At 41.2% G+C, this 56,778-nt stretch overlaps 1 protein-coding gene across 1 annotated transcript; it reads left to right on the top strand.

Annotated features, from left to right (window-relative positions):
* Positions 1–29,372: 29,372 nt before the first annotated feature.
* Positions 29,373–37,324, top strand: LOC120559411 (chromobox protein homolog 1-like). The gene is made up of 4 exons (XM_039801112.1): positions 29,373–29,409; positions 30,135–30,202; positions 35,392–35,560; positions 36,722–37,324. The coding sequence occupies exons 1-4, from the start codon at positions 29,395–29,397 to the stop codon at positions 36,917–36,919; spliced, it is 450 nt and encodes a 149-aa protein (XP_039657046.1). The 5' UTR covers positions 29,373–29,394; the 3' UTR covers positions 36,920–37,324.
* Positions 37,325–56,778: the final 19,454 nt, after the last annotated feature.

Raw genomic sequence — 56,778 nt, 5'->3', positions numbered from 1 at the left:
CATCATATAGCCATGGCAAAAAGAAAACAAGGCAGTTTAATTAATTTTAGTTTTAGGCCTACTAAGAAATTGTGTAGCGATGACGTTAATAGCATGACCGATTCACCTGCTGTAAGCCCTGTTAGACACCTCCCGCCGGGGTGACAACGCAAGAAGAAGCGAAATAATGTCCTCTCTGGCTGAAGATGATCCTAACCCGTCTTGCAACTCTCTCTCCCGTTAAATTGGAACAGCCAGCAGTGGAGAGACTGGAAGGAGGAATTGAACGGAAGAATTATAATATTCTTCGGTAGCCTGAGTAACTTTAACTGTTGTTCATGTGAAATCTCAAAGACAGCCTGATGCTTTGTTTATAGACTATTTGTGGCTGGCTGTTTGCTGTTTTACCTATCTTTTCCTGTCAATAAAGCTTAATAGGGTAAATCCTGTAGCCTAGTGCATACACTGCTGTTATGTATCTTTCTAAGTCACTGTAAGTCGAAAGTGCACAACCCCCCTCCCCCTGTGGAAAAAAAAGTGGGTTCCCCCGAAGGCCATGGTATAGTTCGAACACTAGATTCACTACACGTTCAAGCAAGGCCACACCCCTTTAGGAGACAGGAAGTGTGTACAGTTTCATACCGTTGGCGCTGCTTGAAATGCTCTATCTTTAGTTTAGAGGATCTTTGCTTTTACATATTTAATTACAATTATCAAAGTGTTGTCAATCTGTCATTTCTCAATATGCACACAACCCTGTAGCAGAGAACACCGTCAAAATCACCCCAAAACACATTTGCCAATCAATCGATCAAGTTACTATACCATATTTTCCTTAATGAAATAATTTGTTCATGTATTCATTCTGTTACTGATATTTTAACTAGATATCTGATTCCAGCAGCATTACAGTTGTAACATTATTTTTTTAAACACAGAAGAGCTTAAATGTTATTTAAGTGTAAGGTATTTTAATGTCTTAACTCTCAGTTGAAGGTTAACCCTTGTGTTGTCCTCCTGTTTTGTCTGTAAAGTATAAATGATCACCCCATTCTGTGTTACATCTTCTTAGCCAACTTCATTCCAACCTATTACCACTAGTGTTACACTTATTTCTGGAATTCATGGTCAATAAACCTCATTAATATTAACTTATACCTACTTTCTGAGTTAAAAAAGCACAAATTATGAATTATTTTGACCAACAATTAAAATCAAAGGATGTGGAGGGGATCACAGACTGGTATATGTCAACGTTTAGTCAGGAAACCATTTCGATTTCTTTTCAAATGCTATAAAGTTGTAGCCTCGTGAGACCGTCCTGATCTTGCAAGCTCCAGTTTTCTACTCGCAGATCAGTCTGGCATCTTGAGATAGAGCTTCCACAGAAGAGATGAGCATAGCTATCGCGCAAGTTTTATCCTAATTAGAAAGTATTTCTTCATTGAAAGAAGAGCAAAAATCGGCACTGGCGGCTTTTCTTGGAGGAAAAGATGTTTTTGCTCTTCTCGCGACTGGTTTCGGCAAGAGTTTGAACTGATTGGTTGATTTGGCCCGTCTATCACCAACATAGGTGGTGATAGATAGATGGTTTATCCAATCAGCTAACCAGTATTTTCCCCCCTTCCCAAAAGCTCTCCAACGGAAAGTTCCCAGATGGATATGCCGAGCAAATGCAAAGCAATCCATCTGGCGGAGTCAGGTTATTAAAGTTGAATAAAACCCCCACAATTCAATGAGAGTAATGATCCAATCCTTCATTTTACTTGCAGAAAGCGTTGTATGCAGAGGTTAAATTGGGCCGGAGCATGCCGGAGCGCGCCGGAGCACAACGGAGCGCAATTCCGCCTCCTCAGGTCTACAACACACCCTGCCAGAGCTCAGCTCAGTCTCCTTCAGCATCAAACATTTTGCCGGGGCTTCAGCCCTGAATGTTTTGAGTGTAACCCCAAATGTATTTTGAAAAGTTGCGCAGCTTCAGGTTTACCGGGGATTTCCACTGGATGCGTAACAGCTGCGGACCGGCTCCGCTGCGTGTCTGCTGCGTGCTCCGCCGTCCGTCAATACCCACTGGGTCCGGATTTGTTGCGGAACGGCTGCAGCCGTAACTGACAGCTGTACTCACGAGGACCCACAAGTTCTCGCGAATTCACGTAGAATAGAACCACAAAACCAACAACAGTTTGTTTCCATCCAGAGGAGTAGAGGGGAAACGACTCTGAGCTGTGTTTTCAAGGTGTAGTTCAGGGAAATATGATCCGCCGTGAGCACGGTGTATTTTATTTTGAAAATTAACCGGATATTTATTTTGTTTCTGTGCTCGACTTCCTGTCCCGCACTATCTGCCGTGTGCTGAATTGCTGCGGAGCTCTCCATCGTCCGTCAAAAATAGAAGCTCTGCGTATCTGCTCCGGAGGGCTGCGGACTGACGGAACTGGGACGGAGTCGGGACGCAGACGTTCCGCAGTCTGTGGAAATACACACACTGACTTTAAAGTTATGGTTCAGAGTAATTTCACCCTAGGGTCCTTTGCAACACGACCTCGAGCCAAACACCCCCCCAGAAGCTTTTTTCACCTGGGTCGAACATTGGGAGAGTTAGCATTATCAGCTGAATAGCTTAGTGCAGGGGCTAATGGATCCACATTTGTATCTCGTAAATGACCCCACTAATAATGCCCGAAATGATACTAAACTTCTACACTCGTACAAATAGGTTATGCACTCATAAAACGATGGATTGTAAAGTTTGTAAGTACACCAGAAGTTTATGTAAATAACACTTGCCTGCTGGCTTCTGCTCTCTGCTGTTGTTGTTGTTGCTGTTGCCGGCAGTAAGACGAGTGTTTAGGGCCGTCTACAAATTACAACACCGAAAAGAGATACAACAAAAATATTTATTAATTTAACTTTTTTTTTAAGTAAGTGCTGTAATATAACTAGCAGGAGACAAGTTATAATTGAGGTAAGTTTGGAGACATTACCTTATTTATTCATTACATTAATACATATTTTTGTTGTCCATAAGCACTCTTACTGCCCGGTAGCTGTAGCAGCAGCAGCAGCAGAGAGCAGAAGCCAACAGGCATAAACTTCTGGTGTATTTTCAAACTTTCCTATCCATTGTTTTATGAGTGCATAACCTATTTGTACTAGTGTAGAAGTTTGGTATCATGTCGGGCATTATTAGTGGGGTCATTTACGAGATACAAACGTGGATCCATTAGCGCCTGCGCTAAGCTATTCAGCTGATCGCGCTAACTCATCCATTGTTCGACCCAGCTGAAAAAAGCTTCTGTGGGGGTGTTTGGCTCGAGGTCATAGTGCAAAGGACCCTAGGGTGAAATTACTCCAAACCATTACTTTAATGGAAACCTAATGACTCCGTCGACGTTCCGGTGACGTTCCGGTGACGTTCCGCAGACGTTCCGCATCCAGTGGAAATTGCCGGTTATGGATGAGCTCAGCTGTCGACGTGCTGCGGCAGATGTTCGCATTTGTGCTCCGTGCATTTCTGCCATAAGTTTTGGGTTTCCACCTCCGATGTAGAGCAGCGTACAGCCACTTCCCGAAACGTCTCAAATGGGGCTCTGTGTTTCAAACGGGGCTCTGTGTCTGTCAGAAGGTCTGAGATCTACCGTATCAGCAGAGCAATCACGTAAAGCACAGCAGACTACGGTGCAGGTAGATTATTTTCTGAAATATAGTGACTTTATTCTTGTAGGCTAATAGCCTATTATAACTTTATTTACATGCACAGATGGGATGAGTTATATTTTGAATGTGCACAAAGTTTTGGACATGAGCAGAAATCTTGCTCATACATCTGAAATATTAAAGTCCAGGGGTTTATTAATAAATTAAATGAATAATGGATCACTGAGGTGAATAATTGTCATATGCACATTTACGGAGGTTACTTCCCCAACAAAAGATGCAAAAGAGGAGGGAAGAGTAAATGATGCTAGGCTACATGTGTGCTGACTCAGATATAATTAGAAAAGTCGATCTAAAGGAGAATAAATAGATGAAAGCAATACAGAATGCCTGACAGCCTTACTGCAATATTTTCCATTATGTTTTTATATTTGATTGTAATGTTTCCCTTTATATAAAGATATTTATATTATATATTATTTATTCAGAAAAATCGAGAAATAGGTGCATACAAATTCACCAAAATGCAGGAAATTAAGTGTTTAATGCTAAAATAATTCTGGGGGTGTACCCCCAGACCCCCACATCATAAGTCAGCACACAAATCAGGAAGCAAAACCTTGGCCTTTGGGTTGCCAGGCCAGTTATGATTAGACCAAATGTTGGTGCCATCTAACAAACTGGAAGCTAAAATGAACATACACTAGCTATTAACAAGCTGGGCAAGCCAGTCACTGTTAAAAAGGCTATAATAGTGGTTTCTGATTCTCTTAAATCAACATAATTTTCTTTTTTTAAAAGATGTTTACATATTTGCCAACCAATATTTTCAAATATATGTTCAATTTCATACATTTTCCAAGGGTGAAATAAAAGGTAAATAATAAAGTAAGTGAATTGTAAAGTATTTCTCTTTGTTTGAATAACTAATCAACCCTACCTTACACATTATATGCTGGAAAAGAGCCCCGTTGGTGTAAAAACACATTAAGTCATTTTTCGGCGCGATTTTGAATGACGACCATTCCCCGTAAATAAGGGCTACAAAAGCCAAGTTAACCACTGGTTGTATGGAACCATCCATGTTATTTTTGAGGCAATTTGGTTTTAAGTAACCTATATTTCTGATACAGAAACTTTGAAAACGAGTCAAATTTGACCCGAGGACAACAGGAGGGTTAAGAGGAAGTGGCAGTAAACCATAGAGCTTTTATTGTGAAGGGAAAAGCGGAAGTGGATAAAGTGTAGTATTGACTGTGTTGGGGTTGAATGAAGTGAGACCGGACGTGCAGTGCCGTCTTGGTTCCGACATTGGACGCCCATGTTTCTTTATTTTATAGTCAAACCTGAGTCTAGGCAACAAAAGAAACCCTCGGTTACATTAGTAAACAAACTTCTGCCCGGAAGTTGTTGGTACGACCCGTAATACCGTCCGTCCCCGGAACTAACGTTAACTGTTTGTGTGTCACATCGTGGTAAAGACGGCGGAGTAAAACGCGCCAGTGTTTAGTTTCTTAAAAAAGAACCGTCCCAAACTGCTGGATGTGGTTTTAAAAGCTGAAACAAAGTTACACAGAGCCGGTTTGTTTTCTTTTTTAATGTCGCAGGGAGTCGGTGCTAATGCTAGCAGCTAGCTCCTGCTAACGTGTTGTTGTATTTCCTGAAACAAGTCGCAGAGCTTATATACTGTCTATGTCGCAGAGCCGCGAGGAACTTTAACATGAAGTCTGAGAGGAAGCTGTCAGCGGACCAGGCGACAGGTGGGACACGTTTACATCTCAAATATATAGAAGCTATGTGTGTATACATGTATATAGAAACTATGTGTGTATACATGTATATAGAAGCTGTTTCCATGGCAGGTAAAAGGGAATGTTCCACTGATACAATGTTCTCTCCTTCTCTCTCTCTCCTTTCTCTCCTCTCCTTCTCTCTTCCTCTCCGTCTCTTTCTCTCCTTCACTCCTTTCTCTCCTCTCCTTCTCTTCTCTCTTCCTCTCCGTCTCTCTTTCTCTCTTTTGCAACAAAACTAAAAATCATTGAGCAACAAAAAACAAGATTTAAAAAACAACACTAATGTATCGAAAAACCTTGAAGGAAGTGCCAAAAAATAAGACAAAAAAAAGTGACAAATGTTGAAAAAGAGGCAAAAATGTCAAAATGAGCGACAGAAACTTAAAAAAAGAGGGCGACAATTGTTGAAAATGACAACAAATTTTGATATATCTAAAAAATATCCATGCGGAAAAACAACAGAAGCAGCTGAAATCTTCCCTAGGGCATTAGTAATCCTGCACACAAAGCTCATTAACTGACATAACAAGCATAAAATCACAACAAAGTCTGTAAGTGTATGTATGTATGTATGTATGTATGTATGTGTGTATGTGTGTGTGTGTCACACATAGCTTCACTGTAAGATTACTATCTGTCCTGTGTAACGTGTGTGTGTGTGTGTCTGTCTGTGTGTGTGTGTGTGTGTGTGTGTGTGTCTGTGTGTCCTGCAGCATTCATCCTGTTCAGACTGGTGGCGTCTTCTGACGTTGGAGCTGAACAATAGAAACGTCTCTATCTTTTTGTATCAGCTCGTATTTTCATTCCGATCACTCCTCCGTCACGTAGCCTCACTGTAAGATTACTATCTTTCCTGTGTAACGTGTGTGTGTGTGCCAGTGTTTAGTTTCTTAAGAAGAAAGAAAGGTCCCAAACTGCTGGATGTGGTTTTAAAAGCTGAAACAAAGCTACACAGAGCAGGTTTGTTTTCTATTTTAACGTCGCAGGGAGTCGGTGCTAAAGCTAAGGTTAGCCGCAGCTAGCTCCTGCTAACGTGTTGTTTGTATTTCCTGAAACAGGTCGCAGAGCTGCGAGGAACTTTAACATGAAGTCTGAGAGGAAGCTGTCAGCGGACCAGGCGACAGGTGGGACACGTTTACGTCTGAAATATTTAGAAATATATAGAAGCTATGTGTGTATACATGTATATAGAAGCTATGTGTGTATACATGTATATAGAAGCTATGTGTGTATACATGTATATAGAAGCTATGTGTGCATACATGTATATAGAAACTATGTGTGTATACATGTATATGTATGTATGAGTGGCACAAAGCGTGTGAATGTTAACATTTCACATTTTCACCTCAGGTAATTTATAACCAATTCATTTGGATACAAGCGTTGCATTTTGGAAGATAGATTGGATTCTGAACAGTGATGCCCGCGCTGCGCACACACACACACAGCAGGGCCGAGGTGTGTGCGTTACTTCACGCAGCACATGTAACTGACTGGAAACATTACCGAGGATTATTTCCTGCCGATGGCGCAGATGAACTAACGCTACACTCGTTACTGTAAGTAGCCTACAATAAAACCTCCATGATTAAAGAGTCAATACTCTCAATACACACCTACCTGTTGTACAGGCATAAACATGTAGAAACCGATATTTCAGTCTGCTCTGTCTGCGCTGTCCACTCTTGTCCACCGCGCTGTGCAAACACAGCTCTACTCTGCAAATAGCACTTTAGAAACAAGCTAAAATGAAAGATATCAGTTTGTAGTCTAACTGATTATCTTAATTTGCAACCAATCTTGAACTTTGGACAAACTCTTGTAAACGTAGCTGCTGTCTAAACGAGCCATCCTCTCCGCTGGAGCGGTAAACCTATGGACGTATTATAAGACCAAAACAAATACATGTGGCTACTTAATATGCACGTGAATGACACCGCGTTCTTTATTCTTGATGATGTTGCCGGTTGTATTATTTAGCAACAACATTGTCTTATTTCAAATGAGGCATACAGGACGAATGCTAGCCTGCTTATCAGTCCATTCATCATTACAGCTGCTGTTTTCCACAACTTTTCACTTCAGGCTCTTTGACAGTGACATTTTTACCTGACAACAGGCCTTTCTTTCTGTAAGTATTTTCCACCAATCAAGACTTTAACCATCACTCATCAGTAGCCTATCTAGTTATCATTATGGATTTTCCATGTTTTTAGGGGTTTGCTTACACTAATACATGTACAAAAATATAGCATTAATTTAGTAAGAAAGTGAAACTATCAAACCAGACGATGCGTATTAGGTATAATTTTAATTTAATTTTAATTTAATTGTCTGCTTAAAAAAATTCTGGCCCTTGGAAAAATGTAGTTGATGACCCCTGGTCTAGCTTTACTGCTAATGACAAAACATCCAGTGGCAGTGGCTGGCTGGGTTATAACCATTTTCTGAAGCTTCATGGTAGGTGCGGCGTATATTTTCCTGCTTTTTTTGTCCTTTGCCAATCACACCTATGATATTTCTTTCAGGGCCAGTAAAAATATAGAAGGGGCCAGCAAAACTCTGGCCAGTGGGGATTTTTTTTTATGTTGAGCCCTGGTGTGTGTGTGTGTGTGTGTGTGTGTGTGTGTGTGTGTGTGTGTGTGTGTGTGTGTGTGTGTGTGTGTGTGTGTGTGTGTGTGTGTGTGTGTGTGTGTGTGTGTGTGTGTCCTGCAGCATTAATCCTGTTCAGACTGCTGGCGTCTCCTGACATTAGAGCTGAACAATAGAAACGTCTCTATCTTTTTGTATCAGGTCATATTTTCATTCCGATCACTCCTCCGTCAAGTAGCCTCACTGTAAGATTACTATCTTTCCTGTGTGTGTGTGTGTGTGTGTGTGTGTGTGTGTGTGTGTGTGTGTGTGTGTGTGTGTGTGTGTGTGTGTGTGTGTGTGTGTGTTCAACTTAAGCTGTTTTTTTTTGTTTTTTTTAATACAAACTTCTTCCTTAAACTCCTGCCAGGAACACTATCAGTCTTTTGCAGGTGTGGTTTCTACAGCAGTGAACACGCTCTTTCCCACGGTTGTTAAAACTTGCACAAGACCAGATTTTCATCAAACAAGTATCCCGTGTTGTACTTGCTGTATTTCTTTTGGTTAAAATATGAATCACTGCATTACAACACGGTTGTTATGTTTCAGGTCTCTATAAGTGAAGTTGAAGGTTAGTTTAGTCTTTTTCAACCTGGGCCCTATGACTGAGGGGACCAACAATCTTTGAAATTGCTCCAGTATTAAAATCAATTTTATTTATAGTGTCAAATCACAACAGAAGTTATTTTGGGACACTTTACAGATCACAAGTCCATGCACCCAGCAATTATAAACCAAAACATTAAAGCTGATGCTTTTACTCTGCTGTACAACAACAAACCAAAGATGTATTATGTATCATCAGGTTTGATACCAGTAAAGTCACATGAAGAAAGTTCATGCAGTCATTATGAAATTCTTCATTGAAATTCTGTGATAAACGATGCTAGGAATAGACTGAAAGTGTGTGTGTGTCTGTGTGTGTTTGTGTGTGTGTGTATGATGTGTGTGTGTTTGTGTCTGTGTGTGTTTCTCTTCCTTAAAGTCCTGCCAGCAACACTGTCATTCTTTTGCAAGTGTGGTTTCCACAGAATGGATAAAAACACTTAATTAGAAAACCTGTGTCTGTGTATGTGTGTAATTTGATTGAGATTCCCTAATCTGACACAGTTACCACTTTTCAGACTCATTCATTATCCTTTAGCTGCTTCTTCATCCAAATTGAAGCAAGCAATCCCATTTAGCATTATTTTAAAATTAACTACAAATATTAAAGGTCCCATGACATGGTGCTCTTTGGATGCTTTTCTATAGACCTTAGTGGTCCCCTAATACTGTATCTGAAGTCTCTTTCCCAAAATTCAGCCTTGGTGCAGAATTCCAGCCACTAGAGCCAGTCCCACAATGAGCTTTCCTTTGGATGTGCCATTTCTGTGCCTGTAGCTATTGAGGAGGAGAGAGGGAGGGGCAAGGTGGAGGGTGGGGGTGTGGCCTTGACCAACTGCCACTTTGCTCATTTGAAAGCCATGATGCCTCTCTCTCATGGGTTGGCCAAATTCTCTGGGCGGGCAAAGCAGAGAAAGGGGAGGTAACCTTGCTTGTTATGACCTCATAACAAGCAAGATTCCAGAACGGCCCATCTGAGCTTTCATTTTCTCAACGGCAGAGCAGGATACCCAGGGCTCGGTTTACACCTATCACCATTTCTAGCCAATTGGGGACCATAGGCAGGCTGGGGGAACGCATATTAATGTTAAAAAACCTCATAAAGTGAAATTTTCATACCATGGGACCTTTTAAAGCATTATATATATTATATATATTTTAACGTGTTACCTCTCAGTTGAAGGTTAACCCTTGTGTTGTCCTCCTTCTGTTTTGTCTGTAAAGTATAAATGATCACCCCATTCTGTGTTAGATCTTCTTAGCCAACTTCATTCCAACCTATTACCACTAGTGTTACACTTATTTCTGGAATTCATGGTCAATAAACCTCATTAATATTAACTTATACCTACTTTCTGAGTATTAAAAAAAAGCACAAATTATGAATTATTTTGACTAACAATTAAAATCAGAGGATGTGGAGTAGATCATAGACTGGTATATGTCAACATTTTAGTCAGGAAACAGTTTTGAAACCATTTCAATTTCTTTTCAAATGCTATAAAGTTGAATTAAACCCCCACAATTCAACACGTTTATATCAAATATATAAGAAATATATAGAAGCTGTGTGTATACATGTATATAGAAGCTGTTTCCATGGCTGGTAAAAGGGAATATTACACTGTTACAATCAGGGGCAGATTGAGGTAGTCAGGGGCCCCTAGGCTGCTCTTTGTATGAGCCCCCCCCCCCCCTTAATCATTTTGCTTTACTGGAAAAATGTATTTAGTGCCATACATGGTCCACACGCAAATACGGTGAACTGGCGCGCACACACACACAGACACACAGACACACACACACACACACTGAGACAGCCAACAATTTGTTTTATTTTATTTAACCTTTGTTTAACGAGGTAGGCCGTTGAGAACAGATTCTGATTTGCAATGGCAACCTGGCCAAGAATAAAGCATAAGCTTGCAATGTCTTACATTCAATACAGTACAAAAATATAAACTACAATAGGCATATAAAATGTAGATTAAGTAGCTATTACAGAGCTGGCGCAAAGTGAGGTATAAGTAAATCGATGGATATGCGAAAGTGGTAAGATAATAACACAATATAAATGAATAGACAGTCTATATAAATGCTGAAATATAGTAAAGAGTCAATATACAGTTAGTGCAATTGTGGTCTAGTGATGTAGAACAGTAGATGTGCAAAAATTGTATGACAACAATGGTGGGAAGATTAACAGTTGAGCATGCCAGGGCAGATGGATTAGTGCAAAAGAGCATAAACGGATATGATAGCAGTGCAGGTGAAGATATGCAACTATGCAATGGGGCATGACAGAGATAATGTAATAAGGGTGTGCAAAACAGTGCATCATACAGGAGCTCAGACAGAAGTACTTAAAAGGCTGTTACTGGGATAAGGGTTTTGAGTTTCAGGTTTTTTTGTAGTTCATTCCAATCATTTGCAGCTGAGAAGTGGAAGGAGTGGCGGCCAAAGGAGGTGTGGACTTTTGGGGTGACCAAAGAGATGTATTTAAGTGAATGATGTAATTACCACCACACCACATAGGTAAAATGGAAAAACACAAACTTGAACATTAACAAAACACAAATACAAACAAGCATAGTGCTTAGAAGCAGCCCTTTAATTATGATCAAGAAACACTGGTAGTCCAACCAAAACTAACATCAACAGAGATGTAAGTGGAAAGAATACCAGATAGAACCCTCTGCCACAATTACAATGGAAATGTAACTATAAACAGCAAAGAAGCAGAATTCCCTGGATTCACAATTCAACTGCAAGCTGGTAATTACCTTTAGCTTTATTAAAGTGATGGTTCGGAGTAATTCACCCTAGGGTCCTTTGCACCATGACCTCGAGCCAAACACCCCCCCAGAAGCTTTTTTCACCTGGGTCGAACATTGGGAGAGTTAGCGTAGAGTAGCGTTATCAGCTGAATAGCTTAGCGTAGGGGCTAATGGACCCACATTTGTATCTCGTAATTTACCCCACTAATAACGCCCGAAATGATACCAAACTTCTACACTAGTACAAATAGGTTATGCATTCATAAAATGATGGATTGTAAAGTTTGTAAGTACACCAGAAGTTTATGTAAATAACACTTGCCTGCTGGCTTCTGCTCTCTGCTGTTGTTGCTGCTGTAAGACGAGTGCTTAGGGACGTCTAGAAATTACAACACTGAAAAGAGCAACAAAAATATTTTTTTATTTAACTTTTTTTTTTAAAGTAAGTGCTGTAGTGTATATATAGCAGGAGACAAGTAATAATTGAGGTAAGTTTGGAGACATTACCTTATTTAATCATTAAATTAATAAATATTTTTGTTGTATCTCTTTTCGGTGTACTTGTCCTGCAAGTATGTAAGTATCATCAGGAAAATGTATTAAAAGTGAAAGTACTGAATGTGGAAAAATCCTCAAATTTTTTTAAACAAACCAAACCGTTCTGTCAATCAACAATCAAGTGTTTAATCGCCTAAACATTTCAGATGGACTTGTAGGCCTATATATTGTTGGGTAGTTTAATTTATTATAAAAAATTGTATTGTTTAAACTAGACCTATATGTGTTTTGTGAATGCAAGATGGGTTAGGGTTGCAAGATGTTTCCAAAGTCAGCGAGTCTAATCTATTCTGTTGACTTTCCCTATCTGCGTTGTTCTATTGGCCTAGAGGGTGTATGTTTTATTTTTTTATTATTTTTTTCTCTGTTTAATGGTTAGAAACATGTTGCCGTATAAACCTGCAACTCAATGGCGTGTTGGTTTTAAAAAATATTGAGAAGTTATTAAAAATGGTATTAAAAGGTATTGAATTTACCTCCAGGATTTCTGTATATTACCCCACTAATAATGCCCGAAATGATACCAAACTTCTACACTAGTACAAATAGGTTATGCATTCATAAAACGATGGATTGTAAAGTTTGTAAGTACACCAGAAGTTTATGTAAATAACACTTGCCTGCTGGCTTCTGCTCTCTGTTGTTGTTGTCACTGCTGTAAGACGAGTGCTTAGGGCTGTCTACAAATTACAACACCAAAAAGAGATGCAACAAAAATATTTATTAATTTTACTTTTTTTTTTAAAGTGCTGCATAACTAGCAGGAGACATGTTATAATTGAGGTAAGTTTGGAGACATTACCTTATTTAATCATTAAATTAATAAATATTTTTGTTGTATCCAGGGTGTCTGCGCGGTTTTAAAAAGTATTAAAAGGTAGTAAATCAAATTAGTAAAAATGAAGGCCATTAAAAGGTATTAAAAGGTATTAATCGCCATTTTCCGAGGTATAAATTTTTTGAATGATTTTTTTGCAAACTATGAGTTGTCCATTTGTTTTATTATGTCTATTTAAATTGATCTTGTACATTTGTTTGATATTATATCCTATCCCGCATCGGGTGATAGCCTACTTTAGCCTGCCAAGGCAAACCCACATCAAGATGTTGGGTCTGGGAACTCACCATTGGCAGGGCTCAATCCGAGGGGCGGGATAAACGGTTGTCTTTTAAATTCCCTCTGCACGCTACAACCAAGCAGAGCCTCGAAGAAGATAGCGGAACTAGTTATCGTATCGAGTCGGCAAAACTCCGAACACGTCTTCCTTTTTTAAGAATGACTTCAGTGCCGTTCTTTGTTCTTTTCTCAAAGAAAAGCTGAACTCAAAGCCAATTCCAAAGACCACTGTTAGCCAGCAGCAGCACTTCTTTGTTTAAAAGTTGTTTGTATCTCACAAAGATGAAAAAAATATACTATGTACTCCTAGCTCTCGATGTAGATGCTGTGATGGTTGACAGCGTTTCCTCTAGAATTGTTTTCTGCAGCGGGGGTGGGGGTGTTGAACGTCAAAAAGTAACGTTACCTTAAAACAGCGTACGTAGATTCTTTTTAGCATCTCACATCACACTTTCAGTCACTATGACCACTACTGCTACGCTCAGAAACATTGACTTTGCCAAAATATGAACAATAACGTTGCTGTCAACGGGCTTATCTGCTAACGTTAGCTACTGACAGTTGGCTTAAAACCATCCAGCAAATAGACGGTGCCGTTACTGGAAATCAGTGATTAACATCACCGCTCCTTTTACACACGGTTTAACAACAAAACTAAACGCTGCGTGAACATTACTAGCTACGTTTTTCATGTTGGTTTTGAGCGGTATGCACCCCTAGTGGGGAAGAAAAAGCAATTCAATTGAAGCACTTAGCATGAGATCACAGGTTCACTTAGTTTCAAATGGTTATAATGACATGCATGTCTGTATGTATGTCTGTCTTTTTTCTTGTATTTCACTTGCCTCATGGAATATTTTCTGTGTGTACTCATTTGCGTGTCTGTACAGAAGAAGGTTCAATTACTTTTAAGTGGTTATCATGCATCAGTGAATGCTTGTTTCTTTGAACTGCTTTAATTTATCATTTTATTTAATCTATTAATTTTATTCTAAAGGTGAAATGAATGCACGATGGGTTAGGGTTGCAAGATGTTTCCAAAGTCAGCGAGTCTAATCTATTCTGTTGACTTTCCCTATCTGCGTTGTTCTATTGGCCTAGAGGGTGTATTTTATTTATATATTTTTTTCTTCTCTGTTTAATGGTTAGAAACGTGTTGCCGTATAAACCTGCAACTCAATGGCGTGTTGGTTTTAAAAAATATTGAGAAGGTATTAAAAATGGTATATAAAAATGATAAAAGGTATTGAATTTACCTCCAGGATTTCTGTATATACCCTGTGTATCTCTTTTCGGTGTTGTAATTTATAGACGGCCCTAAGCACTCAGTAGCAACAGCAGCAGCAGCAGAGACGAGAAGCCAACAGGCAAGTGTTATTTACATAAACTTCTGGTGTACTTACAAACTTTCCAATCCATCGTTTTATGAGTGCATAACCTATATATACTAGTGTAGAAGTTTGGTATCATTTTGGGCATTATCAGTGGGGTAACTTACGAGATACAAACCTGGATCCCTTAGCCCCTGCGCTAAGCTATTCAGCTGATAACGCTAACTCGTCCAATGTTCGACCCAGCTGAAAAAAAGCTTCTGGGGGGGTGTTTGGCTCGAGGTCATGGTGCAAAGGACCCTAGGGTGAAATTACTCAGAACCATCACTTTAAGTAACAGTGTTTTCCACACATAGACTAATTTGTGGTGGTGCGCCATACAATCAACACCAGCACCACATATTGCGGCACCGACAGCGAAGAAGGCCCGATTGGAACTGAAGGAATTATTATTATTTTCTGCAAATGAATCACCTTTTTGATGGGCTTAACATATTCAAAAACTCACCAAAATTGGCGGTCGCATCAAGTCTGGTGAAAATTTACGTATTTTAAGGGTTTCCGGAATAGGCGCACAAAAATGGCTCACTAGCGCCCCCTACAAAGTTAAAAAATTGAGCCCCTGCAGTGCCTTTAACGTAGACTCACGAAACTTGGTACACATATGTAACATGTCAAGATGTACAAAAAAATTAATTGGAGCCATACCCTAAACCCAACAGGAAGTCCGCCATTTTGATTTCAGTGTTCAAAATTAGTGGGATTTTGGCCATTTCCACATGTCGTACTTTAACAAACTCCTCCTAGAGATTTAATCCAATCAACTTCAAATTTGGTCTGTGCCATCTTAAGAAGTTAAAGATGAAAAGTTGTTAAAAGAAAAACTTTTCGTCATAGGGCGTGGCCGTGGCGGGGCGGCCATTTTGTGCGTTTTCCCATCAAAACAGGAAATGGCTGTAACTTGAGTGTACATTGTCCAACTGGCTCGAAACTTTTCAGGGTTTATAGGAGTCCACGCTCGCAAGGAGCGACATCCGCCAGTAATCCCGACGCGCACAGTATTGTATTTAGCGTTTCTGTGCTCCACTTTAATAGCTACTTTCTTTCGGTCATTTTGCCACTATGCCGTCTAGCAATAGACCCTTTGCACGTGACGTCACACTCTACTCCCGCGAATTATGAACGCCATGACGGACGGCGGAAGAGCTATTCTGTAGACGGACGGCAAGTCAAACGAGAACGTGTTCGCTGCTTATATACTGTTTATGGCTCGCTGTTCTTGTTCTCACGGGTCACATACACAATCTGCAGAGTAATCCTCACCAACACAAGCATGTGTATGTATTGCCTTTCTGTTTTAAATGACTGATAAATAATAATAATAATAATAATAATAAAACTTCCTCACCCAGCTAGCTGCCGTGCTAACCAGCTGTTCCTGCTAACAGGTCCCACATAACTATCATCGGTTATTCACTGACCTACATATCCCAAAAAGTAAGCCGTTCCCTTGATCATTTAACTTAACACGCATACAAAAAATATTATATGTCACGTATTGAAGTGTATTCCCCCCTAAAAAAAACAAACAGTAGTGCGGTAGTAGCTGCTAGTTGTAGCAAGAAAAGGTAAACCGTAGTGTGCCGATCGGAGCGTAGTGTGTGTGAAGAGTGAAGAGCAGATGTGTTTACAAGGGAAGAAGCTTGGAGTAACATAACTATGGAGAATATAGCAGATATACAACACACAGAAGAGCCTTTTGAGTTATATGGTCGTCCTTATTTATTCGAATCCGAGTATACAGACGAAGAACTAGCCTCAAGAGTTGGAAAGAACGAGACAGACAGAGGGGCAACAGGCAGATGAACTTGCTGCTCCAAGCGCAAGCTAAAGCTAGCCTTCAGTAACTGGAAGACATAGCCACACCACCACCGCTCCATGGATTGTTATTGGGATGATTATCACAGAAGCCTGGCTGACTACACTCACCGGACGGCGGCTAACGGCTAGCGGGGCAAGCTAGATACCGGCAGGATCGAGACAGGGACCAGGGTAGGTGAATTTAAACAATGTCTGAAGAAGCCATGAAGAAGAAGATAGTATAATTATTATTATTACATTTTATTTAGTGTTATTTATTTGAAACTAATGAAACTTTCCGCTCGTCTACTACACAATTTAGCTTGTGCTTCCGGTGATTCTGCCGTCCGTCATGGCGTCGTCACGTGGTCGTGGTCACGTGTTTGCAAGGGATCTATAGCAATAACATAAATGAAAATGATTGACATGACTTGACAAGCAGCAGCTGATTGGATTGAAGTCTACCCAATCACCTGCTTGTATTTTTTTTTTTTTTTAATGTTTCTTATGGGCCAATTAGGGTCTTTCTGTGTTAGCGCTGAAGTATATAAAAAAAAAAACAATGTGTCAAAAAAACCTCGAAAGAAGTGCCAAAAAAATAAGAAACAAAAGTTGAAAACATCAAATATTGAAAAAGAGACAAAAAAAAACGTAAACATAAACTTGGAAAAAAATGTCAGAAAAAAAGGTGACAATTGCTGAAAACTTCAAAATGTTTGGGGAAAAAAGCCAAAAATGTTGAAAAAATCCATGCGGAAAAACAACATAAACAGCTTAAAACGTCCCTAGGGCATTATTAATCCTGCACACAAAGCTCAATAACTGACATAACAAACAACAAAGTGTGTGTGGTTGTGTGGCTGTGTGCCAGTGTGCCTGTGTGACACTGTTTCTGCCGCTATGTACGTGAGCTATCACGCGGCACGTGTGTGCCGAAGACAACGAGTGGACGCCCGTCCCGTGCGTCAGTTCCCTGGATGTATAATAATGACGGTCGGCTCATTGTCCAAATGCTCTCCCGTTGTTTTTACGTTTGTATGCGTAGGCAGTGCGCAAAAACAGTAAGGCGCTGCGCCTAAGGGTTAGGGGGAAACCCTGCATTTAACTAATAAGCATTCAGCCCACCTATTTCTTCTACCTGCCCACCCTAATATAACAGGCTAGAACCGGCCCTGGTGTCGAATCTACTCCGAAGCAGCAATGCAGGACATGTGAATGCAGCCTAAAGCAGCCTTTAGAAACTTGTGGTGAACCGTGGGCTTCGTCTTAGAGCTACGCTTCCTTCGGACTAACAACAAAGGCTTGTTATCTACTAACAAAAACCCAGATACACAGTACAGGCCAAAAGTTTGGACACACTTTCTCATTCAATGCGTTTCCTTTTATTTTCATAACTATTTACATTGTAGATTCTCACTGAAGGCATCAAAACTATGAATGCACACATATGGAATTATGTATTTAACAAAAAAGTGTGAAATAACTGAAAACATGTCTTATATTCCAGTTTCTTCAAAGTAGCCACCCTTTGCTTTTTTATTAATAAGGGAAGAAATTCCACTAATTAACCCTGACAAAGCACACCTGTGAAGTGAAAACCATTTCAGGTGACTACCTCATGAAGCTCATTGAGAGAACACCAAGGGTTTGCAGAGTTATCAATAAAAGCAAAGGGTGGCTACTTTGAAGAATCAAAAATATAAGACATGTTTTCAGTTATTTCACTTTTTTGTATAGTGCATAATTCCATATGTGTTCATTCATAGTTTTGATGCCTTCAGTGAGAATCTACAATGTAAATAGTCATGAAAATAAAGAAACACATTGAATGAGAAGGTGTGTCCAAACTTTTGGCCTGTACTGTATTTAGTCTACAGCCATTGAAGACAAACAAAATCAACATATCCTTAAATTTGAGGAACCGTCTTCTTTAGGGTTGGGTACCGAAACCCGGTTCCACTATGGTACCGGTTCCTACGCAAACGGTAGTATTCAGACCGGATTAGAACTCAAATTTCGGTTCCTCATTTTGGTTCCGACTGAAATATTTTCCCTCTGTCGCTCTGGACAGCGGCAGCCTCTTTTTTTCTTTCTCCCTTTTCTGCCAAGTGGCGCACGTGCCCGCTCGCGGTGTGAAGCGCTATTCCCCCGACATGCACTCTACAATCCCTACTGATAGACGGCTTTTTGTACACGCTCTGAAACGGACGTAAAAATATCCCACTTTCTCTGTAGTCTACCGTTAGCTAGCTACCGTAAATGTAGGCTACTTTTAAAATGGCATATTTTCCCTCTGGGCTCACCAAAACGGACGTGAAAGCATTTTAACCATTCACTGACTGCACGTGATCGCTAGTAAACATATTACACTTGCTCTGCTAGTCTATCGTTCAGGACAAGAGCCTGTAGCCTGGTGGTGGGGGAGGCGAGACAGCCTCCCCAAATTGTCTGCCCTTTCAAACTCATACCTGGGTGTGTACAGACCTCTTGGACACCATCTGAGAGAGTTTTCTCCTGTGCAGGACATGCTATAAGTCAGGAGAGGTGTCCTATCTTGCCAGAGAAGGCAAATATGGTCACTTTTCTGCAAAAGAACGGCTAAAGTTTGAAGCTGGTTGGCATACTAACTCAACATTTATTTTGTTGTTACTTGTTAATAGTGTAACTGTTATTTGTTACATTATTGTAGCTGTGTGTTAGGTGACTTAGGTTTACTTATTACATATTTAAGTACTTTAAAACATTAATATATTGTTAAATTTATATAATTTTCAATAAAAAAAAAAAACTCCATAAAAAGCCTTTCTTTTATGTTTTTCAAGAATCGGTTTAGGAATCGTTTAGGAATCGGAATCGTTTTAAAAGTACCGGTTCGGAATCGTAAAAATCCAAACGGTAACCAACCCTAGTCTTCTTAAAATTGTTGCTGAATCATTTTCAGTGTTGGATTTTGCCACGTTTAATGGAATTGTAGATGTTACATTGTACAAATATTCACACTGTGTTTCAGCTTTACCTCAAAATGTTCTGGAAGTGGTTGTTGGTGAAGAGGAGCAGCAGGAGTGTAGCGCCAGTGTCGACCAGCAGGAGCCAGAGCCCCCCCACACACACATTAAAGAGGAACAGGAGGAACTGTGGAGCAGTCAGGAGGGAGAGCAGCTTCAAGGGCTGGAGGAGGCTGATATCACCAAGTTCCCATTCACTCCTGTCCCTGTGAAGAGTGAAGATGATGACGAGGAAGCTAAGTCCTCACAGCTTCATCAGAGACAAACTCAACACATGGAAACCGATCGTAATTGTGACATTTTGAAGGAGTGCGGAGAACCCCTGTCAGGTTTGAGAAGTCATGTGACTGTGTGTTGATGTGATCACACAGCAAATGTTAAAGCTTATAGACAAATAATCAGTGCAACTGTCTTTTGTTATCTGAGCCAGTGGAAGCATGTAGATGTTAAACAGAAGAGGCCCCAGAATGGAGCCTTGGAGAACTCCGCATTTCATATTTGTCCGCTCAGATGTTTATCTATAGACACAAAGTAGTCCCTGTTCTTTAAGTAGGATTCAAACCAGACCAGAAAATTAAAGAAGAATAAGATAAGCCTTGGGTATAATTGTCAGTCTTTACAGCACTCAGCCTGAAAGTTAGAATGCAGAAACATTAAATACCAGTTTTTTTTTTACCACGTAAAGAGATTTGAAAAGACAATCTGTACTGTTGATTCTGTCTCTCTGTGTTAACGTCTCTCTCTGTGTTTCCTGTTTCCTGCAGATGTGCAGCAGCTGTCAGTGGTTAAAGAAGAGGTTTGCCCTGAGCAGCAGGAGTGTAGCGCCAGTGTGGACCAGCAGGAGCCACAGCCCCCCCCACACATTAAAGAGGACAAGGAGGAACTATGGAGCAGTCAGGAGGGAGAGCAGCTTCGAGGGCTGGAGGAGGCTGATATCCCCAAGTTCCCATTCAATCCTGTCCATGTGAAGAGTGAAGATGATGAAGAAGAAGCTCAGTCCTCACAGCTTCATCAAAGACACACTAAACACATGGAAACAGAAGCTGATGGAGAGGACTGTGGAGGACCAGAACCAGCCAGGAACTCACATCCACTTTTACAACCAGAGACTGAAGACCAGACTGGAGACTCTTCTGAACCTGAGAATGGTGACAGTAGTGATTGGAAGGAGACCAGAGAACCTCAGTCAGCTTTAAACTCTCTGAAACATGATTCAAGACGTAAAAAAACCTTCAGCTGCTCGGAGTGTGGGAAAAGATGTGCCTTCAAGTCACATCTGAAGAGACACCTGATAATCCACACAGGAGAAAAACCTTTCAGCTGCTCTGAGTGTCAGAGGAAATTTGGCCGCAAGTCAGATCTGGAAGATCACATGATAACTCACACAGGAGAAAAACCTTTCAGCTGCAGTGTTTGTAATAAATCTTTTACACAGAGAGGAAGTTTACAGAAACACATGAGAATCCACACAGGAGAAAAACCTTTTAGCTGCTCTGAGTGTGGTAGAGCTTTCACTGAACGTGGAACCCTGAAGACCCACATGATGACTCATTCTGGAGAAAAACTATTCTGCTGCTCAGTCTGTAAGAAATATTTTACACAGAATGGAAATTTACAAAAACACATGAGAATCCACACAGGAGAAAAACCTTTTAGCTGCTCTGAGTGTGGTAAAGCTTTCACTGATAGTGGAACCCTGAAGAGACACATGATAACTCACACAGGAGAAAAGCCTTTCAGCTGCTCAGTCTGTAAGAAATCTTTTATACAGAGTGGAGATTTACGGTCACACATGGCAGTCCACACAAGAGAGAAAAGATTCAGCTGCAGTGTTTGTAACAAAAGATTTGCCTGGCGTTCTAATGTCAAAACACACAAATGTTTTGGTCAGATGGAAACAGAAGCTGATTGAGAGTACTATGCAGTATCATAACCAGCCAGGAACTCACATCCACATCTACTTTTACAACCAGTGATTGAAGACCAGACTGGAGACTCTTCTGATCCTGAGACTGATGACAATGCTGATTGGAAGTAGTTTCAGTCAGCAGTTGAACTGAACAGAGAAAACAACATTTTATACGGGCAACAACATTATTTTTGGGTCTATTTTACAACTTATTGATAGGATTAAATCAGCATTGATAAAGTTAATCAGGAACGTACTTAACTAAGTTCCTGTGGCTTTCAAGGTTCAGTTATTCAATGGTTATGAGAGTAGTTAAGTAATCTTAAACAATCAAAAGTTCTGTTTTCACAAAGCAAACATTTTGTGTGGGGTCCCACTGGGGTCAGTCATAGGCCCTCTTTTTTTTATATAAACGACCTAGTTTTCTTTTCTTTTTGCACTGGATAAGATAAGTGAGCAGCTCAGTAGTGTGTGAGAGCATTTCACTTGTGCGTGTGTAAGGTAATTGGGCATAATGTCCCTGATGGCGCCTCATACAAACTCAGTCATTTCCACCAGCTGACGATTGTAACATAGAAACAAAATGAGTCTGGATCCTTTTTTTTAATAGTTTGTAGCTGACTTTACCAGCTGACTTCTCTTTTGGCTGTTGAAACAGGAGACGTGAGTTATTGTTTTTTTCACAGATGTTATTGCACGGGGTGCCAATGATGTTCTTAATCGATTTCAATTCACGAGGTCCAGATTCGATTACAATCAGGTTAGGGAAATTTCAGTTCCAATACCAGCTTAGCTTGTATATAAAAGAGATTTTCAGAGAACTTCTGCTGTAAATTATACAAGCAAGAAGCAACCCTCAGATATGTTTAATATTAACCCTCAGATATGTTTACACTAAGAACTGAGCCCCTGAAAAATTGTTTTAAAGCACTTCTACGTCCATGGTGAAAATTCATATATTAAAAGATCAATTTTTCTGGATCAGCTGTGGTTAGCCGGCATAGCTAGTTCTATTAGCCGACTCAGCCCCGGGGTGCAAAGGACCAAACCTGGAAAGAAAACCTCCTCTGTTTTGTTATGTATGTTGTATTTCAACTTATGTACTATTTCAGAGATTGTCATTTTTACTATGATTTGTATGGGTTTAAGAAAAAATTCATACACTTGAATATCGCGATATATTTATTTTGCAATACTGTATCGATTTTCAAAAAGGCAATATCAATTTATTTTTTTAATAAAAAAAAGCTAATTTTTTTTCCATTTTTTTTTTTTTATGTTAAAAAATGTAAGACAGTGGTTTACGTTTTATGTTGTGTTTAAACCCCCTACCGCTAGATGGCTATGCTGAGAGGCACCACTATTGTCCTTGCCTAACAGTGCCTAACAATGCCTGACTTTTTGCTAGAAGCTAACAATGAAGCTATGGCTGAACTTTGGCCTACTTTAGCATATAAACCTGTGATCCACAATCCCAAACTGGCAGTTTGATTTTCTGTGTACTGAATTTTTTACCTAAAGTAATCTTCTTTGACTTTCATGAAAATCATGTCTTTTTTTAAATATTATTTTTTCTAAAATTATACTTAATTATACTAAAAATCCCAATATATCGCCTTACGCACAGTATCGAAATATATTGCAGTATATTGAATCGTGACCCACATATCGTGATACTTATCGTATTGCCAGATTCTTGCCAATACACAGTCCTAATGATTTTTCTACACATTTAATAATGTTGGAGCGAGCCTGAGTTTTGAACTGCCAACGACTGCTTCTTTGTGTTTTTGTGCGCAAATCAAATGAATAAATGAATAACTTTAGAGAGATTTGTGTTTTGTATGTTTGTGAGATAGATAGATAGATAGATAGATAGATAGATAGATAGATAGATAGATAGATTATACATTGCACTTAGACTACGTTTTAGAGGAAACTTTTAAAAAGTGGTCTGATATCATTTGATAATCGCTCTAATATAAACATAATCATTAACTTCACCTTCGTACAAACAACAAAATGAGTTGACATCTCCCTTTTACACTCCAAGATTAAACCTTGTGTCTTCTGTTAGACACTTTAAAAGATAAAGGGTAAACAAACTACCATCATCTTTAATTTGGTTCTTTGTTTTCTCAGAGCTCTGAAATGCATTTACATATTTGTCTTTCTTCAAATGTGTATTTTAATCATAGCTTCCTGTTTTTTCTTCAAATTAGCCTAAACACTTCCGGACTTTTATTTTGAAGCTCAGCAACTATTCCTCACCGGAAGCTGTAGTCTTCACTGCGGCTAATGGTGCGTTCTTTTTGTCTTGTAATCGCGACTAGTAGCTCGAGTGTGACGTCACATCCATGTGAAAAACGAATAACCGCGGGTTGTTGCATTCTTTTTGTCACACAATACTACGAGTCGGAGAAAAGATGGATTTTTGTAACATTTTTAGTAACATTTAGTATTCTATTCACCCAGTTATTGACATATTACACAAATATATCTCACAGTTTGATACATGAAAATTACGTTTTGATTAACGTTAACGTTAGGCTACTGCTCTGCTTTCTGCTCAAGACTCGGCTTAAAGCCATTGTTGTCATATAGCAACCGAGCATCTCTAGCCAATTTCAGCTGCACAAGCTACAAAATAACTAATTAGGCGATATTTAACTCCTAATAAGACTGTAGCGACATGCCTATAGGTAGCAGCATACAGCGCTATGTGTACAACTTCTTCATCAGAATCAGAATCAGAAAAGCTTTATTGCCAAGTATGTTTACACACACGAGGGATGTGTCTTGGTATCGTAAGTGCAAATCACATTAAAACATTAAAGCAACATGCACAAACACACCGAGTCGCCATATGTGGCGCCATCTCAACTCTCTCCTAACTCTCGCAACAGATGCAGCATGACATTGGGAGAGGAGAGGGAAATAAAAAAGCCGCTCTCAGACTATCCTCATAAAGATAAGAACAGTGTGGGAACAGGAAAAACACCTCAGCACATAAGCACACAAGCAATACATTTGCACTGCTGCACACCACATAACAGTACATTTGCACTGCTGCACATAACACAACATAACAATATAACATGACACGCGTGGGGTGGGATGTTGGGTATCGGGATGGGGGTGATGGAGTAGAGCGAAAGTCAGGAGCAGGCAAACAGACATCTGGTCCTGCAGCCAAACAAAGGCTCTGGCCCCAGACCTGCCCGCCTGACTGGGGAAGAAGCGGTGAAGGCGCTGGATAGGGGCTGGGGTGTGGTTGCAAATCTGTATGTATGTCAAAGTTCGTGTATGTGTAGGCCTGTTAAGTCAAGCTACGTCTGGCCCCTTAATCTGGTTTACCTAGTCCGCACGATTGTCATTGCGGATACACAGCCGGTTGCCATGGAGTCAGCCCTGAAACAGGACCCAGTACGAAGTCAACAATCAACAGGTGTCAGTGGGAGTCGGGTGGGGAAATGAAGAGTGTGCCTCGCGCTAGTGCTCCAGGGGAGTGAGTATTCAACACCGGCCTTGGCCAAGGCCAGCGCCGGTTCAGGAGCCGAAAAGATAAGGTTGGAATTTGTTTTGTCTTGGGCGAGCGAGCCGGCAGTTAGTCACTCCCGACTTCTCTGAAATGTCCCCTCTGGTCTCCGGAACGATCAAATTTCCTTGCCAAAACTGTGAGTTTCCCCAAGATGTTGTCCAGCTTGTCCAGAGCTGACTGTCTCTCCAAGATGGTATCCAATTTTGGGCCCATGATAATCACAGTATCCAATTTGTGGCTCATGGAGTTCAGAGTCACAATTTGAGTTCCGACAGCTCTGCCCACAGCTTCAACCATGACGGGCAGCCTGGTAATTTGCTCTGTTCCCGTCTTCACTTTAATTTCTCGATAAACCAGGGCAATGCCTGAGCCAATCAGCAAAAGACCTGTTATCATGGTTCCGAATAGGTAGATATCTTCAATGTCCTCCACGGAAAGAACCGCCAGACACACGACCCGCCACCTCTCCCACACGTCCATCGTGTAGCCGGCTGCGAACGTCCCGGCAGGGCAGTCAGGTTCCCCCGAACCCGAGCTTCTCGTCGAGAATATGGTGTCAATTGCGCCGAGAGACCAGTTAATCAAATCCATAATTCGTAGTTTAGGAGCAGTGCAGAGAGAGAGACTCTAAAAGTACAAGAAACAGCAGACAGCACGAGACAAGATAGCAAGCAGGGTAGGCCTGGGAGGGAGAGGGAGAAAGCGACCGCCTTCGTTGAGAGCAGAAAGAGAAGACCATTTGGTTACAACAAAGACAAAAGTGCTTAAAATTGTAGAAAACCACAATGTTTACTACGTGTGATGCACGACGTAGCCATCTTTGAAAGTGAACTCGGGGTCCTCTGAGTTCAGACGACTTGACGAGTCGTATATACGACCTCGGTGGCATTCTTTTTGCAACTTCCAGTTCGTAACTCTGGGAAACGACTCATAGATTGACTTCGGTGGACAAAAAGAACGCACCGTAACTTCACACTTTGAACAAGATGGCAAGAGTTGAAAATAAACATTTAATGATGAAAGTAGTCAAAAAAAATATAATAGAACAAGATGGCGTCTAGCAGAGTCTCTTTGTTGTGTTGAGAAAGAGGTAAAATGTGTAAAGTCCAGATGCTGAGAGCGTTGGTGAAGCAGCGACTAACTGCGGCTGCTGAAGAGATATTTGGGCAGTTTGAAAGAACAATAGCAGAGTACGAGGAGGAACTTTGAGAACGAGCGACAACGGGAGCTACTGGACGCTGTTTTCAGTCCTCAGCTTCGGTTACACAGAGCAGGTTTGGTCATTAAACCTTCAGTTGATCTTTCTCTCCTTCCTGTGATCTGTTCTGTCAGCAATGATATGATGATAGGACGTATGTAAATAAGCATTTGTTCATAAGCTCTATTGTAATCTTCGCTCTTTAACAGGCCTTCGCCAAAACCACCAGAATCCATGTAAATAATCAGTACTTTTATCATCGTAAAACATACTCCTCTATTCAAAGTGGACAGTCAGAAATACAATAAAACTATCAAAAGTCGTCTTGGTTTGTCTTTCCACTGTTCCAACAATCACCACACAATTCACACGTGGAAATATGCTGGCTCTATACACGCTAAAAGTACTGATTATTTACATGGAGTCTGGTGGGGTTGGTGATGGGAATTTCGGGGCTGTTTTCTAGATAAACACAGGTTCTTATTTAATAGGTATTCCCTTAGGACTGTATAGGTTATGGTTACATAACATAAGGTTTTGTCTATGTGCGTCTCTGGGTGTGCGTGTGTCTGTGTGTGCACTCGTGTCTCTCTGTGTGTGTGTGTGTGTGTGGTTGTGTTTCTGTGTGTGCTTGCGTGTCTATCTGTGTGTAAGTGTGTGTTTGCGTGCGTGTGTCTCAGTGTGTGTCTCTGTATTTATTTAATTGTTTATTTACAGTGCATATTAATGGACATCAGTACAAGTACACAATTTAAATATGCTAGTTAGCACCATAGCTAATTTTCATTTATCTATCTATCTATATTTTATCCTAGACAGATACATAAAAAGAAAAACTTAAAAAACTAACAAGCATGCAACATCCTCATAGTTTGAGAGGCAAGACAAACACTAACAACAGTCAAGACCAAATACAACAGAACATGTGATCGTTACACAGTGAAATGTGTGATGCAGTTAAAAGTGAGTGCATCTTTGGTTTTCTAAAAGCCAAAATTTTAAATTAGTTTTAAAATTGATGTATGTGGGACGGACCCTTATTGTGGGGGACAGGCTATTCCAATATTTATTTCCCTTAACTGTAGAGATGTACCGATTAGGGGTGGTACGGTTCATGAAAAAACACCCGAACCGCTCGGTTCGCTAGTCTCGGTTCGGAGCATGTGTGTACCGCACGGTTCGTCAGTACACTGTTAAGCTGCACTAACCTCTTACTGCCGTAGTGCCCACTTTATACACCTATGTTAAAACACTAACTGGAAATGACGAGCGGGATGGGCGTGACAAACGCAACCCATGGCAGCTGATTGGACGATCGCGTCACATGGGTCTGGCTGGTCCCTAACTTCAAAATAGACTGTCATGGCGGCTCGTTCAGAATACGATCTCATATTGTACTAAAATAGTTCACCGAAACGTGTTTGTGAAAACATTTTAAGCGAGAAATAGGCCGTGCAGTTGCTGAATCTGTCTTCATTTCAGATCGACAAAGGTCAGTTTAAAAGATTTTCGTCAGATTTTGAGAGACACCGAGCCGACCGCTCCTCAAGTGGAGTGGGGTGCCGCTGCAGGTCACGTCACGTCACCTGCAGAAATGTCAAGTGGGAGAGAGGCTGCCCAGAGCTGGAGGATGCGCCAGCGTCGTTTATAGTCTGGTGTGTGGGAACATTTTGGATTTCATGGTACCTATGATGAAATAAAACAATATATAGAACTGCCACTGTGTGCATGTTTTGTGCAACATGCATTCAATATGTTAATTTTAGCTATATATCATATGCTGAAGTATATTCTGGAGTGTTAAAGATTAAAAGAAAAAATAACAAGAACCGTACAGAACCGAAAACCGTGACCCTAAAACCGTGATACAAACCGAACCGTGGGTTTTGTGAACCGTACCACCCCTAGTACCGATTGACCGGCCGGTGACCGGAATTGGCCGATTTTCACGTGATCGGCCATGACCGGCGACCAGCAGGTTAGTCTGACATATGCCGATTTTATGCCGGTCAAATGCACTCGGGCGCCGCATGATTAACATTGCGCAAGATCAGCGCACCACCGCTCAATCAGCTGTTTATGAAATGTTATAAAGTCGTAATTATACATGGCTCTGCAGAGCCGTCTGCTCGACTGATCTGCAGCCGCTCTCTCTCTCTCCCCTCTGAGGCTGAATAAGTGGAACATGAAAACCGCGGGTCCCGTGAAATATGACAGCTACAGTTTATTGGAAAATAGCGTTGGGCACCCTGACTTTGATGAATTTACTGTTTATCAGACCCCAGATGAGACAAGAACGCTGCAGTGACTGTCCCTCTGCCTCTGACGTCCGGCTGCAAGAGACGCTGTATTAAAAATAAAAAAAAGAGAGAGAGGCTGTATTCCTCCGACACGCTGTATTAACGTTACTGTTTAAAACGCTTTCCAGGTTAGTGGGGGTGCATACCGCTTGTAGTAATCTTCCCCCAGCGTTTAGTTTGTTGCTAAACTGTGTGTAAAATGAGCGGTGACGTTTATGTTTTCAGGTAACGTTACTGTTGACATTCAAACAAGCCTGCGTGTGTGTTTTGAGAAATATCTTTATACTGCAAGGCTATATTTATTATATTAAGTTGGATATTGGATGTGAAAAGAAGGAAATGGTTCTAACATTGTACTTTAGATGTGTGTGAATTTCCCACACCAGGAGTAATTTATATAGTTCTATTTTATAGCGATCGATTATCTATTCAAAAAATTTTCTATGTAAAATGTTCTATTAAAGAAAAGATATTTGTGTGTGCTGTAAAGTGGTTAGAAAAAATGAAATCCAAATCAGTTAAAATCGGTATCGGCTGGCCTAACTCAAAGAAAATAGGAATCGGCCTAGAAAGTTGTAATCGGTGCATCTCTACTTAACTGACAAAACAGTTTTTCAGTACATGTATGAATGTGTGTGTGTGTGTGTGTGTGTCTGTGTGTGTGTGTCTATAACAAGAACAAATACAACATACAAAAACATAATGACAATTCAAGTCATCTTAACCGGTACTTAGACATAGTCATATTTTAAAATCTCCAGTTAGCTTGTAGCACTGAATTCATGTAGGAACCTATGGAATCCTATAGCTTTTTTAGAGTCTCATTTTCATACTGGCCACCGAGCCGAACAACTTTTCTGGGGGAAACCCTGCAATCTCTAAGCTTTAACTGACTTTAACTTCTGTCTGTGTTACAGCTTTGCCTCCAGACAACAAAAGCAAGATTGTTATTAAAGAGGAGCAGCAGGAGTGTAGCTCCAGTGTGGACCAGCAGGAGCCAGGACCCCCCTCCTACACATTAAAGAGGAACAGGAGGAACAGAACAGTCAGGAGGGAGAGCAGCTTCAAGGGCTGGAGGAGGCTGATATCACCAAGTTCCCATTCACTCCTGTCCTTGTGAAGAGTGAAGATGATGAAGAGAAAGGTAGGAACAACGTAAACAGGGTTTTTAGGGGAAATAAAGGGGGAAACAATCTGCAGAAGTGAAGAGCATAAAAGTTCAAGAGAACCTGGTTTATTTTATTTTAGGAGTAGGGTTCCTTTTGTAACCCACATGACTTTTGGGCTAAAGAAATTTATATGTGTATATGTATTGTGGTAATGAATGGGTGAATTAAATCACTAGATGCATGAATGTAGACAAGTTGCTAGAGACTGCATGTAGGTCTGTGGGTTTGAGCCATTGTCCAATCACAGTGAGCAAACTGAGTGACTGACATGTCTGTTTAAGCCAATCAGGCACAAGTAGGAATAATGGCACAGCCTACCTGTCTGAGCTAAAAAAACTGCGGAAGAGAGACTAACGTGAGGAAAGATAACAGAGTGTACGGATAAATCCTGCTGTTTTATTGTTAAGAGCTTGAGAAGTTAAATATATTGGTGTTAGATCTTGCAAAAATAGTTGACGGTTAGTCGGGTCTTTGCATCCGCGGGGCCTCGTTGGAACTTGACTGCTTCGCTATTGAATCTGTTGGGCAAAAACAAAAAAAACGCGGCAGGAGTTTCCTCCGTGTTATCTTTCTTCAACTAGTTCGACAAGTAAGGTAAAACACCTACATTGTGAATTAAGATGCATTATCAAGTGTTGTTCGCTATTTTTATTCTGTGAAAGAGTGCATATGTTTAGTAAGTTTAATTTTATTTCGCTAGTTGTGGAGATCTCGTGGTTGTGCTGGCTACCGCCATTTTGGGTGTGTCCAGGCTGCTCCACAGAATCGGTGAGAATATTGATTCAATGAGATTCTATTTTCCAATGTTAACACAGCACTTTTGTATATTGTGTATTTCTTTTGAAAATGTGAATTTGTGTATATTGTAAAGCAGCTAGTTTTACATTGTTCATTGTAATGCTGTTATTATTTATCAATTATGGTAAATAACTAATTGAACTTGATAGTTTGACATAATTGATACTTATGATATTTCTCTGACTCTGTCTATTGACAGGTCAGGTTTTTTTGTGTGTTTTGTTTTTTTCTTCTGGTGAAGTTGTGTCACCCAGGATTGATGGCGAGCCTTCCCCCCCCCGGGAGTCTGGAAGAGTTTTGAGTCTGTTCATGTACACTGTATCCGCTGGTGCAGTAGGACAGCTTTTGCACAAATTCATTTCTGTACACCTGGACTGAAACATACACTGGTCTTACCAGCTCAATTATCTTAAGACTGTACAGTATTAGGTTATACAGGGGTATATGATTGTGATTTCAATGAATGTATGTGTATTTTTATTTTATTTTCCATAGTAACTTGAACATCGAACTGTAATCCTGAAGTGTAGTGTGACACAGGTTAGAAAGGTGCACCTAAAAGATAGAAAAAGAGGGATTGTAGGATCTTTATTTGCCAAAATTGTAAATCTTGGTATTCAAACTGTTGTCCTTATCAAATTGTCTGTTGAATGTGGATCCATTTACCATTTCTTTATATAAAAAGCCGGCATTGTTCAACTTCAAAGCACCATTGTCTTAGTATCTCTGTGCTCCAGTAGTCAAACCTAAAATTCTTCTATTCAATTCAATTCAATTCAATTCAATTTTATTTATAGTATCAAATCATAACATAAGTTATCTCGAGACACTTTACAGATAGAGTAGGTCTAGACCACACTCTATAATTTACAAAGCCCCAACAATTCCAACAATTCCAGTAATTCCCTCAAGAGCAAGCAGTGCGACAGTGGCGAGGAAAAACTCCCTCTTGGGAAGAAACCTCGGACAGACCCAGGCTCTTGGTAGGCGGTGTCTGACGAGCCGGTTGGGGGTGTGATGAACAGTGGCGATAGTAGTCACATTAATAATGGAACAGTGACTGGATGTAGCGGAGAAGCTGCAGGGTTCAGCAGGACGCGCAGCATGACATTGCAGGGCATCGCTGAGCTCAGCAGGGAGTGCAGCAGGACCACGCGACAGCTGCAACCAGGGTCTTGGTGCCAACGTTCTCCAAGGAAATGCGGCTGGGGAAAAAAGCATAAGGACTCCGGGGAGTAAACTCCCCAGAAGCTAGGATTAGTAACAAGCATTTCTGGGACGGGCTGCACACAAATAGTAATAGTAATAGTAACAGTAATAGAAACAGTAATAGAAAGGGAGAGGAGAGAGCAGCTCAGTGTGTCAAAGGAAGGAAGTCCCCCGGCAGTCTAGGACTATAACAGCGTAACTATAACAGGTAACTAAGAGAGACAGGTCATAAGGATCTGGGCCCATAGTCATAGCAAGTGAGTATCTGTTACACTTTCACACTAGTCTCGCATGTCCAGACCTTCCTCCACAGCGCTGCAGAGTCCACACAGCATTCCTGGATGGGAGAAAAACGTGCTCTGGTTTATTGGCATTTCTTTAAACCAATCACAATCGCTGAGCGCTGGACAGAGCCATGGTGGCGCTGCTAAATAGCCTTGTTTTCTTGCTAAATAGTTTTCTTGGCACATTTTAGGCCCCTTAGTACCAATTGGGCATTGTTTAAATGCTACAGCCTACCTGAGCATTGTTTCTGACCATGTCCATCCCTTTATGACCACCATGTACCCATCCTCTGATGGCTACTTCCAGCAGGATAATACACTATGTCAAAAAGCTCCAATCATTTCAAATTGGTTTCTTGAACATGACAGTGAGTTCACTGAACTAAAATGGCTCCCACAGTCACCAGATCTCAACCCAATAGAACATCTTTGGGATGTGGTGGAACAGGAGCTTCGTGCCCTGGATGTGCATCCCACAAATCTCCATCAACTGCAAGATGCTATCCTCTCAATTTGGGCCAACATTTCTAAAGATTGTTTCCAGCACCTTGTTGAATCAATGCCGCGAAGAATTAAGGCAGTTCTGAAGGCGAAAGGGGGTCAAACACTGTATTAGTATGGTGTTCCTAATAATCCTTTAGGTGAGTGTATATATATATATACACACACACACACACACACACACACACACACACACACACACATTCTCCTACGTGCTGATTTACTAGCCCCAGAGCGGTTGAAAGACTGACTAGCCCCGTTTGACATGCTAGCTAACGTTAACGCTAGCTAAAATTAGCTCGTGGTAGGTTACATTTTGTAGTATGCAGTTCGGGACTACAAATACAAAAATCTATCTGCTTGTTCAGGTATACATTCGTTGGAACAGAAGAACACACCATAATAGGCCTGTTTAGTAAGCTGTATGTGATGGCCGCATTCCTACACTATAAAATGCAATTTAATAGCCTCTTTCCGACCAAGTAGTTACAGGAACGTAGTTATAGGAACAGTCCACTTCTAAACAGTTCTACTAACTACTCTCCCCCAAAACCGTTTTTTTCCATTTGCATTCGCACTGGCCGTTATTATAATCACAGCCATCTAACCACCACATGCAGGAAAGGGAAAACGGAAAAGACCCAATCCTGAAGTAGGAGCTGAAAGAGTTACAGGAACTGCGGCCAGAGGAACTTAATAATCCACAAATTGGTCCAGTCTGAACACGAGAAAAAAAGGGTCTAGGAACGTTGTGTTCTAGGAACTGCAAAAATTCCTCCGGTCGGAAAGCGGCTAATGTGGAAGTAATCCAAGTAATGAGAAAACGTTACTCAGATTGAGTAACGTGACGGAATAAGTTACAATTTACATTTTTGGGCATGTATTCTGTAACGGAATATGTTTTGAAAGTATCCTTCCCAACAATGTATGTGTGTGTATACATATATATATATATATATATATATATATATATATATATATATATATATATATATATATATATATATATATATATATATATATAATACAGGGGTTAAATTGGTATTTGTTATGTGGGGGCTCTCCCTATGTGGGTGGCACTTTCTGGAGTGCAAAACTGCAAGGTTAAGAGCCTATACTTTGCATTGTTGTATTATCAACCTGTATTAGGGCATTTAGCATTTACATTACTGTTAATCAGTCATCACTTGATGATACACATTGTATTACCTTGTTATGATATAAGAAGTGACCCATACAATGTGCCAAACATAATGTGCCACATGAAGAGACAATGGCAACAGCTGAGAAGATTTGGGTGCGCAAAAAAGTCAGAATTTTCATACGCAAAAACAATATTCTGATTTATAACACCTTGCGGCGCACACTGGTACGCAATCTTCTCGTTATAAATATGGACGTGCCTTACCTTACGCAGTCCTGCATGAGCCTCACGCTTCTCCCAAGGTCGTCCCATATTTGTCCTAATAAGGTCCATGTTAATCAATCAATGAATATTCCAGCCTTGAAAGGAGCCCTTGATCACTAATCACGAAACGGAAAAGTGGGGAAAAAACACGATTCAGTGATTGTGAGATCGATGTGCTCCTAACTAAATCCCATTTGGAAGCCGTAACCCTTGTGTGGTGTTCATATTTTGGTTACACAGCCTTAATACTTAACAGATTTAGCTCAATTACCAATGATATATACATCATTTATGGTTCATATTTGCCATTTACCCCTGTGAGATCACATTTATAACCATATGATCATTTTCGTTTTTTGTGATAAAACAAGGAAATTCAATTATTAAAAAGGTAAAAAAAATAGAAACAAGATTCTGGATCATTATTGGTGCTTATTTCTTAGAACTTAATCAGAACAGGTGTAAGTGCTTGAAATGTAACAATTTTGTAAATTTGTGTGGGAATAGCAGGTGCAGAAAGACAACATTCCCACACACAGACACCTACAATCAGACACGACCACTTAAAGACACACACACACACACACACACACACACACACACAGATACACAACAAACAAACAGCGCATTTCACGGGAAGAGGAAGGGGAGAGCAGCGGAGGAAAAGCGCATTTCCTCCGCTGCACGGTGTGGGAAGATCCCCTGCCTCCCCTTGCGGCTGGCAGCCGCCCCGAACCGCGCTCTGGGTTGGCTTAGAAAGAACGGGATTGTTGGGTTCAGGAAAACAAAAACTGGGTTAGGTTCGGAAAACGGGCATACCATCGGAGTTCACTAAAACGCAGTCTACAAAACCTTTGGAGCATTACCCACAATCCCACGTGTGGTCAAAAGGTTGCGTAAAACTGGGAACATTTTCACGCATGGAAATTCTTTATAAATCATGACTATTACGAGGACTGTTGCGGGGACAAATTTCACCCTGCTTCACGCAACTTTTTCTTGCGTAACAGGTTTTATAAATGAGGGCCCAGGTCCACCTCACACAAACTTTCTTCTCCCATTCTCTCTTTACTACCACACACGCACGCACGAACGCGCATGCCCAGCACCAAGTGGGGCTCTCCAAAGCTCGGAGCCCTGCCGTTGGAGGAGATGAGACAGCGAGGACCGGTTCAACGGCTTGGTCAGCGACATGAACTCGTAGCGGCCATTGGAGCTTCCGAGCACCGGGCTTCCACCGCTGCGAACGGGGTTTTTAGCTTTAGGGGTAGGCATTTTATCTGTTAGTCCTTCCGACGTAGACACTTATTGTTGGCATTATTGTTGACCCGCAGTGGTGAATTGTCTGCAGTTCTGCACGGGTTGTTGCCGTGTTCTGATTGTTCTCAGCTCTGCCGAGACAAAATAGAAATGCCATTTCAAACATCTTTCATTTATTGTCAGAAATATCATGTTTTCAAAAGCATCACTTTCATAAAATTTTATGTGACATATTTAGACAGCAAGCAGGCACATCCGGACAAACGAGCATCTTGTTCATTAACAAATTGCAAATAATCTACAGCATAAATTTCGGCATTGTATCATGCCCTAAAAGTTGAAGGTTTGGTATTTTGACACTAAGTTGCAGACATGCAAATGACCTTACGAAATGGCAATAGAAAAATGAATAATACGAATTAGCAATTAGAGTGAGAATTTATTGCCTAAAAACAAAGCCTGAGGAGATTTTCTTCTGTCTGCACTCACCTTTCCAGTGAGGATAACACATGGGAGCCGGAAGACAACCGGGACGGCCCCGACCTTATCGCCGAGTACATGCAGAAACACAAGGAGGAGGAGAAAAAGAAGGAGAGCAAGAGGAAAGTTGTCAGTGAGGCCTCAGGAAACTCAGAGGAGCGAGGGAGCAAGAGAAAGGAGGAGGAGGTGAGTTAAGGAAAGAGGTTACTCCAGACTGAAGAGTCCCAGAAATCTAATCTCAATATTAATGAATGCACACAGAGGGTTTCACAAATGTCTTTTAGGATTTATATGTAAATGACTCTCAACATTGCAATATGCACATGCATATGAATACATGCAAAATAGTAGGGGTGCAATGGATCACCAAACTCACGGTTCGGTTTGGATCACGGTTTTGAGTCACAGATCGGATACATTTTTCAGATCAGCATAGAAAAGGGAGGGATTTAAATGATTAATTAAAGGTCCCGTGACATGGTTCTCTTTGGATGCTTTTATATAGACCTTAGTGGTCCCCTGATACCGTATCTGAAGTCTCTTTCCTGAGGGGGGGGGGCAAGGTGGCGAGTGGGGGTGTGGCCTTGACCAACTGCCACTTTGCTCGTTTGAAAGCCATGATGCCTCTCTCTGGGCGGGCAAAGCAGAGAAAGGGGAGGTAATCTTGCTCCTTATGACCTCATAAGGAGCAAGATTCCAGATCGGCCCATCTAAGCTTTCATTTTCTCAAAGGCAGAGCAGGATACCCAGGGCTCGGTTTACACCTATCGCCATTTCTAGCCACTGGGTGACCATATGCAGGCTGGGGGAACTCATATTAATGTTAAAAAATCTCATAAAGTGACATTTTCATGCCATGGGACCTTTAAATAATAACATCACAATAATAACTTATTTCACCAGTAAACTGCTGTTGAACGACAAAAACAGATGAGAAAAGGGTATTTTACAATAACTTTGAATGCACCACGAGGTTTACCCGTTTCAAGTTAGCGCAACATTTAGGATATATTGTGCAGCCCTAGCTACAACTGTTAATTTGTGCAAATGATTAGTAGCCTAACTCCTTGAATGGTCAGTAAATGTATATTTTTAGGCTGCTTACGCATTCAGGTGGTCTGCGATCGTCTGCCACACTTTCTCTCACTGTTTCATTACAGCGGCCATGTTTCTTCTTTACAAATAATGTATTTCACTTCATCAAACTTCCATAAGAAGCTGTTGCTCACTCTGTGTAAAGTATGCACAACACCTATTCTCCAAACTATAATTCACTCACACCTCCCATTAGTTATTCTAACCCTTGTGTCATTATCTCTGCATGTTTCCCCCTTGGGTCTATCAAAGGTGCCCTCAGCAGACGTCAAGCTGGCGCACATAGCAGGAAAGAAGGGCAAGAAGGCCGAGGAGGTGGAGCAGCCTGCAGCAGCAGTAGAGGAGAAGGAAGAGGAAGAGGAGGATTATGTGATGGAGAAGGTTTTGGACCGTAGGGTAGTGAAGGGAAGAGTAGAGTTTCTGCTGAAATGGAAGGGGTTCTCAGAGTAAGTATTAGTCTATAATATACTTGGTACTTGGTGTTCTTGGTCCTGAGATTTACATTTACAAATTGCAAATAATCTACAGTATAAATTTAGGCATTGTATTGTTGGGACCAAGCAGTTGGTTAAACCTGATTTTAACCAAAAAGGCCTCGTATTGAGCTGACCGCAGAGACAAAAGACACATTTGGGCAAGACAAAGGAATCCTGGTTAATTCACACCTCTATGCAAAAGTCCCAGCCAGAGGGGAAAGAGCCTCACAACTGGCAGGAAGTCAAAGAACTACAAGATTGTAGTCTTCACACTTTCAAGAGTTTCGAGTCTTCCTATTGGTTCAGCGGGACCATAAACACAGCATGAGGTATAAATAGCCTGATCACCCAAAAATCCCGGCTCTTGAATGGTAATAACTGAAAGAAGACGCACTGCTCAGCTGTTCGAACTAGCTAACCAGCCTCACCTCGCCGGTCGAGATTGAGCTGGGACACCAACTATCTTTCAGATACATAGGGGATCCGAGGAAATACTGACCCAGTATTTCCTCACATCTGCAGTGGGTTTAATCAGCCCGGATTCAAGGAAAAAGAGGACAACGTTCCCGTTTTCTTGCTTGTCGACTTGGATCGCGTTTCATCCACTGCTCTGGACGCACCGGTCGTTAACCTCTGGCGAGAGATTAACTGACAAACAACACACAGTAAGGCTTACACAGTTCTGGGCAGACGTTAGAATTTGTGTGTTTGAGCAATAGTTTATTTGATGATTTTCAATCAGGATTTAGAAAGAATCATAGCACAGAGACGGCACTGGTGAAAATTACTAACGACCTTCTAACTGCTGCAGACAAAGGACTTGCCTCCATCCTTGTTTTACTAGATCTTAGTGCTGCATTTGACACTATTGACCATACCATCCTGTTACAGAGACTGGAACACTTAGTTGGCATTAAAGGAATCGCACTAAGCTGGTTTAAGTCCTACTTCTCTGAGCGATCCCAATTTGTTAACATTAACGATAAACCCTCCAAGCACGCTAAAGTTAGCCATGGTGTTCCTCAAGGCTCAGTGCTTGGACCAATTCTATTTTCCTTATATATGCTTCCTCTAGGTAATATTATTAGGAAACACTCAATTAACTTTCACTGTTACGCAGACGATACCCAATTATATCTGTCAATTAAGCCAGACGAAAGTGGTCAGTTAGCTAAACTTCAAGCGTGTATTAAAGATATAAAATCCTGGATGACCCACAAATTCCTGATGTTAAACTCAGACAAAACTGAAGTTATTGTGATGGGACCAACGCACCCCCGAACTTCATTATCTAAAGATATAGCTACTCTGGATGGTATTGCCCTGGCCTCCAACACTACTGTCAGAAATTTAGGAGTTATTTTTGATCAGGATATATCCTTCAACGCCCACTTAAAACAAACCTCAAGAACAGCCTTTTTCCATCTTCGTAACATTGCCAAAATTAGGAATATCCTGTCTCAAAACGATGCTGAAAAACTAGTCCATGCATTCGTTAGTTCTAGACTAGACTACTGCAATTCCTTATTATCAGGTAGCTCAAATAAGTCCCTTAAGACTCTCCAGCTGATCCAGAATGCTGCAGCACGTGTTCTGACGAGAACTAAGAGAAGACATCATATTTCTCCTGATTGGCTTCTCTGCACTGGCTTCCTGTGAAATCTAGGATCAAATTTAAAATCCTCCTCCTGACTTACAAAGCTCTAAATGGTCAAGCACCATCATACCTATAAGAGCTCTTAGTACCTTATTGTCCTAGTAGAGCACTACGCTCCCAGAATGCGGAGCTACTTGTGGTTCTTAGAGTCTCTAAAAGTAGACTGGGGGCCAGAGCCTTCAGCTATCAGGCTCCGCTCCTGTGGAACCAGCTCCCACTTTGGGTTTGAGGGGCAGACACCGTCACCACATTTAAGAGTAAACTGAAAACCCTCCTCTTTGATAAAGCTTATAGTTAGGGAGTGAGGAGTTGCAGCATCCACCTAACCCGGCCCACCTGCTTCTCTTCGTAGTCATCAGTTTTATTTATTATATAATTAATAATATAGCGAGAGTAGAGGGAGGCAGGCCAGTACAGCCCGATCCGGTTGGGGAGAGTTCTAGCCCGACCAGGCACCTCTCTTTACCTGAAGAAGACCCAGCTGGGTCGAAACGTTGCATTTTTATATTAAATATGGGAGTTTAAAGCAGTGTTGCGGACATTATATTATTTTCGTTTTAAGTATTTTCATTTGTCCTGCACCTGCCAGAAGGTGGGATGTGCACACAGTTACTTTTATAAACCTCTCTTTAACCTGCCTCTCTTAGTTATGCTATTATAATTCTAGACTGCTGGGGAAGCTCCTTCCTTCCTATGACACACTGAGCTGCTCTCTCATCTCTACTTGTTACTTTTGTATGCATCCTGTCCCAGAAATGCTTGTTACTAATCTAGCTCTGGGGAGTTTACTCCCCGGAGTCCTTATGATTCTCTGCAATTCCCGGCCGCATCCTGCTGCGTCCTGCTGCATCCGCCGCATCCACCCATGCTCTGCAGTGCCACGTCACATCCCGCAACGCCCTGCTGTGATGTTCCTATGCACAGAGTAGTCAGGATCCGGTATAGGAGACTGCACTACTCAGTATGACACGATGTGCCCTGCTATGACATGAACTTCCACGATGACCTTCGAAGTCACTGTTCCATTATCTTTAATGTGACTATTATTGCCACTGTTCATCACACCCCCAACCGGCCCATCAGACACCGCCTACCAAGAGTCTGCGTCTGCCGAGGTTTCTTCCTAAAAGGGAGTTTTTCCTTGCCACTGTCGCAATAGCCACTGCTAAAGCTTGCTCTTGAGGGAATTACTGTAATTGTTGGGGTTTTGGAATTTATAGAGTGTGGTCTAGACTTACTCTATCTGTAAAGTGTCTCGAGAGAACTCTTGTTATGATTTGATACTATAAATAAAATTGAATTGAATTGAATTGTTTGGTTTGTTTTAGTAATGAGCAAAGGTTATCGCTACCACTTGTTTGCCATTAATTGATCTGATTTTAATCATGTACTGGTCCATATGTGATTATTAATCTGTTTCTGTAAATGTATCATTGATCACGATACTGTTGATATGTTGTGTTGAGTAGCTTGGTAAAACTGTAATTGCTACCTGCTAACACTCCTTTCACAGAGTTTAGTTACTGTCTGCGAGATAATTGCGGAAAATCAGCTGTAAGCCACTGGAGTGGTTATAATGACCGTTTCCCCTCAGTAAGACAAAAGTCTCAGAGTCTACCCTAACTGCACGTTTGGTCCAGACCTGAGTGGCTGAGGGGGGCGGGTCATTATTGATAACTAAGATCAGTGTGACTCTTTCTTTACCCTTTCTTCTTTTACTAACTACACACACACACACACACACACGCAGGCCATGGTAAACAGCTGTTTTCTGCAAGCTAGCCATGTAGCTCCCGAGCTAAAGCTGCTAGCTTAACCACGTGGAGTCTGCATAGCGTTTGTACAGAGCTAACACATGGCCTAGAATACAAGCCACGGGCTAATTGTGCGCGTTGCTTAGCAACCCCCTCGGCCTCATCAACCTCTCCTCGTGCACCTAGCACCACTACCGCCCTCTTGAGGCTAAATAATTTTGCGCAGCTCAAAGGAGTAGCCATTTTGGTAGTCTTTGTGTTAGAACTACATTTCGACACCGCCCCCTCCTCTTTCACTCACTCACTCACTCACACACACACACACACACACACACACACACACACACACACACACACAGACGTGTCCATGCTACAGGTTTGCTGTTTTTGCTTTTGGTTGTGATATTGTAAAAGGTATATACGTTTTTTATTGAAGGATTATTGATTGGCTACTGATAATTGTGACGTTAATAAATTCTACTATTCTTTAATTAGCAGTTGTTTGTGATTATTTGTAGCCTGACGTGGTCATACTCAGATTCTAGTCAGAATATGAGTCTGAAACCGCTCCATTGGGCTGTGATTATGGGGCGTGTTCCAACCGAACCAGGAAAAAAAATGCCTCTGCATTCATTGGATAGACCTCTAACCAATCAGAGCAACGGAAATCAATACTGTGTATCGTCTCCATAGCAACCACTCTTTGCACAATGCATTCGTTCAAACTTCCGACTTTTAGACTTTTTTGAAGCTGGATATATCATTTGTTTCTTGTAAATATAAATGTGGATAACGTTAATGATAGTGACATGCTCGCTACAGTTGCATTTCTAGAGATGGATCGGCGAAAACACGTTTTATTTCTCTGATTCACGGCTTGGTTCTAGCGCCGGTGGCCCCTCTCTTCAGTCTCTCTCTATGTCTCTCCACCATATAACGCTCTCTCTCTCTTCAGTCTCTCTCTATCTCTCTCCACCATATAATGCTACTGTGCTTTCGGGCAGTTGTTGAGGCTCCTCCGCTGAGGATTTTAAAATGAATGCGCTGTCGATATCTTCTGTAACAGACGCGATGGTGGAATCTACACCTCAACAAATTCAACCCAAGCGTTCTTTGGTGACGTGATTGATTATGTTACTGTTGATCATCTTTCCGACAATCTGATTGGTCCGAACAGATCCTGTTCGGGCAATAATTGCTTCTCAACGGAGCGACTCCAGACCAAACTTCCCGACCTCGAATTTTGTGGGCAGGGCTAAGTTCGGCTGGCATCCAGGCTAGATTATTTGTGTACTTATTGTAATAATTGCTGGTTGAACACAGGTCCGTGCTCGAATTCACCCCTTCCCTTGTTTCCTTTTAAAGGATTAGCCTACCACAGAAATGAGACTGTTCCACAGTTTGATTATTGGTCCCTGACTTGCAGGATGGTGCCCCGTTTTGATTGTTTGTCGATTTGATAAAGTTATTAATAACCATATTCATAACTTTATTAATATTGATAAAACATCTTTGATAATTTGCCAATGATCAAATCTGTACCCTACAAATTCCCTAAAAGTTGAAGGTTCGGTATTTTGACACTAAGTTGCAGACATGCAAATAACCTTACGAAATGGCAATAGAAAAAGGAATAATACGAAAGGATTGGCCTCCGCCAGGGATGCGCTTTGTCACCAATCCTGTTTGTAATATTTATGGACAGGATATCGAGGCGTAGTCGGGGTGGGGAGGGGTTGCAGTTCGGTGGGCTGGGGATCTCATCGCCGCTTTTTGCAGATGATGTGGTCCTGATGGCATCATCAGCCAGCGACCTTCAGCACTCACTGGATTGGTTCGCAGCTGAGTGTGAAGCGCCTGGGATGAGGATCAGCACCTCTAAATCTGAGACCATTGTTCTCAGCAGGAAACCGATGGAGTGCCTACTCCAGGTAGGGAATGAGTCCTTACCCCAAGTGAAGGAGTTCAAGTACCTTGGGGTCTTGTTCGTGAGTGAGGGGACAATGGAGCGGGAGATTGGTCGGAGATTCGGCGCAGCGGGTGCGGTATTACATTCAATTTATCGCACCGTTGTGATGAAAAGAGAATTGAGCCAGAAGGCAAACCTCTCGATCTACCAGTCAATTTTCGTTCCTACCCTCACCTATGGTCATGAAGGGTACAAACGGCCGAAATGGGTTTCCTCAGGAGGGTGGCTGGCGTCTCCCTTAGAGATAAGGTGAGAAGCTCAATCATCCGTGAGGAGCTCGGAGTAGAGCCGCTACTCCTTTGCGTCGAAAAGAGCCAGTTGAGGTGATTTGGGCATCTAGTAAGGATGCCCCCTGGGTGCCTCCCTAGGGAGGTGTTCCAGGCACGTCCCTCTGGGAGGAGGCCTCGGGGACGACCCAGGACTAGGTGGAGGGATTATATCTCCAACCTGGCCTGGGAACGTCTCGGGATCCCCCAGTCAGAGCTGGTTAATGTGGCTCGGGAAAGGGAAGTTTGGGGTCCCCTGCTGGAGCTGCTGCCCCCGCGTCCCGACCCTGGATAAGCGGACGAAAATGGATGGATGGATAATACGAATTAGCAATTAGAGTGAGAATTTATTGCCTAAAAACAAAGCCTGACGAGATTTTCTTCTGTCTGCGCTCACCTTTCCAGTGAGGATAACACATGGGAGCCGCAAGACAACCTTACTGCATTACTGGACTGCCCCAACGTTATCGCCGAGTACATGCAGAAACACAAGGAGAAGGAGGAGAAAAAGGAGGGCAAGAGGAAAGTGATGGAGCAAGAGGAAGAAGGAGGAGGTGAGTGAAGGAAAGAGGTTAGTCCAGACTGAAGAGTCCCAGAAATCTAATCTCAGTATTAATGAATGCACACAGAGGGTTTCACTAATGTCTTTTAGGGACTGTTCGTTTTTTGTTTAAGGGGCCACCGGAAGAGTTTTGGGATCTTTAGTCAAAATCGACTTGACCCTCCCTTCGACAGCAATACATTTTTCTATGACCCTCTAAAATTATTGAGAAAAGAGGCATGACCCTCCCCAACTATTTATTGATACCATCTGTACTGGTTTGCGCTTGGCAAATGTGTACAAATAGCCACTGTTTTTTACAATCATGACATACATGACTTAACCTCTGCTGTCTCATCTTACATATCACAATCCACTGTTATGGTGGCCATTTACTCAGCAACATTGTTGTGGAAACACAATAAGCATGGAAACTAAATGCACGCTTACTGCATTACTTCAAATACTAAGTTACTCCTCTAGTAAACTAGTATTCACGTGAAATTAAACATTGAGACCATTCAACAAAGCACACTGGGTAATAACCTACCTTGACAGCTGGCCTGCCCAATCAGAAATTGTGTTGGTGTGCAAAGCGCTGTAACAATCACAACAACCATGGATTGCTGTTGTGGCAAACAACTGGAAACTTTATACATTGTTCGTCTGCTATTTCATCACTAAATTCACTTTTGAGACTTTTTTATGTGATAAATCAACTATGTAAAGCTCAAATATGGGCCGTTTTACGAAAATGTATGGCTTATTGCAAATTTGGTTAGACTGTGTCGGAGTTCAGAAGCTCTACAGTCTGACGTGACAGCCAGCCGGTGCCTGCGGGGGTCGCTGGCTTGCTGCCTGGCCTCTCCACCTTCACAGACCCGCTGTGAGCTGGCTGGATTAACTGGAACCTGTGGTTTTTCAAAGTTATAATTCTCTACAAGAGATTGCGACAGCAACACTTCTCACTAATACAGATAGGACTGGAGATGAGAAGTTTAACTGACACGTAACCGCGATCAGTGCTCACACGCTCCACTTAGCACAAACTGCAATGTTTAATTTTAAATGAATGTAACCTACAGGCAGTCTGGCACACGTGGATGCTTAGTATTTTCCGTGGGTGCTTGAGGTAGAGGCAACATGAAACCTTTGAGGTAGTCAGCTTCATTATGTTCCAGCTCCATTTCAGTGACGATACTTTGGCAACAGGTAGCGCAGTTAGCTATAGGGTTGCATTCTCAAAGAAAGCAACTCCACTGTGATCTCGGCAGACACCCGCTGGCTGTCACGTCAGACTGTGGAGCTTCGTAAATCACAAAATTTGCAATTAGCCATAAATTTTCGTAAAACGGCCCATATTTGAGCTCTACATAGTTGATTTCTCGCATTAAAAAGTCTCAGAAGTGAATTTAGTGATGAAATAGCAGATGAACAATGTATAAAGTTTCCAGTTGTTGACCACAACAGCAATCCATGGTTGTTGTAACTGTTGCGGTGCTTTGCACACCAACACACTTGACTTTGAATTTCTGATTGGGCGGGCCAGTTGTCAAGGTTATTACCCAGTGTGCTTTGTTGAATGGTCTCAATGTTTTATTGTTTTATTTTATGTGAATACTAGTTTACTAGAGGAGTAACTTAGTATTTGAAGTAATGCAGTAATGCACGAAGTGTGCATTTAGTTGATGATATCGTCCATCAGCATCGTCCATCGGCACAACCCTACTGCTCACTCTGTGTAAAGTGTGCACAATGTGTATTCTCCATTTTTTACCACTGCCCGACACAAACCGCTGCCCCACACACACACACACACACACACACACACACACACACACACACACACACAGACACACACACCACTGCCACACACACACACACACACCGCTGCTGCCACAAATACACACACACACACACCGCTGCCACACACACATGCACACTGCTGCCCCACACACACATCGATGCCCCACACACAGACACACACACACACACACACACACCGCTGCCCCACACACACCGCTGCCACACACACACACACACACACACACACACACACACACACACACACCGCTGCCACACACACACCACTGCCACACAAACACACACACACAGTCTGTTAACGTTACCGATAGACTTGAAAGTACAGACATGCCCAGACACGAGCAGCGGCTGCAGCACCAGCACGGCTAAAACCGCAGAGAGAAAATATCCCCAGCTGGGTCATAAAAAACCTCCACCAAGGAATCACAACTCACCTGTAGCTAGTTCAGTGTCTCAGCGTGGGGACATTTAGCGGACAGTGAATCCCTGCAGGCACGTCCTCTGCGCCGCTGCGCTAAGATCCACAAGTCCCGCTCCATTGTCCAATATCTAGCCTACTCATTCTAAACACTTTTCTCTGGGCCAGTATTGCATTTACGACCGTGGTTCATTTTCAGTATCCTTGAAAACCGTCCAAACTTTATTCTTTCTAAAGTACACAGTGCAGCTGGAGAGAGGTGTCAATGGGACTTTGAGGTTCTATATATGTCCTATTTACCCACCAAACTGTCGTAATTTAACTATGACAAGGTAAACTCGGTTTTGCATTCTATCACCCCTTTAATATGTAAATAGTTTTCTGATAATGTTGTGTAGTCATTGTTTCCACCTTCGTTTGAATAGTTTAGAACTGAACCCGTTATTACTAAACCTACCCTATTATTTTAAAGTTACCATGGAATTTTTTTTGAGTTTTTAAGTTTTTAAGCCACGTGACATACAATATAAACATTATCAACAACGTAAAAAAAGAAAAACAGTGTGTAACTTCCCTCCAATTATCCCACCCACCCCCAAACCCACCCAGTTCATGTCCAAAGCAGACAGGGACATATAGAACAGAACTTCACATGGCTATTGGTCAAATCTAAGCCCCTTGAGCTGAAATCCCCAATCACTAACGGACTCCCAGTGTCCACTGCAATATCAGAGCTTTTTTTTTTTTTAATTGATTTTTATTAATTTCTGTGGGTCATCATAATTTGGTTCCAGGAAATACATCAAATAAAGGCGAAACAACAAATAAAAAAATAAACAAAAAGAAAATAAATCAATAAAGACAGATTTCAGAATGTCATCTCTATTTTTTATATACTATGCTTCCCTCAATACTTATTATTGATTATATCGACCCACCCCCACCAACCCACCCTACCATCCACCCACCTCTCCCACCCACGTCTCCATTTACCCACACATTACTGGTCCTCATTCAATACAGATCACCCACACCCACACCCACCCATACACACACACACACACACACACACACACACACACACACACACACACACACACAAAATAAAATAATAAAGGGGGTTCTAAAGACATGCTCTAGAGTGCATTATAAATTTGGCTCCATTGGCTATCAAATTGTTTCTTTTTATTTTTGTCCTCTGACATTGATCTTTCCATACACAGATAATACTTAATTAGGGCCTTCCAATTCTCTATTGAAGGTGCTTCCTTATTTTTCCAGTTTTGCAATATACATTTTTTAAAGATAAGAGAGGAAAAAAGTATCTGCCAACTAGTTGGATATCTTATTCCCTCTATATCTTGAAAAATACACATTTTTGGAGAGAATATGATTTTTCTGTTAGTATACTTAGATAACCAAATCTCTATACTCTCCCAAGTCTTTTTAATTCCTTTGCAGTACCAAAAGGCATGCATAAGGAAGTCACCATATAGATTACATTTTAAACATAGCTGATGATGTGTAATCAAACTTGTTTATATATTCTTGTCATTATCTTAAACTGTATTAAACGCAGTTTAATACATTATTAGTAGTTAAAGTGATGGTTCGGAGTAATTTCACCCTAGGGTCCTTTGCACCATGACCTCGAGCCAAACCCCCCCAGAAGCTTTTTTCAGCTGGGTCGAACATTGGGAGAGTTAGCGTAGAGTAGCGTTCAGCTGAATAGCTTAGCGCGGGGCTAATGGACCCAGGTTTGTATCTCGTAAATGACCCCACTAATAATGCCCGAAATGATACCAAACTTCTACACTAGTATATATAGGTTATGCACTCATAAAATGATGGATTGGAAAGTTTGTAAGTACACCAGAAGTTTATGTAAATAACACTTGCCTGTTGGCTTCTCGTTTCTGCTGCTGCTGCTGCTGTTGCTACTGAGTGCTTAGGGACGTCTACAAATTACACACCGAAAAGAGATACAACAAAAATATTTATTAATTTAATGATTAAATAAGGTAATGTCTCCAAACTTACCTCAATTATAACTTGTCTCCTGCTAGTTATACTACAGCACTTACTTTAAAAAAAAAAGTTAAATTAATAAATATTTTTGTTGTATCTCTTTTCGGTGTTGTAATTTGTAGACGGCCCTAAGCACTCGTCTTACAGCAGCAACAACAACAGCAGAGAGCAGAAGCCAGCAGGCAAGTGTTATTTACATAAACTGTATGCTGCAAACTTTCCAATCCATTGTTTTATATAACCTATTTGTACTAGTGTAGACGTTGTATCATTTCAGGCATAATTATGGGTCATTTACTAAAACCTGGGTCCATTAGCCCTGGCGCTATTCAGCTGATAACGCTTCTCATGCTTACTCTCCAATGTTCAACCCAGCTAAAAAGCTTCTGAAGTGTGGCTTCCGGTCTGCTAATAAGATAAAAATACTCTGAACCATCACTTTAATTTGTATGTTAGTGACAAGCTTTCTTTCCATTTTTCTTTAACGTCAACCCCTAGGTCTTCCGTCCATTTATTGTATATACTTTGTAATAATGCATCACTTCTTTCCATGCTTATCAGTAAATTGTACATAGAGCCTATCTGCCTCCTTTTTTTGTTACTTTGGCTTAAAAAGTTAGACATTTCTGGCTGGTGTTGTTTTCCAAGTCAAAATTGCAGGTAATCCAGTTTTTCAGTTGCATATACCTAGTATCTTTTAGGTTATATTTGCTTTTTAATTCACTGAATGGTGCAACAGTGTCGTGGTTTGTGACATCTGACAACTGCTTGATTCCACCTTTTATCCGTGTTTCCCAGTAAAGTTGCGTGCTCTGTATATTTATTGATGGATTGCTCCAAATAGGTATATGCCTGGGAAGCCCTATTTCTTGATGGAGAATTTATTTTATTTTATTCCAGGCCTTTAATGTACTATTAATAACAAAATGTGTTGATTTGATGTTGCCCTTAGAAAAAAGTGCTAACAGTAAACTGTTGCACTGTAATTGATTTTTATATGTCTATCCATGGATCTTTGTTTGTTTTATTTATTATGCGATCAATATAAAATGACTGATCTGCTATGTGATAAAACTCTAAGTTAGGGAGATTTAGACCCCCTTCTGCTCGAGTGATACAAAAGTTTCCTTTTCAATCTAGATGCTTCATTTGACCAAATGAACGAAGAAATTATTGAGTTTACCTCTTTAAAAAAGGTTTTAGGAGGCGTTATAGAAATAGTTTTAAATTTAAATAAGAATTTCAGTAGCCACATCATCTTAAAGAGGTTTACTCTTCCTATTAAATAAATCTTCAAGTCTTGCCACTGCCTAACATCCTTCTTAAAGTCTTTCACAAGGGGAAGAAAGTTATCCTTATACAACTGGGTCTTATCATGGCTAATATAAGTTCCAAGGTATTTATTTTTTTATTTTTTTTCTGTATCCGAAATTGTCTGAGATTCTCCAAGTCCTTTTTGAAAGAGTCTATTGCCAACAGCTCCATTTTTGCAATATTAATTTTATAACCTGAGATCGCTGAAAAGGTTGTAATTATTTTCATAACATGTGGAACTGAGGTGACCGCATTATTTAAGTAAAGTAATAAATCATCCGCGAATAGGCTCAATTTAAACTGTTTTTTACCAATCTCGATACCTCCTATCTCTTTTGTCTCTCTAATTTTTTGAGCCAAGGGTTCAATTGCTAATGCAAATAATGATGGTGAAAGAGGACAATATGAGAACAGTTTTGATAGAATTCCGTTTGTATATACATATGCTTTAGGAGACTTGCACAGGGTTCTAATCATATTCATAAAATTTAATGGAAAATTGTATACCTCCAAAACTTTAAACAAGTAGGCCCATTCTAGTCTATCAAAAGCCTTTTCCGCATCAACTGCCATTAATGTTAAATCTATTTTATGTTTCTTTGCATATTGTGTGAGGGAGATACAAGTTCTGGTATTAGTTCTTAAATCCCTATGTTGTATAAAACCAGTTTGGTCATAATGAATTAAGCTTGGTAGAATTTGTACCAGTCTATTATTCAAAAGTTTGGTTATGATCTTCTTGTCACAGTTTATTAAGCTTATAGGCCTATAATCAGAGGGTACTTCGCAAGTCTTACCTGGTTTTGGTATAACAGATATAGTTGCTTGGTAAATTGTTTCAGGAAGACTATTGTTTTTTTGCACTGAGTTAACCACTTCTGTGAATAGGGAATCAATTTTAGCCCAGAATGTGGTGTAAAATTCTATAGGAAAACCGTCCATTCCTGGAGCTTTTTTAGGGGAAAAGTTTTTTATAGCAGAATGTATTTCTGTATTGGTTATATCCTTGCTAAGATCTTCAATTTGCTCAGGAGAAAGACTTTTTAGGTTAACTGATTTTAAGAAAGCGAGAGGGTCCTGGTGTTTTATTTCACTCACTGGACCGTCTACCTGACAAAAAACTGCAAGTAGGCGGAGGAGCTCGGCTTGCTTCAGAGCTAAGGCGGAGGTACAGATTAGGTGCCCCTAGAACCCGCATATCTAACAGTAGTTCCGTATTACTTTAGTTCCGCATTACATTAATTCATTTGCACGGGAGTTTTATTTATTTATTTTATCGTCGACGCAAATTATTTGTGTCAACGCATTTACGTAGTTGATGACGTCGACTATGTCGACGAATCATCCCAGCCCTAATCTCAACAGTTTCCTTCTATCTCCTGTTGAATCACATAAGACTAGGGCTATCTAAAGTATATTCCTGTTAATTTTTTTAAGTGTTTTATCTGTGTTTTGGGGTTCCTAAACATAGCCTACTGTTCTGTACTATACATGTCCTGTTGCATTCATTAAAGCTCCATTGTGTAATTTTTTGAGTTGATTCTTAGTAAAAACCTGTGTTCTTTCACAAATATGTGCTCATTCATGTGTAATTACTTCCACCAACTAATCAAACTATTCTTGTACACGCAGAATCTGCCATTCAGAATACATAACGACTCACTTGAATGACGGCCGCCGTGTTGCGCCTCCATCTTTAAATACATTGGCCAAAGAGTGCATAACGCTAGAACGTCGTCTACAGATACTTTTCCTCGCGTCAATGATGAAAAAGGATTGTCTACCTTGTAACAGAAACGTAATCATATGTGTCATGATTTCCCGGCAGACAACTCACGTCACGCAGTTGTAGAACAGCTGCGTGTAAACGATGGAGATACTAAGAGCTCATTTCGGTTTCATTGACATTGTTCATACTGCTCAGAGAAATATATTAAACACACAAACCTCCGTTGCTTCTCTCCTACGCTCTAAACATTGCTTTACACTATACAATATACAGAATAACAATAGCACTGATACTTTGCTAACATTAGCTTGCATATGTTTGGGAACCTGATAGCTGATGTTAGCAATGAAATGGTACCAAAATAACGGCAAACTATTATTTCACTGGAAGGAACACTCACGGACGAAGTGGTACTTCTCGGAATAATACGGCCACTGTAGGAGTTAGAACGAGCTCGGAATGGGAGGGGCTACAAAGTAATTTTCAGTTGGTTGTCATATACAATTTAACCGCTAGATGGGAGAAATTCTTACACAATGTAGCTTTAACATTTATTTTGTCCTTTTGTATGTTGCAACACACTTCTTGTATTTTTATATTGTATTTCAGTTATAATGTTTTTTTTCCGAAATAAATATAAGAAAGAAAGAAAGGAAACGATGTGAGAACTTCCTCCTTCACTTAAAAAAGGAAACCAGGGGCGCTTCAACAATTCCAAATCCTACTGATCACCACAGATAACACGGCTACATGTTGTAGTAACAGTCCCAGGCCAGAAGCTAGCTGGGCTTCTTTAGGTCTACTATCTATTTTCCCCTGAATGCATCATGTTAGCTTCATATATACCTTTAACAGCAGCTCCCTATCACTGCTGTGAGTGGGAATGAGATGCTCATTGTAAAAAAATATCTTTGGATGAAATTATATCAGTTGAGTCAGACAGCAAGCAGGTGGCAGCACAGCACCTTCTCTTTCTTTACACATGCTCAGTTCAGCTCACAGTTCACTCTGTTGGCTTGGTGTGTTTTTTAATTCAACAGTCACTATATTAGAGTAACGTTTGGGGGACAAAATAAAGTGCTTTAACATGTCAACACACACACACACACACACAGCAGAAAGAGTGTTCTTAGTGCACACGGGCACACACACAAACAACGCTACATTTCCTAGCAACCTTCCTCTGAAGAGTACCATCCATCACAGAGGGCATGTTGTTGACCTCACCTGTCTGAACGTGAAGTGGAGGGTCATCCATCAGCATGTTAGTGTTTAGCATGTTAGCCTCAAACAGCATGCATCTGTTGGCGAAGTAACATGGCAGCAGGTGTGTTTGATTTGTGTCATCTCGCGTGCTGATTGGGTGGGGCCAGGAACAGGAGGGTTAAGGTAGATGTTAACTCCAACAATTCACACATATATAATAGTGTGTTCAGTGTTAATAACTAAAGATGACCTGATAATACATTAAGCCAGCATACATTGAGCCAATCATGTGCCAAGGCTTTATGATGTAATGCAGTCACACAGCCAGCAGGAGGCAGCTTCACTCTGTTCTCCAGAGGATAATTTCACTGGAAAGTCATGAACTCACTCAGCATCTCTATCAGAGCTCAGACATTTCTTTAGTATGTTGGAGAAGAAGATGATTCATATTTCACTCAAAAGACTTTTTTTAATTTTCGGCAAATTATAAACTGTGGGTTAAAGAATCTCCTTAGATTTGTATCAGAGAGGGGACTATTTTATCCAGTTTATGGTTTCAATAGCAGCTTATATCATAGGAATATATATATGAAATCTTTTGTCTATATGACTCTGACATTTGTTGACACAAAGGTAAACTGAGTGATTTGAGTAGAGAAGTCATGTCTGTTTGTAAGATCACCTAACACACACAGATTCTCTTCCTGACCTGAAAGCGAGCAGAGTTTTTCATGGGATTTTACATGAAATTATGGATCTTTTATTAGCCGTTATGCCTTTGACACTTTGTTAATATGACCTTTGTTACTCGTAAAAAAACTTGTTTTAATCGTTATTGTTGCGGGGGGAGCAGCTCCAGCAGGGGACCCCAAACTTCCCTTTCCCGAGCCACATTAACCAGCTCCGACTGGGGGATCCCGAGGCGTTCCCAGGCCAGGTTGGAGATATAATCCTGCCACCTAGTCCTGGGTCTTCCCCGAGGCCTCCTCCCAGCTGGACGTGCCTGGAACACCTCCCTAGGGAGGCGCCCAGGGGGCATCCTTACCAGATGCCCGAACCACCTCAAATGGCTCCTTTCGACACGAAGGAGCAGCGGCTCTACTCTGAGCTCCTCACGGATGACTGAGCTTCTCGCCCTATCTCTAAGGGAGACGCCAGCCACCCTCCTGAGGAAACCCATTTCGGCCGCTTGTACCCTGGATCTCGTTCTTTCGGTCATGACCCAGCCTTCATGACCATAGGTGAGGGTAGGAACGAAAACTGACCGGTAGACCGAGAGCTTTGCCTTCTGGTTCAGCTCTCTTTTCGTCACAACGGTGCGATAAATTTAATGTAATACCACACCCGCTGTGCCGATTCTCCGACCAATCTCCCGCTCCATTGTCCCCTCACTCGCCAACAAAACCCCAAGGTACTTGAACTCCTTCACTTGGGGTAAGGACTCATTCCCTACCACGAGTAGGCACTCCATCGGTTTCCTGCTGAGAACCATGACCTCAGATTTAGAGGTGCTGATCCTCATCCCAGGCGCTTCACACTCAGCTGCGAACTGATCAATTCAATTCAATTCAATTTTATTTATAGTATCAAATCATAACAAGAGTTATTTCGAGACACTTTACAGATAGAGTAGGTCTAGACCACACTCTATAAATTCCAAAGCCCCAACAATTACAGTAATTCCCTCAAGAGCAAGCATTAGCAGTGGCTATTGCGACAGTGGCAAGGAAAAACTCCCTTTTAGGAAGAAACCTCGGCAGACCCAGACTCTTGGTAGGCGGTGTCTGACGGGGCCGGTTGGGGGTGTGATGAACAGTGGCAATAATAGTCACATTAAAGATAATGGAACAGTGACTTCGAAGGTCATCGTGGAAGTTCATGTCATAGCAGGGCACATCGTGTCATACTGAGTAGTGCAGTCTCCTATACCGGATCCTGACTACTCTGTGCATAGGAACATCACAGCAGGGCGTTGCGGGATGTAACGTGGCGCTTCAGAGCATGGGTGGATGCGGCGGATGCAGCAGGATGCAGCAGGACACAGCAGGACGCAGCAGGATGCGGCCGGGAATTGCAGAGAAACATAAGGACTCCGGGGAGTAAACTCCCCAGAGCTAGATTAGTAACAAGCATTTCTGGGACAGGATGCATACAAAAGTAACAAGTAGAGATGAGAGAGCAGCTCAGTGTGTCATAGGAAGGAAGGAGCTTCCCCGGCAGTCTAGAATTATAATAGCATAACTAAGAGAGGCATGTTAAAGAGAGGTGCCTGGTCGGGCTAGAACTCTCCCCAACCGGATCGGGCTGTACTGGCCTGTCTCCCTCTACTCTCGCTATATTATTAATTATATAATAAATAAAACTGATGACTACGAAGAGAAGCAGGTGGGCCGGGTTAGGTGGACGCTGCAACTCCTCACTCCCTAACTATAAGCTTTATCAAAGAGGAGGGTTTTCAGTTTACTCTTAAATGTGGTGACGGTGTCTGCCCCTCGAACCCAAAGTGGGAGCTGGTTCCAGAGGAGCGGAGCCTGATAGCTGAAGGCTCTGGCCCCCAGTCTACTTTTAGAGACTCTAGGAACCACAAGTAGCTCTGCATTCTGGGAGCGTAGTACTCTACTAGGACAATAAGGTACTAAGAGCTCTTCTAGGTATGATGGTGCTTGACCATTTAGAGCTTTGTAAGTCAGGAGGAGGATTTTAAATTCGATCCTAGATTTCACAGGAAGCCAGTGCAGAGAAGCCAATCAGGAGAAATATGATGTCTTCTCTTAGTTCTCGTCAGAACACGTGCTGCAGCATTCTGGATCAGCTGGAGAGTCTTAAGGGACTTATTTGAGCAACCTGATAATAAGGAATTGCAGTAGTCTAGTCTAGAACTAACGAATGCATGGACTAGTTTTTCAGCATCGTTTTGAGACAGGATATTCCTAATTTTGGCAATGTTACGAAGATGGAAAAAGGCTGTTCTTGAGGTTTGTTTTAAGTGGGCGTTGAAGGATATATCCTGATCAAAAATAACTCCTAAATTTCTGACAGTAGTGCTGGAGGCCAGGGCAATACCATCCAGAGTAGCTATATCTTTAGATAATGAAGTTCGGGGGTCCGTTGGTCCCATCACAATAACTTCAGTTTTGTCTGAGTTTAACATCAGGAATTTGTGGGTCATCCAGGATTTTATATCTTTAATACACGCTTGAAGTTTAGCTAACTTACCACTTTCGTCTGGCTTAATTGACAGATATAATTGGGTATCGTCTGCGTAACAGTAAAAATTAATTGAGTGTTTCCTAATAATATTACCTAGAGGAAGCATATATAAGGAAAATAGAATTGGTCCAAGCACTGAGCCTTGAGGAACGCCATGGCTAACTTTAGCATGCTTGGAGGGTTTATCGTTAATGTTAACAAATTGGGATGGCTCAGAGAAGTAGGACTTAAACCAGCTTAGTGCGATTCCTTTAATGCCAACTAAGTGTTCCAGTCTCTGTAACAGGATGGTATGGTCAATAGTGTCAAATGCAGCGCTAAGATCTAGTAAAACAAGGATGGAGGCAAGTCCTTTTTCTGCAGCAGTTAGAAGGTCGTTAGTAATTTTCACCAGTGCCGTCTCTGTGCTATGATTCTTTCTAAATCCTGATTGAAAATCATCAAATAAACTATTGCTATGTAGAAAATCACATAACTGATTAGCAAACACCTTCTCAAGGATCTTGGATTGAAAGGGAAGGTTAGATATAGGTCTATAGTTTGCTAAGACCTCAGGATCGAGGGTGGGTTTTTTCAGAAGAGGTTTTATCACAGCTATTTTAAATGACTGCGGTACATAACCTGTTAATAAGGACATATTGATCATATCTAGTAATGAAGTGTTTACCACGGGTAACGCTTCTTTGAGTAGTCTCGTTGGGATGGGGTCTAAGAGACAGGTAGATGGCTTAGCTGAGGATATCTTTAACATTAATTGTTGGAGGTCTATAGGATAAAAGCAGTCTAAGTATATGTCGGGACTAGTCCTTCTTTCTAGCGGTCCTGCATTTAAAGGTGAACTGTTAGAAGTTGAGGGCAAAAGGTGATGAATTTTATCTCTAATTGTTATAATTTTATCAGTAAAGAAGCTCATGAAGTCATCACTACTCAGTGCTAGAGGAATAGATGGCTCAGTAGAGCTGTGACTATCTGTCAGCCTGGCTACAGTGCTGAAAAGAAACCTTGAGTTATTCTTATTTTCTTCTATTAGTGAAGAGTAATAGTCTGATCTGGCTTTTCTTAGGGCCTTCCTATAGGTTTTGAGACTTTCTTGCCAATCCAAACGGGATTCTTCCACTTTGGTGGACGACGCTACTTCCGCGAGTTTCGCGAGATTTGTTTTAATTTGCGAGTTTGGGAGTTATACCAAGGTGCTAGTTTCCTTTGCTTTATCATCTTCTTTTTTAGGGGAGCAACACAGTCTAAGGCCGTCCGTAGGCAAGTCGTTGCACCGTCTACAAATGTATCAATTTGAGAGGGACTGAGGTTAACATAAAGGTCCTCTGTTATGTTAAGGCATGACATAGAGTCGAATGCTGTTGGAATATCTTCCTTAAATTTAGCTATAGCACTGTCAGATAGGCATCTAGTGTAGAAGCTTTTATCTAATTTAGTATGGTCAGGTAGTAAGAATTCGAAAGTAATTAAAAAATGATCTGATAATACCGAATTCTGCAGAAATATTATTAAATCCTCAATTTCAATACCATATGCCAGCACAAGGTCGAGGGTGTGGTTAAAACAGTGCGTCGCCTTGTGCACACTCTGACTGAAACCGATTGAATCCAGTAATGAGTTGAAAGCAGTACTAAGGCTATCATTGTCAACGTCCACATGGATATTAAAATCACCTACAATAAGTACTTTGTCTGATTTAAGGACTAAACATGATAAAAACTCAGAGAATTCAGATAAAAATTCTGAATACGGACCTGGAGCCCTGTAAATAACAACAAATATAATTGGCTGTAATGTTTTCCATTTTGGATGTTGAAGATGAAGAACAAGACTCTCAACGAGTTATAATTTAGTTTAGGTTTAGGATTAATTAACAGGCTTGAGTCAAAGATGGCTGCAACTCCCCCTCCTCGGCCTGAG

The sequence above is a fragment of the Perca fluviatilis genome, chromosome 5 (genome assembly GCF_010015445.1).
Source record: "Perca fluviatilis chromosome 5, GENO_Pfluv_1.0, whole genome shotgun sequence".
Lineage (NCBI taxonomy): Eukaryota > Metazoa > Chordata > Actinopteri > Perciformes > Percidae > Perca > Perca fluviatilis.
Note: the sequence above shows the minus strand (reverse complement) of the source record. Positions and strands in the feature narration are given on the sequence as shown.

Coding starts and splice junctions, on each gene's coding strand:
- LOC120559411 (XM_039801112.1), top strand. Junction 30,203..35,391: donor CAGGCTGCTCCACAGAATCG/GTGAGAATATTG, acceptor TCACCTTTCCAG/TGAGGATAACACATGGGAGC. Junction 35,561..36,721: donor GCAAGAGAAAGGAGGAGGAG/GTGAGTTAAGGA, acceptor GGTCTATCAAAG/GTGCCCTCAGCAGACGTCAA.